The sequence below is a fragment of the Phocoena sinus genome, chromosome X, assembly GCF_008692025.1.
Source record: "Phocoena sinus isolate mPhoSin1 chromosome X, mPhoSin1.pri, whole genome shotgun sequence".
NCBI lineage: Eukaryota > Metazoa > Chordata > Mammalia > Artiodactyla > Phocoenidae > Phocoena > Phocoena sinus.
In genome coordinates this window covers 43,404,707-43,465,654 of record NC_045784.1, presented here as the reverse complement: position 1 = coordinate 43,465,654, position 60,948 = coordinate 43,404,707, and the positions used below count along the sequence as shown (strand labels likewise).

General features: G+C 50.9%; 5 protein-coding genes across 11 annotated transcripts; 4 read left to right on the top strand and 1 right to left on the bottom strand.

Annotated features, from left to right (window-relative positions):
- The first annotated feature begins 323 nt into the window (after positions 1-323).
- On the top strand, positions 324-28,925 carry OTUD5 (OTU deubiquitinase 5). Of its 3 annotated transcripts, none has more exons than XM_032619496.1 (9): positions 324-1,682; positions 11,665-11,755; positions 20,009-20,073; positions 20,161-20,317; positions 20,414-20,562; positions 24,162-24,365; positions 25,843-26,044; positions 26,133-26,246; positions 26,558-28,925. In XM_032619496.1, exons 1-9 carry the CDS (start codon positions 1,092-1,094, stop codon positions 26,680-26,682), a joined length of 1,698 nt encoding a protein of 565 aa, XP_032475387.1. In that variant the 5' UTR covers positions 324-1,091; the 3' UTR covers positions 26,683-28,925. The 3 variants fall into 3 exon arrangements, with proteins under 3 accessions (XP_032475387.1, XP_032475385.1, XP_032475384.1); XM_032619494.1 differs by having other exon boundaries at positions 1,061-1,682; positions 11,662-11,755; positions 26,561-28,925; XM_032619493.1 differs by having other exon boundaries at positions 1,065-1,682; positions 11,662-11,755.
- Positions 28,926-30,599: 1,674 nt separating this feature from the next.
- Positions 30,600-44,937, top strand: PIM2 (Pim-2 proto-oncogene, serine/threonine kinase). Its single transcript, XM_032619171.1, has 7 exons — positions 30,600-30,883; positions 31,019-31,128; positions 31,844-31,894; positions 33,793-34,165; positions 34,654-34,830; positions 34,928-37,529; positions 41,992-44,937. The coding sequence occupies exons 1-6, from the start codon at positions 30,823-30,825 to the stop codon at positions 35,089-35,091; spliced, it is 936 nt and encodes a 311-aa protein (XP_032475062.1). The 5' UTR covers positions 30,600-30,822; the 3' UTR covers positions 35,092-37,529; positions 41,992-44,937.
- Positions 37,397-45,383, top strand: SLC35A2 (solute carrier family 35 member A2). 4 transcript variants are annotated; one of them, XM_032619169.1, is made up of 6 exons: positions 37,397-37,529; positions 39,040-39,222; positions 41,992-42,143; positions 43,066-43,288; positions 43,625-43,802; positions 45,105-45,383. In XM_032619169.1, exons 1-6 carry the CDS (start codon positions 37,439-37,441, stop codon positions 45,130-45,132), a joined length of 855 nt encoding a protein of 284 aa, XP_032475060.1. In that variant the 5' UTR covers positions 37,397-37,438; the 3' UTR covers positions 45,133-45,383. The 4 variants fall into 4 exon arrangements, with proteins under 4 accessions (XP_032475060.1, XP_032475061.1, XP_032475058.1 ...); XM_032619170.1 differs by lacking the exon at positions 43,066-43,288 and having other exon boundaries at positions 43,656-43,802; XM_032619167.1 differs by having other exon boundaries at positions 43,066-43,802.
- A 53-nt stretch (positions 45,384-45,436) lies between these two features.
- Positions 45,437-49,155, bottom strand: PQBP1 (polyglutamine binding protein 1). 2 transcript variants are annotated; one of them, XM_032619172.1, is made up of 7 exons: positions 49,002-49,155; positions 48,495-48,579; positions 46,862-46,973; positions 46,549-46,661; positions 46,083-46,367; positions 45,827-45,890; positions 45,437-45,656 (listed from the first exon to the last, which is right to left on the bottom strand). In XM_032619172.1, the coding sequence occupies exons 2-7, from the start codon at positions 48,559-48,561 to the stop codon at positions 45,500-45,502; spliced, it is 798 nt and encodes a 265-aa protein (XP_032475063.1). In that variant the 5' UTR covers positions 48,562-48,579; positions 49,002-49,155; the 3' UTR covers positions 45,437-45,499. The 2 variants fall into 2 exon arrangements, with proteins under 2 accessions (XP_032475063.1, XP_032475065.1); XM_032619174.1 differs by lacking the exon at positions 49,002-49,155 and adding an exon at positions 48,744-48,883.
- A 79-nt stretch (positions 49,156-49,234) lies between these two features.
- TIMM17B (translocase of inner mitochondrial membrane 17B) lies at positions 49,235-53,075 on the top strand. The gene is made up of 6 exons (XM_032619175.1): positions 49,235-49,364; positions 50,153-50,252; positions 51,299-51,362; positions 52,284-52,412; positions 52,499-52,609; positions 52,700-53,075. The coding sequence occupies exons 1-6, from the start codon at positions 49,339-49,341 to the stop codon at positions 52,786-52,788; spliced, it is 519 nt and encodes a 172-aa protein (XP_032475066.1). The 5' UTR covers positions 49,235-49,338; the 3' UTR covers positions 52,789-53,075.
- The last annotated feature ends 7,873 nt before the right edge of the window (positions 53,076-60,948 follow it).

Genomic DNA, 60,948 nt, shown 5'->3' with positions numbered 1-60,948 from the left:
CTGGTTTATAAACTTTGCTCGATTCAGGTAAACACCATTGGGGGGACTTGTGGGGGTGGGGAAAAGGCTGTGCCGCGCCTGCGCGCTAGCCACAGGGGCGGGGAGGTCAACACGAGGGCAGCGGTGCGCCGGTGCCAGAGTGGGCGTGTCTGCTTCCCAAACACCCACTGTCCCAATGGTGCATGTCTGTCCCAGGGTTGGCCCGTTCGACTTGAGTGGTGGCATGTCTTAACCAATCACTGCAGAACCCGGCCTGTTGCCAGGGTGAAGCTGTGCCCGCCTCTCTACCGGAGGCGGATTTCTGGTGGGTGGAAACGGAAGTGATGCTTCAGGGGCTAGCTAACCTCTGGGAGTGTTGATATTTTCCAGTCAGTCCGGCTGACTGGGGCCAAGTTGGAAGCCCGGAAGGGAGGCGACTTAAAAACTCGTGCACGGGGCAGGCCACGCTGTCCTGTTGCAGTGCCCCCGCCTGCAAGTCAGAGCCTCGGGGAGACAAGAGCACGACGGGACGAAGAGGAAAGGCAAGGAACAAGGGTGCCGACTTTGACTGAAATCTGAGACAGAGGGCAGGGGAGGGCGATCGCTCGCTTCTGATTGGCTCGTGGGCATCATCGAGGACCCACGCAACCGCTTCGATTGGTTGGTGCCCTCAATTGTTGTGGCGGCGGCGAAGATTTTGCCCACGTACTTCCGAGCGAGAGGCGGGGCTGTGCCCCGGCGCGCCTGCGCAACGCCCCGGGCCCCACCCGGTAGTGCAAGAACCTGCGAGGGGGCGGGGCGAAGAGGTGCTTGTTTTGGTTCTGTTTCCTTTGAAGCCGAAGGCCGGAACGAGCATAGCAATAAACTTGCTGGGCTTGGAGAGAAGGCTACGACAAGCTCGCCGCGGTGCCTTCATCTTGGACTTCACATCCGGGTTCTCCGGCCGCGTGACCCGCGCGCCGCCGACGTTCGAAAACCGGTGCCTCGATCTCTTTATCCGGGGCCCGGCGATCCCGTCGTGCTTCGCGCACCACTGTAGCCCCCCCTTCATCCGGGTCCTCTCCCGGCGTGCCCCGCGCCGAGTTTGGTGGGGGGTACTCGGCGGTGCCGCCATGACTATTCTCCCCAAAAAGAAACCACCGCCTCCCGACGCCGACCCCGCCAACGAGCCGCCGCCGCCCGGGCCGCTGCCCCCGGCGCCTCGCCGCGGCGGGGGTGTAGGCGTGGGCGGCGGCGGCACGGGTGTGGGCGGCAGTGATCGTGACCGTGACTCGGGAGTCGGCGCCCGTCCTCGAGCCTCGCCACCGCCTCAGGGCCCGCTCCCGGGGCCTCCGGGTGCCCTCCATCGCTGGGCGCTGGCCGTGCAGCCTGGCGCCGTGGCGGGACCCCGGCCACAGCAGGCCTCTCCTCCTCCTTGCGGGGGCCCCGGCGGTCCCGGCGGCGGTCCCGGTGACGCGTTGGGTGCTACAGCGACGGGCGTGGGCGCGGCGGGCGTGGTGGTGGGCGTGGGCAGTGCCGTGGGCGTGGGCGGCTGCTGTTCTGGGCCGGGTCACAGCAAGCGGCGGCGTCAAGCCCCTGGGGTTGGCGCGGTTGGCGGGGCCAGTCCTGAGCGTGAGGAGGTCGGCGCAGGTTACAACAGTGAGGATGAGTATGAAGCGGCTGCAGCGCGCATCGAGGCCATGGACCCCGCCACCGTCGAGCAGGTATGGGCGGGGGGTGACGGGTGACGGGGTGTGGTGGACGGGATGCCCAGACTACGTAGGGACCCAAGGAAGGCTATTTGAGATCGCTCCAAGGGGCCTTTGTCTTCTCTCAGCCTGGCACTTTTTTCTCTGGTAGTGGGGGTGTGAGAGACCCTATTTCCCCCGCCAAGGACTTGGGGTTAGAGGCCCCAGATAAGATGGAGGACTTAAAAGTGGGGTCTGTGATGTCTTCTAGGGCCGTAGTTGTCATTCTGGGCCCAGGGACCTCTTCGTGTAGGGCCAATAGGTAGGAACTCCCCAGGAGAGACAGGCAAGATGGAATGCCTCCTGAGAGGGGAGTCTCATGACTCTCCAGAGGACCTTGGTCTGTGTTCAGTGACTTGAGATTTCTTCTCCTCTGGGATAAGAGTCTAAGGCTTCTTCTCCAGGAAATACAAGTAAGGTGGAGATCTCAGAGATGTGAGTGTCCCCAAGATACCAAAACCGTTTCAGGGGTCTGAGACACTCTATATAGGACAACCCCCTTCTCTTTCTCAGGGGGATACAGCACAGGACCATGCAGCAGTGGGGTCTGAGACTCCCTCTTCTAGAAGTCAAGGGCCTGACACACACACATACATACCCCCCTAAGATCCCCTTCCCTATGGGAACAAGGGTCAAAACCAACACCCTGGGACGAGAAAGTCTACTAGGGTACATGAGATTCATCCCCTTCTAAGTGACAAGGGTCTGTGCTTTCTCCAAGAGGTCTGAGACCTCTTTGGAGACAAGAGTCTGAATTTCTCTCTAGGAGCTTAAGCTATTTTTAAGGTCTAGACACCCGCCCCCCCAGCACCAGGCCTGAACCTTTCTTCAAGAAAATAGGACTCACTGTTTCGGATACTGGAACCTAGGATTGCCCCTGCTTATGGACTGGGGCTTTCAGAGACTGGGTCTGAAGCCTCTTCAGGAGACTGATACCCCTCCACAGAGGTCTTTAGGGGACTTTTCTCCTCAGGGAGTGGTCTGAGAATTCTCTTTGGGCATCTGAGACACTGTGCCAAGGACTCTTGAGCTTTCCCTCAAGGACAAGAGATGCATACATACCCCAGTAGCCAGTATGTCTCTAGAGGTGAGGTCCAAGCTTCCCCCTCAAGGAACTTAAGGTACTCCTCAGGAGCAGGAGGTCTCCCCTGACCAGATTTGAGCCCTGAGACCCTTCCCTTGGGACATGGGTAGAGTCCCTGGGGAATAGGGTTCCGCATCTCCCCTCATGAGTTTGAACTTTCTCTCAGCATACGTGTACCCCAGTTTTAGAGGCCTTTTGGGGGCATAAGATTTCATGCCTTGAGGACTTGAGCCTAAGCCCTCCTTCCACTTTGAACTAAGTCCTGCGGGCTGCTCATTACTCTTGGGGACATGGGTAAGGTGGGATCCTGGGGGAAAGAGTCTGAGCCTCCTCGCAGGGGCCTGAGCTACCCCTCTGGGACAAGAGATCCTTCACCTTAGGGAGGGGCTTGAGCTCCCCCCTTGGGTATGAGGCTCCTCCTCCCCTCCCTTCTCCCCCAACCAGGCAATCCTTTCTCACCAGGGAGAGGGACGGGAAGTCCTCCCCAATGTGGCCTGAGGCCTCCCCCATTGGACAGAAGGACCTGGATGCTTTTCACAGTCATAAGAACTCCCTACCTGAGCCTGCTCAGGCTAGGAAGTTCTCCTTACTTTCTGTGAGAAAGGTGTCAGGTACTGGGGACGTGAGGACTGAGGCCTACCCTCAAGAGCTAGGAGATGTGTTGAGTCTCTCCCTGACCCAGCTATGCTTCTAATTTCCTGGATCAGGGAAATATTCTGAGCTTCCTGAATTTCTTTCAATAAGCTTTTTTTCTTCCCAGAGACAGGGAAGGGGTTTGGGACATCCCCACTGCAGGAAATTCTCCACCCACATTCCTCTCCCTCTTGGTTCAGGTAAATCTTTGTGTACTTCCCGGGGGCCAGGGCCAGGGCCTGGTTTTGAGCTCCTGTTCTTGTTCCCTTTCCATGCATTACTACTTCTCCAGGCAGGATAAATCATCTGCCAGGGTGAGGACCAGGAGTTATTTCTTCTCACTGGTTGCAGTAAAGTGTGCCTTTCCTTCTCCACAGAAACAAGGAGTCCCAGGAACAGAGAGAAAGTCATGTGCTGCCATGGTGACTAGAAAGACACCTCCTTACATCCCCTTTGCATCTCCTGGGCTAGGAGTCCCTCCCTTGTGATTGTTCCCATAAGAACATGGAAGTAAAGCTCTGTGGTTGCATGATACCTTCCCTTCCCAATGAAGGAGGAGAGGCTTCATGTCCTCCCACTTCTTGGGACAAAGGGAGGAAGAAGATGCTTCTTTTTGCTTCACCTGGTTGAACTTGGGGATGAAAAGAGGGGAGATTCTTCCTGCAGCCCTAGGCTTAGTCCTGAACCGTCACTCGGGGCATTTGTAACCCGGAGGCCAATTAAATCCTTGGGAAAGAGGGGAGTTGTTGAGAGGGAGCCCAGATGGTGAATCTGGTCCTTGTGACTACTCAGACTTATTGTCTGTCCTGGTGCTGTTACTGTATCTACTGCCTTTAGGAGCCCTTTTGACACCCTGGGGGTCCCAGTGCTAGGAAGGTGGTGTTGTCAGGGGTTTCCTTTCCCAGGTATGGCTGCCTTGCCGAGAGTCTCCCCTCTGAAAAGAATGGCTTGAGAGCGTCCTGAGCTTGAGGACGCCACAGAGCATTTTGTGAAGGGGGCACTTGTGCTGAAGTGGTGGGAGAGGGTGGACCTGACACTGAAGCCAGGATGCCTGGGTTCCCACCCTGGCTCTGATGGGGCTTTTCTGGGTGAACCAGAATAGGTCTGCCTGTGCTCTCTGGGCCACAGTTTTCTCTTTGGTCAGGTAAGGAGCTGGTGAGGTATTGTTTAGCTTTGGGATTTTAGGGAGCTCACACCAAAGCCCTTTGGGCCTGGAGGTGACAGGGAACAGTAGGTGTCTTTCGAGGCAGAACTGGGTTCCTCTCCTCTCTCCCCTGCCTCTGTGTTCCCTCTCAACCATCCAAGCTTGGTGGTCAGGACAAGTCGCCTGGTCAGTGTGAGGCTCAGGGTTGGCAGACAGTGATTTTTGTGGCCAGCTATGCTGTGGTGAATAAGCTCGGGGGTTGCCTGTTGGGAGACCTCTTGGATGGTTTGGAGGTAGGGTTATGTGTAGAAAAAGTTTAGGCTTTGGAGCTGGCAGGCCTGAGTTCAAATCCCAGGATCTCCTGCTTAGCTGCCAAAAGTCCACCCATGCCCAAGGTTATTGAGTGTCTGAATACCTGACCTGGCCCACCTTGGACCTTGGCTGATTCTTCTCTTGAAGTTTCCCCAGGATCATCTGGGTTCTTCCTAGGAACCTTTGCAACAACTGATCTTTGTTGGCAAAAACCCTTCATTTGGCTTCTAGGAACCTGCTGATTCCTCTGGTGAGGAGGCAGAGTGGTATATCAGGAAGTGGTCTCTGCCTGGGTGGTCTGGGTTTGAGTCCTGTATCTTTTGGTAGTTCCTTTTTCTGGGCCTCAGTTTCTCCATCCATAAAATGGGTAGTGGTGGGGAGGGAGGTTGTACTCATTGCTCTGAAGCTAGTTGTAATCTCTTTAATTCTCTGCTCTCTACTCCCCCCATCCATTGTGAAAGTTTTGAGTGGGGCCCCTTGGCTTTTGGGAGTATGCTATGAAGTTTCAAGCAGTTACCAGTTTCCCTCTCACCAGCCAGTGCTGTAGGCCTTTGTGTGTGTGTTTTTTGTTTTCTCTTGTTGTTGTTTTTATTTTTTGGCTTCACCACTCAGGATATGGGATCTTAGTTCCCTGACCAGGGATTGAACCTGCACCCCTTGCAGTGTAAGCATGGAGTCTTAACCGCTGGACCGCCAGGGAAGTCCCTGTGTGTGTGTTTGTGTTTTTTTGTTTTTTTTTTTTAATTTATTTTATTTATATTTGGCTGTGTTGGGTCTTTGTTGCTGTGTGCAGGCTTTCTCTACTTGTGGCTCGCGGGCTCTAGAGCACAGGCTCAGCAGTTGTGGCGCGCGGGCTCAGCCACTCCGCGGCATGTGGGATCCTCCCTGACCAGGGCTCGAACCCGTGCCCCCTGCATTGGCGGGCGGACTCTCAACCACTGCGCCACCAGGGAAGTCCCGTGTTTGTGTTTTTTTTGTTTGTTTTTTAAATTTATTTTTGGCTGTGTTGGGTCTTTGTTGCTGCGTGTGGGCTTTCTCTAGTTGCAGTGAGTGGGGGTACTCTTTGTTGCGGTGCACGGGCTTCTCATTGCAGTGGCTTCTCTTGTTGCGGAGCACGGGCTCTAGGCATGCGAGCTTCAGTAGTTGTGGCACACGGGCTCGGTAGTTGTGGCCACACGGGCTTAGTTGCTCCGTGGCGTGTGGGATCTTCCCGGACCAGGGCTCGAACCCATTTCCCCTGCATTGGCAGACGGATTCTTAACCACTGCGCCACCAGGGAAACCCCCTGTGTGTGTGTATTTAACAGCTTTCTTAAGATATAATTCACACATCATGCATTTCACCAGTTCAAAGTGTACAATTCAGTGACTTTTAGTGTATTCACAGAGTTGTACATCCATCACCACAGTCAATCAATTTTAGAACATTTTTTTCACCTCAGAAGGAAACCCTGCATCATTGTCATCTCCCATCTCCTCATCCCCTCTCGGCCTCTGACAACCACTAATTTTTGTTTTGATTGATTTGTCTTTTCTGGATATTTCATATAAATGGAATCATACAACATGCAGTGCTTTGTGACTTCGTTCTTTCACTTAGCGTAATGTTTTCAAGGTTCATCCATGTTGTAGCATGCATCAGGACTTTGTTTCTTTTTGTTGCAGAATAATAGAATCTTCGTTTTTTAATCCCCCTCACCCCCCTACCCCAGTGGCCTGGCAGTAGGTTTGGGGCCTTTTGCTCTTTTCCCATTCCTCTGCCCTGGAGAGCTTGTGTTAGTCCTTAGCGGTGTGTCTGTCTGTTTCTCATTGGATGGGTTGCCTATGTTTAGCCCGTGGAGCAGAGCCAGTTTTCCTGGGTATTTTGGGGGAGAGAGGGGTGGTCTTGGCACCAGGCTTGCTGGGACAGAGCTGTGTAGCCCAGAATACTAAAAACCTCTTGGCCGTGGGTTCTGGGAAGACATCTGTCCATGAGCTGCCACTGCTGCTGCCATCTCCCCCTGCCTCCTCCCCGTTTCAGTGGCAACTCATTCATCAATAGAGTCAGCAGCTTCCCAGGCTGGGAGGGGGGATTCCAGGCCCCTGCAGCCTTAATTCTAACCCTTTCCCTGGGGGGATGCAAACAGGGTGGATCTTGTGGGATGTGAGCATTGCCACGTTGCCTCACAGCTCACACAAGGGAGTGCTACAAGGAGGTTGTATTTGTTTCCTATGGTTGCTGTGACAAATTACCACAAACTGGGTGGTTTAAAACAACAGAAATTTATTCTCTCACAGTTCCGGGGGCCAGAAGTCCGAAATCAGTTTCACTGGGCCCAAATCAAGGTATTGGCAGGGCCACACTCACTCCACAGGCTCTATGGGAGAATCCAGTCCTCTTCCAGCTTCTGATGGCTGCTCCCATTCCTTGGTTTTTGACCACATCACTCTGACCTCTGCCTGCTTCTCCTCTGTGTATGGGTGGTCTCCTCCTCTGTCTGTATCAGGTCTTCCTCTGCTGTTCTAAGGACACTCGTGATTGCATTTAGGTCCTACCCTGATACTCCAGGATAATCTCCCCATCGCAAGATTCTTAACACATTTGCAAAGATCCTCTTCCTGTAACATCTACAGGTTCCAGGGATTAGGGCCTGATGTCTTTGGGTGGTCATTATTCAGCCTACTACAGGGGTGTTCTTGTTTCCCTTCCAGGGCGAGGAAGGGAACTCATTAAGTGCTCTCATACTGGGCAAAGTCCTATAATATTTGAGTCTTCCCAGTATCCCTATTATTGGGAGGCTTGTTATCCCGTTTCACAGATTGGAAAACTGTGGCTCAGAGCAGTTCATCACATGGCTAATAATTAGTGGAGTTGGATTGAAACCTCAGTCAGTTGGGTCCCACAGCCTGCTTCAACTTCTGTTGTGCCTTTGGACCAGTAGGTTGCAGTCTTGCACCTTGGATCTCCTGGTGTCAGAGAGCTTTGCCCAGCCCCTTTGTGGAGGCTCAGAGATGTGGAGGGAGTCACCCACAGGTTCAGCAGTGGGCTTGGAAGATTCAGGGTCTGGACTTTTTGTATTTTTATTTTATTTTATTTATTTTTTAATTTAATTTTTGGACTGCGCTGCACGGCATGTGGGATCTTAGTTCCCCAACCAGGGATCGAACCCTGCAGTGGAAGCACAAAATCTTAATCACTGGACCGCCAGGGAAGTCCCAGGGTCTGGGTTTGACTTTCTTAGGCATGGACATTGATGTAGCTTATGGCTGGGCCAGCTCCCACCTTTCACTTCCGCCAGACCTTCCTTCCTGGGCCATTTTCCTAAACGACTCTCAAGTTGGCACTTTCCTTGGAGGCTCCTATCCAGCTGGGGAAAGGAAAAGACTGTGCTCTGAGCTCTTGGGACTCTAAGCTCTTTTTGGAGCCCAGGACCATGACCTCCCTGTTTTCTCCCCGCAGAGGGAGAGAGAGAAGGGGTTTCAGCCAGAGCCTGCTTTAAAGGCTGCTGGTGCCAAAGGCAGTGGGTGGCTAGTGGTCTGGCCTCCAGTTCCAGGCCCAGATGCCAGTCTGGCTGCCCCAGTACCAAAGCCTTGCTTGTGCAAGGGGAATGCTCAGGCCTTCTTCATTTTTAAGGACAAATCAGGATTTTCCCAAATGGGCTGCCAGGTACATCGCCATGCTGTGACTCATGAGGCTTCTCTTGTTGCCTTTACGCTAGGCTTTGCTGGTGCCCAAACCCCAGTTCCTTTCTGCCTTTGTAAAATGAAGATAATGCTTCCTGCCACCTGAGCTGTGGTAAGGACAGTTAAATGAGGTCACCTTTTGCATCTGGCACCTGGCATGGGCAGGCATTCGGCTAATACGAATTCATCTTTTTTTTTGGCCCTGCCCTGCTTACTTGCCTAGTCCTATCCAGGACTTTAGCTCTGCTGAACTCATTGCTGGGCCTCTGGCATCCCTGGAGTGACAGAAGTGATCTCTTATCCAATTAACAAGCATTTCTGGAGGTCTTGGTGTTTTACTCCTTTACCCAGGTGGCACCTCCTCTCAAGTGCCAGCCTTAATGACTGGCCAGGTCCCTTCCTCTGTTTCACAGCACACCTGTGTTCACCTCTTTCAAAGCCCTTGCTCACACTTCAGTGTGGACATTGCCTATTTCCCCACCCCTCTAGCAGTTTATGAATTTATCGAGGTTGAGACCAAATTTGATTCATTTTTCTGTCCTCATTGCCAGCCCAGGGTCTGACTTAGTAGCTGCCTCGTAAACCTTTGTTGGATGAGTAAGTAGGAGCCACTCTCGTCCTCTTTGATCCCCTGCCCCCTCTCGATCTCTTTTCCCCCCATCCTTGAGGGCAGGAGGTTGCTGTGTGCCCTGCTTTTTTAGAACTACTTCTTCTGTCCAGTCTGGGGTTGTAGTCATAGTTGCAGCTTCCCTGCTGAAGACCCCTGGCTAGGGCAGGCGCCATGGTGCTGGGAGATGGCTGACCCTGCAGGTCAGGGATAGGGGAACTGGCTGGAGTAGGCCAGTCCAGTGTGACAGCCTCAGGGCAGGAGGGACACCTGGACTGCTGGAATGTTGTACCCAAACAAGAGTTTGTGCTGTGGAAGCCCATTAAGAGCTTCCAGGTGCCTTTGTCATTTCTGGAAAGCCAGCCACACCTTCCTGGTGTGCGGGCCCTGATGGTGGGGCTACTGGCTATTCCCTTGTCACCCTCTCTTCATCCCCTCCTGTCTAGCCACTCACCTGGGACTTTCTGAGGGCCTCTCAGTTGTATGTCATCTCTGTCTGTGCTGGTCTTGCCCCTTCTGTTACTGATGACCACCTCACCAGTGCATGGTATGTTGTTTAGAAAGCCTTTTCAGGTCCTGAAGCCCCTCTGAACCTCTTGACAGCTGTCGGGCAGATCACATATCCCCCGTTTGATAGGCTAAGGCTTGGAGAGTTCAGGTAGCTTACCGGAACTCATGCAACAAGTGAGTGACAGAGCTGGGGTTGGAACCCAGAGCTTTTTAGCCTCTAAACCCTGTGTTTCCTACTTTGCCAGGAATTTCTCTCACCTGAGCTGGCTAAAAATGGCCTGCAGAGAGGTGACCTCCTCTGCCTGATTGGCATTAGCCCAGATCCTGTAAATCCCTAGGCTGGGTCGTGTCCCCAAGGAGCAGCCTTGGGATTTCTGGTCCCTAGACCTGATGCGGGCTCAGGCTGGCTTCTTCTGGTGGCCAGCAGATGGCGCGAGGAGGCTGGGAAAGATCTGCTGCTTCTGGTTCGTTTTGTTTTGAGATGGAAAACATGTTTTAAGTGACACGGACGTTATTTTTTAATAGATTTATTTTTTAGAGCAGTTTTAGGTTCACAGCAAAATTGAGCAGGAGGTACAGGGAGTTCCCATATACCCCCTGCCCCCCCCACATTCAGAGCCACCCCCATAATCAGTGTCCCCCACCAAAGTGATACATTTGTTAACAATCATTGGACCTACATGGACACATCATAATCACCCAAAGCCCATAGTTTACATTAGGGTTTGCTCTTAGTGTTGTACATTCTATGGGTTTGGATAAATGTATAATGATGTAACCACTGTTACAGTATGTAGCATAGTTTCACTGCCCTAAACATCCTATATGTTCCGCCTATTCATCTCTCCTTTATTTATTCATTCATTCATTCATTCATTTTTAGCCACGCCAGGCGGCATGCCGGATCTTAGTTCCCTGACCAGGGATTGAACCCGTGCCCCCTGCAGGGGAAGCGTGGAATCTCAACCGCTGGATCACCAGGAAGTCCCTCTCCATTATCTTTTTAAAAAACATCTGAAAATACACACTTGTACAGATTCACTTAACCCCACACCTTTAGGGCCAGCTGTACTTTGGAATTCAGAAAAATTTCAGAATTTAGGAAAGTCACCTGGTATGTGTACTGTGTATTATGTAACACCTCCCGTGGGGTCTATAGCCGCACCTCATAGTCAAACACCTGAATGTTTCTGCATAGAAATGTTTGAATATTCGCCTCTAGCTGGAATAAATGGGTTCTTGTCAACTCAGGTCGGATTGTGATGCTATATGAGTTAGATAAAGACTTGGTTTTAAAAGCTTTTAGAAGTTTGGAATTTTGGGTAAGGTATTGTATACCTCTTTTTATAAAGGAGGTGGTGAAGTAAAATCATCTGTAATACCAACATTTGGGGATAATATTTTGTCGTGTAAAGTCTTCCAACTTTGTGTGCATGTGTGTTTGTATACATATGCATATATATATGTTAAATGTGTTCTATCACAAGTGAGATCATACTTTGCATATGTTTTGCCTTATACAGTATATCTTGGAATTCCCTAGCTGTATGTGGAGCTCAGGAACTAGACTCTTGCCAGTCACTCCCTCCTAAACATCTCCCCTACCCTAAGTGACTAGAGGGTCCCCAGGTGAAACTCCTCGAGGTAGAGCCAGGTTTTCCCCCCCAGGCACTTGCTGGGTCTGGGCCTCTGGCTGCCTAGGGGAAGGCCCAACACTGGATTCTCAGCATGGTCAGCAGTGGTCAGAATACAGATGGGGCTTCTGCTCTTAGGGCAGCTGAGACCCCTCTGGGAGCAAGTCTGCTCACACAGTGACTGATTCCCTAAAAGAAAGGGTCTCCTCCTGCTTCACATGCACATAGAGTTGTCAAGCAGGGCAGAGAACTGGACCCTGCCCATTGTCCTCTCAGCCAATCATCTGGGCCCCTTGCGAGCTCAGGGGCAGGGCCCTGGGGCGAGGGTACAGGCCTTTCCTGTTGCTGACCCCCACCTCTTCCCTCCAGCAGGAGCACTGGTTTGAAAAGGCCTTGCGAGACAAGAAGGGCTTCATCATCAAGCAGATGAAGGAGGACGGCGCCTGTCTCTTCCGGGCTGTAGGTGAGTCTCTGCCTCAGCCTTCAAGGGCCTAGGGCTGCCCCTGAGCTGTGTCCCAGTTGTCAGGAGTAACCCATGTGACAGAGTTGGGGGCAGAGTTAGCTGATCTTTTAGGGACTCCAGGCCCCAGCCTCAAGTTAGTGTCTGGCCTCTAGCCCTCAGTCATGAGGCAGTATGGTGGTATGAGAGTAATAACAGCAATAATAGTGATAAAGAAAATAACATTACTTAGGGACACATTTCTCTGTCAGACACTACAGGAAACCCTTTTAATTCTCCTCCAAGCTAGGTAAGTGTAGGACTATTGCTTCCAGTTGTTAGATGAGAAAAACATCTCAGAAATAGGGAATGACTTACCTAGGGTCAGAAGTACATAGAACAGTCGGGAGTCGGAGTCTGGGTTAGGTTAGTCTGAGGCCTCTTAACTGCAGCACACAGCTGTCGCCCTGGAATCATAGAACTTTTTTTAAACTTACACCAAAGAAGAATAGTGAACCCTCATGTACCCATCATTCATCTTCAAAATAATTGTTAACATATTGCCAGCCTTGTTTCATCACTACCCCACCCACTCTTTTTTACTCTTCTGAAATGAGTATTTTTTTTTTTTTTATGCGTTACGCGGGCCTCTCACTGTTGTGGCCTCTCCCGTTGCGGAGGACAGGCTCCGGACGCGCAGGCTCAGCGGCCATGGCTCACGGGCCCAGCCGCTCCGCGGCATGTGGGATCCTCCCAGACCGGGGCACGAACCCGTGTCCCCTGCATCGGCAGGCGGACTCTCAACCACTGCGCCACCAGGGAAGCCCTGAAATGAGTATTTTTAAAGCAAAACCCCATCATGGATCATCTCATTTGTAAATATTTCTGTATGTTTCTCTGACAGATAAGGGTCCTCTCTTTCTCTTTTAACATAACAAAAATGCCATTATCATACCTAGCAAAATTAATAATTCCTTAATACCATCTACTATCCAGTCTGAGCTAGATCTTTGAAGCTTCTCTGGCTCTGAATCTCTGACTCAACAAGCAATTGTGAGGTCCTGTGCTGGTGTCCAAAGGAAGCTGGGAGTGTGATCTGATCCTCCCTTTGGAGCTCTGATATCTCCGAAGGAAAAGTGCCCTCCAATAGGAGCTTTGAGCTGGGAGTCAGAAGCCCTTTCTTCTAGTTCTTCCCCTGACTCATAACTTCCATTTTCCCATCTGTGAATGGTGTTGATTCTGAAGGGCTCATTGAATCCCTTCTGGGTCTGCTATTCTCTTAGTCTGTGCAGACCCATCATGTCTGTTGGTGGGCTGGACTGACTCAGGCTCCACTTCTGGCTCTACCACTGATTCTTGGTGTGCCCCTGGGCAAGCCCCTCTTTTTTCCCTGAGCCTGTTTTCTGTATCTCAGGTACCTGTGTACCATGAGGCTAAAAGATGTCGTATTATAATGGTTAAATGAGATTACTTTAGTAAATCCCTTTAGTGCCTGACTTGGTAGACTCTCATGGAACAATAGCATTGATAAAGCTTGAATGCTATTATTAGTGGTGCCTCAGAGCCACAAATGTTTGAGTGGGTGAAAGAAAGTTAGGTGGGATGACTGGTTGCCTCCCTATTCTACCAAGCAGAAGAGGTTCAGGCAATGGAATCTGCTGGGCTGGGAAAACTCCAACCTTCCTATCCCTGTGGCTCAAGTCCATGTTCTCCCTGGGATGTTTCCTAGAGAAAGAGCTAGGTTTGGGGGCATCTTGGACCAAAGGAAGGCAAAGAAAGAAGATGTGGGGGCCCATTAGGTGTTAGGCCTGTGCCGAGACCTTAGGTTGAATGTGGGGTAAGCAAGGCTGCTGGTGGAGTGAGGGTCAGAGAATGCAGCTGGGCATCTGGATCTTGGGTGGCCTTTGAGGCAGACCTTGGGCCTGGTGAGGACCTGGCTTGGCAGTAACCCATGTCAAGAACAAAATTTAAGTGTGTGTCCATCTAGCTGTTCTCCCCAAACACCTTCTGACCCTTCCCCCTCATTGGGGCCTTCCAGTAAGGGGCCTAAGTTTACAGGAAGAGCTGACCATGACAGGTTGAAGGCCTTTCCCTATCAGCACTATGGCTACACATTTCCTCTGACTGGGCTGCCCTTGGGTTTTCTTCGTAAAACCTCAGAAGCCCCACGGCCTCTCCCTGAGAAGTACATGATCCCGGGGTCTCTAGGCCTCACCTTGAGATTTCCCTGGGGCAGAGTGCACAGGACATGTGCCTGGGAAGGGGACTTTATCCTCAAGCTTTCTGCTGCCCCTTTGCTTCCAGCCTAGCTTGGGACAGGGACAGGTGGTAGTTACCCTAGGCTCTGCTGAGAAGGGCTACAGGCTGCCACATATTGAATAGTAAAAGGACCACGTAACTGAGGGCTGGAATTGGAGGGGGGACCAACATAGAGACCACTGTGTCGTTCCTTGACCCCGAGTGATTGCTAGGCATTCCTCAGGGTGCTTCAGGTTCACCTGCAAAATTGCGATCATTATCCAATGAGACAGATGAGAAGATTGAGGCTCAGGAAAGGGAAGTGACATGCTCAGGGTCATTAGTGGCAGAACTGCATGGGAACCAAGAGGTATCCAAAGGACACATTCTTTCTATGACCCTAGGGAAGCCCTAGCTTCTTAGCTTAGCTGTCAACTGGCTGGGTGACCTTGGCTTTATTCCTTGACCTCTCTGGGTCTTACTTCTTCCAACTAGGAACCTGTGGTCCTCTACTCTTAGGAATCCTGAGGCAGGTGGGTTTCTACCCTCTGTTTTACCTCTGAGGTCTGGGTGTCCCCAGTGTGAACCAATATCCACTGCTTGTGCCCAGTTCTCTTTTCCACCACCACCTGTTGGGAACTCATGAGCATTGGCACAGGCTTGGGTGGAGTGGAATTGGGAGCCTGGGTCCCAGAGGTATCCTGTGGTCCACCCTGCCCCTGCTATGCTCAGATAACCTCCTCCTGGAAACGTGAGTCTGCATCTCTCTTCCCTCCCTCTCTCTATATGGCTTTGACTCAGCAAAAACCTCTGGTCCTGGCCCTGGCCCTGGTCTTGGCCTTGGCCTCAGCCTCTGTGGGCAGGGTGGCAGCCACATGTGCGTGTGTCTGCGTGGGCCTTGGGGATACAGCTGGGACTGTGCACGTTACAGTGATGGGGCCCAGAAACATTAGCGAGGCCCACTGCTCTGGACCTTTTAGTCTTGGAACATGGACTATCAGCATTGGAGGAATGGATCTTAGATCAATTTTGACTCTTCTATAAAAGGGAAATAGGCCTTAAGAGAAAGTCAGGGCCTTATTATCTAGGTCACACAGCCAGTATCAGAACATTGGTGTTTGAGGTTGAACCAGGCCAGAAGGGGAAGAATCCCATGGGCCACCATGTACACCAGCTTCTGTTGACCTCTCTCTGCCCTGCCTCCTTCAGTGTTCCCATCTTTGCAGTGGGCATTTTATTTATCTGTCTATCTATCTGTCTATCTATTTATTTATTTATGGCTGCATCGGGTCTTAGTTGCAGTGCACGGGATCTTTCGTTGTGGCGCGCAGGCTCTCTATTTGTGGCATGCAGGCTGCCCTGCGGCATGTGGGATCTTAGTTCCCCTACCAGGGATCAAACCCACGTCCCTTGCATTGGAAGGCAGATTCTTAACCACTGGACCACCAGGGGAGTCCTGCAATGGGCATTCTTGAGTAGAGGAGCAGGCATCTCAGAGACCAGGCTATTGAGAGGGCTGAGTTCTGCTGTCTCCCCCGCTGAGGGTGTGCCAGTTGGGGTAGCTGGGGCCACAGGCCAGGTATGCACCACAGCTGCTTGACAGGCAGGTGAGGCCTTATTTTGGGTTCATCTCCTCAGTGGGGCCAGGGTTCCCACTGGGCCAGGAGAGAAGCAGGGAATAGAGCAGGTCCTGTCTCCCCCTACTACTTTGTACACACATTCGTGTGGTTTGTTTTTAGATTTCCCTGCACACACCAAGCTTCCTTTTCTGTCCTCAGTGGAACTCGCTGTGGCTCTTCCAGCAGGCAGGTAGGCAGGCAGGCAGGCAGCAGCCTGGTAGGGAGGTAATCCCCAGGTGCCTCTAAAACAAATTGTAGGGCCTTGTACTTAAACTCTTTATTTATTTATTTTTTAATTTATTACTATTATTTTTGGCTGCACCACGCAGTATGTGGGATCTTAGTTCCCCGACCAGGGATTGAACCCATGCCCCCTGCAGTGGCAGCATGGAGTCTTAATCACTGGACCTCCAATGAAGTTCCCCTTAAACTCTTTAGAGAGTCCAGACTCTCCTGTCTTGCTCTTCCACATAATTCCTCAAAAAATAGTGACTACATTTTGGGGGACCTTCCCCCAGGCAGCAGGGGAGGGAGGTTGAGACAAGTCTGTTAGAGCCATTGGCTATTCCCCCCTCCCATCAGGCCCCGTGGCAAAGGCTAGGAAGGAGGTGTGGAGGGGTCCTCAGTTTGTACAGCCTCGTATCTTGTCCAGCCTTCAGTCTTTCCTGGTTGGTGGCAAGGGCATCTACTTGTTGGATGCAATAGTTCTCTGCAGTTGTGAGGGTTGTTGTGTGAGTATTTGGCCTCAGGGAACATCTTTGGCAGGATCTGCTGGTTGTGTGCATGCACATATGCATTTCTATGCTGGCGTCTCTGTATGCTCAGAGAAAGGACAGAAGTAGGGTGTGGGGAGGGATAGTTCATGCTGACCTCTGTGGCCCTAGTGAGGGGTACAGCCCCTGATACCTGTAATCTCTGCCCACTTTCAGGCCTTTCCTGCGTTCCAGCTGATTCCTGCTTGTGCTGGTGGGGAAACTGAGGCAGTCAGGATCAGGCCTGGCCTAGAGAGTCAGGTGGCTAAAGTGATAGCTGGATTGGGAGTGGTGGTAATGTCACCTGGGGCATCAGTGCTTGAAGTTACCAGTTACACCTTGAAAGCCTGGCCTCTCCTTCAACCTCCCAAATGTGTGACCTTGGGCCAACTATGCCACATTTCTGTACCTCAGTATCTGTCCTGTGTAAAGTAGGGGTTTTTTGGGTAAGAATGGAATGAGTTAGAATGTGAAAAGGCCTTGGTGGAACCAACTGTAGTATTGTACTGAGGATTTCTGAGCCCTATTTGGTTGGGGACAGAGGTGAGGTAGTGGGGACCCCCTTTCAGCTGGACTCTGGGAGGGGAGAGCAGGTGCAGATTGCCAAGTGCAGTGTCAGCAAGAGGAGGAGTTTCGGTTTCTATCAAAACAAGTGCTGTGAATTCCCCTACCTCTGCAGGACCATTGGGCCCTTTCCCTCCACCTTAGACCCCACAGGGAAATCCAGCTCAGCCCCTGGCTCCATGTGCCACCTTCTCGGGAGGAGGAGGGCTTCCTGGAGGACAGAGGTAGGGCTGGCAAAATCAGACAAGCATCTCCTGAGTGAGGATTTCTGTGTTCTTAGCCCTGCACTGGGTGTTTTTCCTGCCTTATGTCATTCAAAAGATCCTTCTACTCTCCCTCATTGGCAAGGTACTGTTGCTCTGTTTCCTTGGTTCAGAGATGCACATTTTCTTCCATGTTGATGATCCCCAAACTAGGGTACATCTTATAACCAGTGAGGTGGGTTCCCCCCTCCCAAAAGCTGTGATTAAATACATGTACCGTAGAGAAGGTGGTATTTTACATTTTATAGATAAGTAGAGAAGGTCATACTTTGCCCACATGTAAGGAACCCATTTTATGAGGCCTGTTTGGTTGCTGAAGATTTGAACTACAGGCACAGAATGTAGGCTTGTGGACCTTTGGATTCAGCAAAGGTAGAGAACCAGTTCTGCCTTCATGAGGAGGGACAACCTAGACTTTGAGTTTGGGGCTTTCCTGTGGCTGATGAAGTGCAACAGAAATGAGGAAGGGCTTAATAAGTGGTTCCGGTGACATTCTAGCTGACTTGTGGGTGGCTAGCTATCTGAAGGAGTCATCGTCCTCCTTATGACAAACGGAGCCCTGTCTCTTGAACACCTAGTATGCTTTAGGTGTTCGACAGACCATCCCCTGTAGTCTTAACAACGCCCCATGAGAGGAAGAGGAGTTATCTCCCCCACTTTATGGATAAGGACATTGCAGCCCAGAGTGGTTAAAGGCCTTTTCCAGTGCCACATAGCTTGGTTAAAGGCCTTTTCCAGTGCCACATAGCTAGGAGGCAGAAGAGCCTTTCTGTCAGGCAAAGGAGTCAGTGACAGGGCAATGGGGGGACCCTCATGGGAAGGTTCTCCCCCAACTCCCTTCCCTGTCCACAGTCTCCCCTCTTTCCCCCAACTTCTTGCATCTCGCATCTAGGTCGGGTAGATCTACCTCCCAGGCCTGGAAATGCCTGTTGACCCTTCCCTAGGAACATCTCAGCCACCTCCCTGAGCCTGACAGACCAACCCCTATTTTTTAACCTCTTCACTCCTGTCTCAGTTCCTGTTTACTGCAGCTGCTGACAGCACTGCCTCTTTGGCACCCCAAGTTTATTCTACAGAAATAGCTCCTCGGGCAGCTCCGGCAGCCACAGCGGGTTCTGTGGTCCTGGCTTCTAAGAAAGGCAGCGACAGGGGGCCCCCAGCCTGTGCACAGGGCATGTGACTTGCTGGAAGTGCTGCTGGGGGGTGGGGCAGGGGAGAGTGTGGCCGCAGAACCCACATCCTTGTTTACATCGGTGAAGGGACTACCCCTTTGCGCCTTCACAGCCCCCACCCCCCATCCCTCTTAGGTCTCTGCACCTCCAGGAGGACGTGAGACAGGCATGGGCCCCGTTTTCGATCTCAGAGCGACCTTTTTCTCCTTATCTCACATAACCCTCCAGGGAAGGAAGGGGAGGGCAGCAAAGGCGTTCTTCTAGCGATTCTTCACAGAGGTAGACTGGCTGTCATGGAAGAACTCTGCAGTGTTCCCTGCAGGACCTGCCCCTGCCCCTGCCCCAGTGCCCCAGGGAGATCCCGTCAGAGCAACGGTCCTCCGGGGAGACAAAGGGAAATTCCCTCTTCGTCTTAGCCAATGGACATAAGGCATGCCTCATCTTCAAGCCCACTTTAATTTCTCAGGGAGAAGGCTCCCTGGCTCCCGCAGCCTTCCCATCCACTCAGCAAACTGTTCCCAATTTCTTGCACTGCATCAGGCTCTGAGCTGGGGGTGGACTTGGATGTGAACTGCCCTCTGCCCTCAGTGGGAACCCAGTGTGATCAGGCAGATGAAGTCTGTACGCACCTTTGATAAATCTGGTGATAGAGGTGCTCCTGGAGGGTGGGGAACTGTTTTAAGAATACATTGATATTTGATAAGTAGGCAGACAAGGAGGATGGAAATAATGTCTTGAAAAGGGAACAGCATGTTTGAACATCCTTAAGTGAGGCAGAGGGAGCCTAGTTCTTATTGTGACCAAAACCCTATAATGCCTGGACCATTTGGGCCACAGGCTGCCTTTCCTGAATTAAGCTTAAGTTAGGTGCATATGTGTCTTATCTCTCTTATAGAATACATGCTTCTTGCAGATAGGGGCAGGATTTTACTCACCTCTATCACCTTCACAGTACTGCACGTTCAGGCCCCACTACAGGAAAGGGGGCTCTGAGTGACTGCTCTGTCCCAAACCCAATGCTAGTCACTTCACACCTATTATCTCATTAATCCCACGAGAGGCCTGCCAGGAAGTCATCCAGCTCCATCCCATGTTACACGTGAGGCATATGAAGGTCAGAACACTTGGGTCATTTGCCTCTGGTCATTTTGCTCACTAGTACCTAGCAGAATTGGGCTTAGAGCCCAGTTGTTTTTCCTTTCCTTTCCTTTCCTTTTTTTTAAACCTTATAAAGGCCATACTGACTCCTGAGAGTCAGGAAACTGAATTATAGAATTGAATCTGTCACAGACTTGACTTCTGTGTGACCTTGGTCAAGCCACAAACTCCCCGAGCCTCAATTTCCTCATGTGAAAAGTGAAGGGGGTGTATGTGGAATTGAAGGTGCTTAAGGCCACTTAGGGATTTAAAATGTTTGTTGACAAAGTCATCTGCTCAAGAGGCCTGTGGTTGTGTCCCTCTTACCTGTACTCTTGTTCTTAAAGACTGTCCCTGCCTGCCTCTTTTTTCATGACCCTATTCCAGCCCACAAGGCCAAGAACTCTCCATGCCTTAGGGTAGGAAAGGGCATTTCCCTAGCCCCCAGCCCTCCACCCCCAAGGATGTTCTGTGACTCAGAACTCTTCTTTGGTGGCAGCTCTGACCCCAGCCTCTCCTTCTGTCCCCACAGCTGACCAGGTGTATGGAGACCAGGACATGCATGAGGTTGTGCGAAAGCACTGCATGGACTATCTGGTGAGACCTTGCAGAGACCTTGGGGTGGGGGCAGAGTGGGAGGATCTCTTCTCCACATAGAGCTTGCTCCTCTGATCTATTCTGCAGATGAAGAATGCCGACTACTTCTCTAACTATGTCACAGAGGACTTTACCACCTACATCAACCGGAAGCGGAAAAACAACTGCCATGGCAACCACATTGAGATGCAGGCCATGGCAGAGATGTACAACCGGCCCGTGGAGGTGTACCAGTACAGCACAGGTACTTCTGTGGTGTTGGTGAGCGACTGATCACGCCTGGTCCGAGCCTGCCCCACCCAGCCCATTGTGGATGCTCCCTCCTTCTCTTTCTCTGCAGAACCCATCAACACATTCCATGGGATCCATCAAAATGAGGATGAACCCATCCGTGTCAGCTACCATCGGAATATCCACTACAATTCAGTGGTGAATCCTAACAAGGCCACCATTGGCGTGGGGCTGGGCCTGCCATCATTCAAACCGGGGGTAAGCAGGTCCCCGTGCCCAGAATGGATGCTGGATGTAGAGACCAGAAATCTCTGTTGGAGTTTCAGTTTTGCCCCTAGCCCACAAAAATATCCTGTCCCCTCTCTGAGTCGCCCGTAAGGTCTCACCTCTGTGAAGTTAGGAAGTTACCCAAGGTGATCTCTCAGGGCTCATTCTGTGGTCTTGGTTTGCCTGTCTGAGCTGGCTCACCCATCTTTTGTGCCTGTTAAGGGTTGGCATTTGGGGATATGGAGTCACACTTGGGAACTGTGAACCAGGGCTTGGTCTGGGTGTCTTGGCACCCACACGGATCCTCCTCCGAACCTCAGCAGGTACAGACAACTTTGGTCACAGAGACTTGGAGTGTAGACCTGGCCCCACAACTTACTGGCTTGGGACCTAAGGCAGATTGTACAAGTAATTTGACTGGTAGCTTGGCCGATACAGAAAGTGCCTAACACTGGGCCTGGTGCCTAATAGGTGCTCAGAAGGTGGCAGTACATTTTCTCAGCACACAGTGACAGATTCTGATTCTCTGTCTCATAAACAGTTGTCTGCTGGGGATTTTGGTATCTTCTATTCAGGTTTCACTTCCTACAAACAGAAAGTGCTCCTGCCTCATTTTAGGAAACACACCCTAACACCAACACACCCTCTAGCATAAAGGTTTTTTGGTTTTGTTTTTTAAATTTTTAATCTCAGAACAGTTTTAGATTTATGTAATTATTGTGATTATAGAATTCCCATATACCCTCCTATGATTAACGTATTAGCATAGTGTATTTGTCATACTTAATGAACCAATATTGATATATTAACTAAAGACCATATTTCTTTGACAGTTTTTCTGAATTTCCTTGTTTTTGATCTGTTTACAGACTCTATAGTTTTGCCTTTTCTAGAATGTCATACAATTGGAATCATAACAGTATGTAGTTTTTCCAATGGCTTCTTTCAAGTAACACCGTACACTTAAGATTCATCCGTGACTTTCTGTGGTTTGATCATATGTATCTTTTCTTTTTCCTTTTGTTAAAAATGTGAGTGCCCTAAGTTTTTTTTTTAGTAGACTTGTTTAGAATAGTTTTAGATTTACAGAAAAATTGAGAAGATAGTAAAGAGTTCCCATATACCCTGCTCCCCCTTGCACACATTTTTGCTATTATTCACATATCAGATGACTGTGATACATTTGTTACAATATATGAACCAATATTGACGCATCATTATTAACTAAAGTCATAATATCTCCTTAGGCTCCCCTGTCTGTGATGGCTTCTCACACTTTCATGTTTTTGGTGACATTGACAGTTTTGAGGAGTACTGGTCAGCTATATTGTAGGATGTTTCTCTTTCGGAATGTGATGTTTTTCTCATGATTAGACTGGGGCTGTGGGCTTCAGGGAGGAGGATCACAGTGGTAAAGTGCCGTTCTCATCACATCATATCAACAGTGTATACTGTGAACGTGATTTATAACTGTTGATGTCGACCTTGATCATCTGGCAGAAGTAGTGTTTATCAAGTTTTCTCCACTGTAAAATTAGTCTTCCCCCACACCACCCCCTTTTCCATGCTGTACTGTTTGGAAGGAAGTCATTTACAGCCCACACTTAAGAAGTGGGGTTAGGGAATTCCCTGGCAGTCCAGTGGTTAGGACTCGTGCTTTAACTGCCGAGAGCCCGGCTTCAATCCCTGGTTGGGGAGCTAAGATCCCACAAGCCGCACAACACAGCCAAAAAAAAAAAAAGAGGGTACACTCCATCTTCTTGAGAGCAGAGTATCTACATAAATTATTTGGAATTCTTCTGCAAGGGAGATTTGTCTCTTATCCTCCATTATTAATTTATTCAATCATTTGTGTCATTGTGGACTGATGGGTATATCTTTAATACTTTTACACTTTGGGTTATAATCCAATAGTATTTTTATGTGATGCTCAGATTTTTCCAATTTTGGCTATTGGGAGCTCCTTTTGTTGGTTCCTGCATCTCTGACATACCCCCATCATTGTGGTGGTGTGTTTTGGGAGCGTGGGGTGTTTCTTGGTTTGTTCGTTTTTCTTTTATTTATTTATTTATTTTACTTTATTTATTTATTTATTTATTTTTGGCTGTGTTGGGTCTTCGTTACTGCACGCGGGCTTTCTCTAGTTGCAGCGAGCGGGGCCTCCTCTTCGTTACAGTGCACAGGCTTCTCACTGCAGTGGCTTCTCTTGTTGCGGAGCACGGGCTCTAGGCACACGGGCTTCAGTAGTTGTGGCACGCAAGCTCAGTAGTTGTGGTTCGCAGGCTCAGCAGCTGTGGTGCACGGGCTTAGTTGCCCCGCGGCATGTGGGATCTTCCCAGACCAGGGCTTGAACCTGTGTCCCCTGCATTGGCAGGCGATTCTTAACCACTGCGCCACCAGGGCAGTCCCTGTTTTATTTTGTTTTGAATACTTACTTTCTGGCACTACAAGGTGCTCCAGGCTCACCTTGTATATTTCCTGCCCCATTTCTAGAACCAGCCATTTCTCCAAGGAGTCCTAGTTCCTTTTATTGGAGAATGTTATTGGAAACCAGCATCTGGGTGCTGAGTTTGCTCCTTGCTATTGGGCTATCCTTGTTTCTAGGCCCTTTCAGCTGACAAAACAAGGAAGTATATGTGTATATACTAACCTGTGTGTATACACGTATCTAGAAATATTTCTATATGTAACCATCCATATCTACAGGAAGCTATAGTTCTTACTGATATCTTTGACTGATGGGTACCTTGTTGTTATTTTTAATTTGCAGTTCCTAATGACAAATGGTGTTGAGCATCTTTTCATGTGCTTATTTGCCATCTGTATATCTTCTTTGAAGTTGTGTGTTTAGATTTTTTCCCCTTATTCTAACAGAGTTTTACATTCTTTTTGGACTGTTATCCATGGGTAAAAAATTACATTTTACATCATTACTTAGTGCATGCACACATTGGTGTGTGGTGTGTATATGTGCATTAAAATAAGTTTCACTGAACAATACTTCACATTTATTCCCTGGGATATGCACTGATACTTTTCATTATTCCGTTTTTAAAAATCTGTTATGTCTCACAGCCTGACAGAGAACACTCTCACACAGTGTTCCACAACTCACAGCACCTCACACCATGCTGACACTGTTCTCTTGTCCAGTTAAATGCCCCAATAGTCCCGCTACCCTGTGCACACAGAGCTCACTTCTCGGGTGATCTTTTCTCCTTATCCCATCTGGGCGTAGGTGAGGAAGACCTCAACAACTGAGTCGTCACTGGGTGAGGCTTCTTTAAATTCTAGCCCTGGCTGGAGGACACCTGACTGCCCCAGACTTAGTCCTTCAGTTGAGGTGTCTTGGGGTTGGGAGCAGAGCTTCTGAGTATAGGAGTTTGGAATGACACGTCCCACGACCCAAACCTGCCTTCCCCCAGCCCCTGATGAATAGGCAGCCTGCCCAGGGGGTTGCTTAGTAAGAGTACCTGCCTTTGTGCCTCCTCTCTTGCGGGCCTGTGGGCCCACCTCCCTGAGCCAGTTCTGGCTCTTGGCCAGAGTTCAGAGTGTCACCCACATCACTGTTCCTCCCCCACTCCTTGCAGTTTGCAGAGCAGTCCCTGATGAAGAATGCCATAAAAACATCGGAGGAGTCGTGGATTGAACAGCAGATGCTGGAAGACAAGAAGCGGGCCACAGACTGGGAGGCCACAAATGAGGCCATTGAGGAGCAGGTGGCTCGCGAGTCCTACCTGCAGTGGCTGAGGGATCAGGAGAAACAGGCTCGCCAAGTCCGTGGCCCCAGCCAGGTGGGTCCTGGGGTCTGTCACTAGCCTGGCTAAGAACCTGTTAATTCCCACGTTCTGCCCACAGACAGGCAGAAAAAAACTAAGCAGTTTTGGCATCTGGGAGAGAAGGAAGCTCCCAGCCCCGTCTGTACCTTATCTTGGCCTTAGTCTTGGCATTGTGCCTTAGAACTCTCAACGTTTGTGCAGAACTAGCTCTTTTAAGGAGTGAGGGAGGGCAGCCACTGATGGTGACATGCAGGGTTCATGGATAGTTTCAGAGGGACAGGCTCTTGCTGAATGTTCTTGTGTGGCAGGCTGTGTGCTGAGAATGTAAAATCAGGTCTGGCCCACTCCACCCTCAGTGATTCTGTCTGTTAAGGGAAACACATGCATCAGTGGGACCCTTGACCCTGGCTGGGAGACCAGTGAAGGTGAGGGCTCTGGTCAGTCTCCACACAGAAAGGTTGAATTTTTAGGGCAGGGAGTGGGGCATGACAGCCAGGCATTTGAGGAATCACAAGGAGTTTAGAGTGATTAATAGACATTGGCAAGAGCTGAGTAATTCGTTGAACAAATATTTATTGCAGGCACTGTTCTCAGTGTATAGGGGTACATTGGTGAGCCGGGCAGTCCCAGATCCCTGTACTTGTGGTACTTACATTTATGCAGAGTGGAACAAAATAAACATAATGAATAAATTAATTGAGGGGTGGTGTGCGTGAAAGATGTAGAGCAGGATAAAGGGGATGAGTAGGACTGAGTGGGGCTGGGAGTTCACAGTATTAAATAGCATGGTCAGGGTTGGCCTCAGAGCAGGTGAGATTTGAGCAAAAGCTTGCAGAGGTGAGGGGATTAAGTGCCTATGCCAGGGAAGGCAGAGGGCCAGCTAGAGCAAAAGCCCTGAAGTAAGTGCACACCAGGTGTGATTCAGAAGCAGCCTGGAGGCCATTGTGGCAGAAGAGAATGTAGTAGTAGATGGAGTCGGAAGGCGGTGGGGCCAGATTGGAAGGGGCTTGTGGGCTGTGGTGAGAACTTTGGCTTTTTTTCTGAATGAGGCAGAAGCCATGAGAGGGTTGTGAGCAGAGAAAGAGTGGGATCTGACTTAGGATTTAACAGGATCCTCCTGACTGCTGAGTGTAGAATGGACTCTGGGGGGCAAGGGTGAAAGCAGGGGACCAAAAAGGAGAAGGCTACCATAGCAGTTCTGGTGACTGATGACAGTGCTGGCAAGGGAGGGGGTGAGAAGGGGATAGATTCTGGATCTATTTTGAAGGTGGAGGTAACAGGTTTCCTGTCAGATTGGCTGTAAGGGTGTGAGAGGGGCTTTAAAAGAGTTTACCTTCACCCTGTGGTCCATTGTGTGAACAGGAATGGTGGTGGCCTATGTAGAAGCTATATCATAGCCAGGATCCTGGGAGAGAGCAAGTCCTTTGGGAATGGGGCAGAGGAGGGTTGCGACTGGTATTGGTCTTTACCTCCTCATCCTTGCTCACTGCAGCCCCGGAAAGCCAGCGCCACGTGCAGCTCTGCCACAGCAGCAGCCTCCAGTGGTCTGGAGGAGTGGACCAGCCGGTCCCCAAGGCAGCGGAGTTCAGCCTCGTCACCCGAGCACCCTGAGCTGCATGCCGAGCTGGGCATCAAGCCTCCTTCCCCAGGCACTGTCTTAGCTCTTGCCAAACCTCCTTCACCCTGTGCACCAGGTCAGTGACTTGCTGATAGGGAGCATGCAGGGGTCAGGAGGTCCTGCCTAGGTCCTGAGCCCTGCCTCTGACTGTCCATCTGCCCCAGGTACGAGCAGCCAGTTTTCGACAGGGGCCGACCGGGCTACTTCTCCCCTCGTGTCCCTCTACCCTACTCTGGAGTGCCGGGCCCTCATTCAGCAGATGTCCCCCTCTGCCTTTGGTAAGCCTCCTCTGTCTATGGTCCAGGGGCCAGCTGGGAGTTGGGGAGAGATGGCAGAACCAGCTTGTCCTGCAAAGGGGGCTTCTTGGGCCTCTGGCCATCTCCCCAGGAAAAGAGAATTTTTCAGGTCCAAGAGTCTGTCCCAGAGGCGGATCTGAGTGGGGTTTTGTAGGCCCAGAGGAGTCTTCTCCTTAGAGAAAAGAGTGATGGGGGCCTGAATGGGATCTCTCCAGAGCCAGGGATCAGCAAAGGGCAAGGAGAAGGCAGGCTTTAAAGTGCTCTGTCATCCTTTTTCCCTTCCTCTTGCCCAGCAGGCCTGAACGACTGGGATGATGATGAGATCCTAGCGTCGGTGCTGGCAGTGTCCCAACAGGAATACCTAGACAGTATGAAGAAAAACAAAGTGCACAGAGACCCACCCCCAGACAAGAGTTGATGGAGACCCAGAGACTGGAGACCATCTCCCAACCCCCACACTCCTGCCCTCTGGTGCCACCCCACCTTCTTTGGCTTTCTTCCCTCTTGCCTTCTTCCTTCTTCCCTCTCTCCCCTCCTTTCACTCCTCCCCACTTCCCTCCGGCTAGCCCACCCTGCGCGCCCTCTCATCGCTGCCACCACCATCATCACCTGTCTCTTCGCCAGCTGATGTGCCCTGTTGCCCCCTGCACAGCACCATCCCTGCATTCCACAGGGGACCCGGGCAAGGGTGCTGAAGGTAGGCGAGAGGCACACAGAGACAAACCAACTGGCAGCCAGGCAGCCCCTGAGGAGAGACATTCAGACAGAGGAAAGTCTCCTTGTCCCCGATTCCTTCCAAGATCAGAAACTTGTCACCCCACCACAAATGATGCCGGGGAGGTGGGAGGAAGAAGTGGGAAAATCCCCTTCCCAGTACCCCAAGAATGTCTGAGCCTTCCATGTTGAACTTTTTCTTTATTAAAACGTTACTTTTATCTTACAAAATCAACCAATCAAAAAGTGATGTAGACAACAGCACTGGCTCTATGAAAGTGGCATCTCTCTGGTTTGGGGGCAGGCAGGCCACGGGGCACGAAGATGTGATTGATGTCCCTGGCCTCCAGCTCTGTGGAGGCGGGCAGGGTCTAGTGTGAGCCAGGGTGGGGTGGGAGGGCAGGGGGGGTGGGCAGGTGTCAAGTGGGCTTTGGACAATGAGACTCTGACCTTGCTGCATTCCTTATGCTTCCACCACCACCACCAGTCTTTTTGGAATCTCGGGGTGGGGGGCACCTTTGAGGATCATGGCCACCGCCCAGGATTTGAGTGTGGGGGGTGGGAGCAGCCTTGGCAGATGGGGCACCCATGCCCTGCAGGTGTCAGCAAGATCCGCCATCTGTAATGTCCTTGGCACAATAAAACCAAATGTCAGTTTCCCCTGAGCGCCTCTGTTCTGTGTGGGGCAGGGGGTGGGTGAGCCTCTGATTAGAGGCGGTGATGGCACAGACCTTGGCTTGACCTCTAAGGGCCGTATGCTCTCCATTGGGGTTTCTCTGGGGGCCCAGAGTTTGTTCATATTTGATTCACTGGTTACTAAACCAGCTTTTGGACCTGTTACCACCAAGAAAAGCTCTGTCTTTGCCCATCGTCCTTGCCTCACTATTGGCACAGGATGTAGCCTGCCCACTCTATTTCCTGGGGTGTGATGGGAGCAGAGAACTGTGAGCTTAAAGGCAGGGACTGAACTTCCAACTTCTCTGCCTGCCTCTCGCCCCAATATGTTTGCTCTTTCCTTGTGATTGTTTGATTAGGAAATGCTTTGGTCAGCCACAACGGTTGCTTCATAGCAACATGAGTTTAGTGGAAGTGACCAGAGGGGACCTCCCCACACTTGGTTTTAGAAACCGAGGAATAGCTAAACCTTTTTTTGTTCATGTTCCCCAGCTCTCTTGACACTTCTGTCCTTGCCCTTCCTAGACTAGGTGAAGCCAAGGCAGAGAAGGATGGCTGGCCCTCAGGTTTTGTCAGTTGTCTTTGATGTCCCTCAATAATGGGGTCCTTGTGGAAGGATGTGTGTCCAGTTCTGCAGGTGAGGGTATGGCTGTCTGCAGGGTGTCTCTGTGGAATCCACTGGTTAAGCACATGTGTGGAGAGTTGGTTTGAAACCTCGGCTTTTTCTAACTATGTGGCCTTGGTCAAATCACAGGCTCTCTGAGTTTCAAGTGTCCCATGTGTGGGACAGGGGTGATTAATGTCTACTACCTCATGCTCTCTCTGGTTGTGAGCATTGAGAGAGTGTATATGGTCAGCATAATGTACGACGGCGCAGTGCCTGCCACGTTCTGAGAGCTCAAATGTTAGCAGGTATTATTTATTATCCTAATGTTGAAATTTCTGCACCATTTGGCCCCTGCCTACTTCATCTTGCCGCTCTGTCCAGTTTTCCTTGGCCTCTGCCTGGAATTTGCCTTTCCTCTGTCCCAAGCCTCCAACCTTGTCTTTCAAGATGGGTAGAGGGTCTCCTGAGAAGTCCTGTGTGACCCTGTCCACATTCTCACCTCTATCTACAAATATGTCTTTACTCCTTTCCCAGTAACTGTACTGTCAACTTCCTGGGCAAGGGCTATGATGCCTGACTTATCTGTGTATCTCTTAATATCTGCACCCCCTCTAGGGCCTTGCAGGCTTAAGTAGACCCCTAATAAATGTTGGATGAATAAGGGAGAGTACATGTGTGTATTTGCTTTTTGGGTGTTTGTGTGTGTGTGTGAGACTGTGGTGAGTCCAAGTCTCTGTGCATCTCACAGTGTCTCTAGTGTGTGTGACAAGGGCTTAGTTCCAGGTGTGTCAGATGGTGACTGAGTGTGGGACTCTATCTCTGACAGTTTGTGTCTGTTTCTGAGACAAGTGCATGTCTGTGGGGGTCTGTCTGTGACAGTGCATCTGTGGTTTCTTTCTGATAGGGTGGATGTCCGTTTGTATTCCTGTGACAGATTCTGGGTAGCTATTTCTGGACAGTTTCAGTGACAACACTGCATGTCTGCTGGTGTGTGTGTGTGTGTCTGTGACTGCGACTGGGTCAACCCATGTCTGTTTTTGTGACACTGCCTATCTGTGGCTCTATCACATAAGTATATGTCTGCCTTTGGAGCAGTGCATGTGTGTCTTGAGCATCTGTGTGTCTTCCTGTGACAGACTCTGGGTCTCATTTCTGGGGCAGTACAAGTCTTTCTGTGACACTGTATGTCTGATGGTGCCAGTATCTTTGTGACAAGTTCTGGCGGTATGTCTGACAGGACATTTCTGTGTCTTTGTCACATGGCAGTGTAGGTCTGTGTGAATCTATCTGGAGTGCCTTTCTGTAACAGTGCATCTCTGGTGTCATTCTGGGACATAATTTTCTGGCAGCATGCCTGCCTGACAGATTTCAGCCTCTGTGTGACAGTACATACGTACATGTGTGTCTAGGACAAGTTCGTGTGAATGTGTCTGGCCGTATGTGTTTGTGTATTTCTCACATGCTGCTTCTGTGTGTGTGTCTTTGGAGTGCATGTCTGTCCATTTGTAGCATGAGGCCTATTTTCCCCAAATTTGTGACTGAGGGTATTTTACTACCTCCCCGAGCCCTCGTAGCCCCTGTCTCTCTCATCCAGAAGCGCACCCCAAGCCACCACTACTCTGGCTTGCTCCCAAACCCAAGAACACCCCACCCCCGCCATTCCAGATTCTAGACCTGCTGACTGGGTTCATGGCTGGGTCTAGCCAGGTCTGTCTACGTTAAGGGTTTCACAAACACCCCACAGGCCGTGGCCTCCGGGCATGGGAACGGTGCCTTGGACCAGCGCTTCCCCTGAGGTGGTTGTCAGGGAGGTTAGCCCTCCCTGACAGCTGAACAGGTTCTTCCAGGATCCCCGGCTTCAGTTTCCGGGCGGAGGCCGCCGGGCGCCTAGAGGGCTCTGGTCCTGGTTTGAGGAGCACCCTTCCGGAGACAGGGTCCTGGATAACCACAGGCCGGGATTCTTAGAACCCTTAGAAGGCCTGGCGTTATCTCCGCGCTAATCTCGAGGCAGCGGCGGCCAACCAACTTCCTAGGAAAGGAGGCGGTGCAGTTTTTTTTTTAAGTTTATATATACACATACAGACACGTATATAAAAACAACTCCGCGCAACAACCAAAACAAACGCGCTTGCTGCAAAAGGGATTCCCAAAACCAGTTTCCTCTTCGCACGCGCCCCCTCATTTGCATGCAGACCCCGCCCCCGCGGAAGATCCGGGCATGTATTTGCATAAGGGGGTACTTGAAACGTTAGGGTGGCATGCAAATAAAGGCTGGCTCCGATTGGCTGGGGTACAGCAGGTGCTGCGTCCGGATTGATCAAAGCCAAGTGGGCGGGGCCGTCGCCCGGGGCGACTCTCTCGGGAAGCTAGTGCCCTGTCTCAGTAGCGTCGGGGCTGGCGCGCACGGCGAATCTTAAGGTTGCGCTGTTTGCTGGCTCTTCTGGGCCACCAGTTTCCTTACCTTCCATCCTGGCGCCCCCCAGTCCTGGTTCCCCGGCCTCGCTGCCCCGGGCGTCCACGCCTTGCGGGCTCAGCGGGCTCAATCTGCGCAGCTCCTCCTCCATGTTGACTAAGCCTCTGCAGGGGCTCCCGGTGGCCCCCATGACCCCCACGCCGCCGCCAGGTGAGAGAGGCTCCCCTACCGCGCGACCAGGCCGGGCGGGCTGAAGTGGTTGAGGGCGGCGCGGGGGGAGGGGGAGAGGGTCGCGGCCGGCCTCAGCACGCCGCCACCCTGACTTCCTCGCCTCCGCCTGCGTAGGAGGCAAGGATCGGGAAGCGTTCGAGGCCGAGTACCGACTCGGCCCCCTCCTGGGTAAGGGGGGCTTTGGCACCGTCTTCGCAGGACATCGCGTCACAGACCGACTCCAGGTATCCACCACGAGGGTCTTGGGAGGGCCAGGTGTGTGTGGCAGCGGCGGGAGCCCCGGGGCTGGGATGCTAATTGAGCAGGGAATGAGCCTACAGTGTGCGAGCGGTAGGGTCATGAGGGCCGGGATCCGGGTTGCTGAGGGTGTCTTGAGTGCGCGCGCGCGCGCGCGTGTGTGTGTGTGTGTGTGTGTGTGTGTGGCGGTCCAGGTGGGTATGTGTGGGAAGGGGGTGTTTCAGGGCAAGGATTCTGGAAGTCCAGGGAGTGAGACTGGAGAGTGGCGGGTCGTGAGGACTCTAGACCTTGCGGTCCACGAGAGGTGTATATATGTGAGAAGGTGGGGACCTAGAGTTGAGATTTTTGGGATTTTGGAGGCAGGTGTCCAGGGTGGAGCCGTGAGGACCAGGACCCCCCCTACAGGGTTGGGGTGTCCTGGGGCTGGATGGGAAGATCGAGGGCTTGGGGTGTTAGGAAATTCAGAACTCGTCACGTGGAGTGAGGGGTCCTGAAGCCTTGAAAAGGAAGAGCCCAGGGCCAAAGATGGTGGGAGAGGTGTACTTGGTTTTGGAGACTTGGAGGGCAGGGGAGAAGCACCAGCTCATTTGGGGTTGTGGTGTGGAGTGGTTGGTTGGGACCAGAAAGACTAGGGTGAGGGTCCAGACCGGGAGAGGTCTGAGGGTTATGTGCTGGCTCCCTCACCTCAGCCCGCTTCTTCAGGTGGCCATCAAAGTGATCCCCCGGAATCGCGTGCTGGGCTGGTCCCCCTGGGTGAGTATCTTTGCAGTCCTTTTTGACCTGGCGACGCCATCTCTGACGATGGATTTCGCCTTTCTATGGTTTGTATAACTCCTTGGGCCCTGTAACGGTGAGAAGAACACTCCTACCAGCCCATGTTTACTCCCCTGTGGTGATATCCACACCTCCATACAGTTCTGACTCAACCCAGTTCCCCTAGAGCCCTGGATTCTCCCCTCCCACCCTCCTTTCTCAGCCTCCAAACATTGCCTCAGGGGCTGCCCGCAGGGCATGCTGGTGAGGAAAGAGGGGCAGAGGTCATTGGTTGCCATGGTGACGGTGGCTGCTGCTCTTCTGCCTTTAGAGCGCTAATGGACAACAGGGCGGGTCTGGGCAAGTTGTAGGGGCGGGAGCGCCCCCTGGCGGGCTCTGGGGAAACTGCGCCTGAGCAGGCTTGTGGGACCCAGAGGGAGAAGGTGCCCCTGCGCAGTAGCGGAATTTTCATCACCGTGAGAAAACCTGTCTGCGGCTGTGCAAGTCAGTGCACTGGCCGGCAGAGGGCCCCAGCTCAGGCAGGAAGACTGCTTCTGGCAGTCCGTGTGCCCGCGCAGGGCTTCGAGAGTGGGGCGGGTTTTGTGACCAGTAACATGTATGCCTTTTATTGAGCACCGACTGTATGCCTCAGACTTTGCTTCATCATAAAAGCTTACTGTGTTCCAATTTCCACTTAAGTACTTTCATTCAACACGGTTCTAGATGCTTGGTGACAGTGACAAAATATCACATAATGACACTATTGGGTTCTTACTTTGTGCCAGTTCCTTTGCAGTTAATCACTTTTAGCTATTTAACAACTGTATATTAGCACCTAGAACGTGCCAGGAACAATTCTAGGCACTTGGCAAAATATTACATTTATTGAGAGCTCTTTTTGTGCTAGTCCTTTTCTACTAATTGCTTTCACCTATTTAACAACTATGTATTGAGCTCTGCCCTGTTACCAAGCATTGTTCTAGTGTTTGAGCTATGGCAATGAACAAAGCAGACAAACCATCACACAATAATAGTATTTATTGAGTGCTAACTGTGTCAGATTCTATGCTATAAAGTGCTTTTATCTATTTAAAACATTTTTAACATTTATCAAGCAACACTGTGTGTAAGGTACTATTCTAGTCTCTTTACAGATGTCAGTGGACAGAACAGATAAATTACTACATAATAGTGTTTATCACTTGCTTCTGCTGAAGGCCTTTTGTTAAGAACCACCTTCATTTATTCCTCAAACATTTCCTGAGGGAATTCCCTGGTGGTCCAGTGGCTGAGATTCGGCACTTTCACTGCTGTGGCCCAGGTTCAGTCCCTGGTTGGGGAACTAGGATCCTGCAAGTGGCACAGCCAAAAACAAACAAAAAAAAATGAACTGAGCTCCTATTACATGCCAGATGTGCAAAGGCTTTGGCTTTTTTAAAATTAAATTTTATTGGAATATAGTTGATTCACAATATTGTGTTCGTTTCTGCTGTACAGCAAAGTGAATCAGTTATACATATACATATATCCACTTTTACTTTTTTTAGATCCTTTCCCAATATAGGTCATTACAGAGTATTGAGTAGAGTTCCCTGTGCTATACAGTAGGTCCGTATTAGTTATCTATTTTACATATAGTAGTGCTAACATGTCAATCCCAATCTCCCAATTTATCCCTCCCCACCCCATAGCCTTAAGCTTGAATCACCTTCCCAATGGCTATGTGAGTTTAAGCCCTTAAGATGAGAGAACTGAGGCCCAGGGAAGGAAGCAGGTTGCTCAAGGCCACACAGTCAGGAGGCTGAGGAGCTATGATTTAAGTTCAGGCGAGAAGTCAGCCTCAAAGCTGCTAGCCTGATGTCTGTATTCTCTTTTCTCTCCCTGCTTCCCCCCCCCAGTCAGACTCAGTCACATGCCCACTGGAAGTGGCACTGCTATGGAAGGTGGGTGCAGGTGGTGGACACCCTGGTGTGATCCGCCTGCTTGACTGGTTCGAGACACCAGAGGGCTTCATGCTGGTCCTTGAGCGGCCTCTGCCTGCCCAGGATCTCTTTGACTACATCACAGAGCAGGGCCCGTTGGGTGAAGGCCGAAGCCGCTGTCTCTTTGCCCAGGTAGTGGCAGCTGTTCGGCACTGCCATGCCCGTGGAGTTGTCCATCGTGACATCAAGGATGAGAACATCCTGATGGACCTCCGCCGGGGCTGTGCCAAACTCATTGATTTTGGTTCTGGCGCCCTGCTTCATGATGAACCGTACACTGACTTTGATGGTAAGGCTTCCCTAAATCTCTGTGGGGGGAGTTTTCACCTTTTATCTTTTTGGCCTCTTGACATTTGACCTCCAGTGCTGGGGTATCCTGTAACCCTTGATCTATAGTACACCTTTATAAGGTTCTTGAGTTTTAATTTTAGGGGCTTTCAAGCCTTGCTCTCTAATAAGTCCATCTTCTGACAGTGCCCTGATCTTGTTCTGGGCTCTTATTCTGATGATGGGATCCTGCTATTATCCTGAGTTTTCTTTTTCTGGTAAGGAGGTCCTACTGTACCTTTTTTTTTTTTTTTTTTAACATCTTTATTGGGGTATAATCCTACTGTACCTTTTAAGTGCTTTTATTCCATTGAGCTTCTATTCTGGTGAGGGGACCCTGCTCATACAGTGAGTTCTCTTAATTCTAGTGAAGCAACCATACTTCCTGGGGAGGGTGGGATGGGAGAAGGGCATTATCAGAGAATGGTCTAACCTGTGGCTTATGTGCAGGGACAAGGGTGTACAGCCCCCCGGAGTGGATCTCTCGTCATCAGTACCACGCACTCCCAGCCACTGTCTGGTCACTGGGTATCCTCCTCTATGACATGGTATGTGGGGACATTCCCTTTGAGAGAGACCAGGAGATTCTGGAGGCTGAGCTCCACTTCCCTGCCCACGTCTCCCCAGGTGAGGCCCCACCCGCCCTAGCCCACCAAACTTCATCCCTCCCAGGGTTTGGTGCCCCCAACTCACTGCTAATCTCCTGTGTGCTTCTGATCTGCAGACTGTTGTGCCCTAATCCGCCGGTGCCTGGCCCCCAAACCCTCTGCCCGACCCACACTGGAGGAGATCCTGCTGGACCCCTGGATGCAGACACCAGCTGAGGATGCATCCCTCAACACTCCCAAAGGGAGTTCCACCCCTTTGGCCTGGTCCCTACTGCCCTAGTCCTGGCCAGGGCCCCCATTAGTTGGAATAGCCATCCCATGGCCACGCCACAGGGATAGATGGACATCTGTTGATCTGGTTTTACAGGTCATTAAAAATCCAGTGTTACTAGGGTCAGAGATTGGGGATCAGGTGTCAGAAGACATAAGCCAAGTTTACCTAGTCCCTATCCCAATCCTGCTAAGGAGCCTTCCTCCCAGAACGTATGCTCTGTTATTCTGGAGGGGGTCCTTCTTTCCTTCTTGTTTTGCTAAGGGTGTTTATTTGGTTGAAATTACATTCTGAGCCTGCAGGGCTCTTATTCTGATGAGCAGTAACCCCTACACTGGCACCTCCTGCTACCACCACACAAACTTAGTTTAAATGCTCTGACTTGGGCAAGGGTGCTTTCCTTCCAATACCCCAGCGGCTCTTATTTTAGCAAAGGGACACTTTCCCCTAGCCTAGGGTCCCATATTCAGTCAAGCTGCTTGCCTACCTCAGCCCAGGTTGTTTATTCTGGGGGAGGTAAGCCCTATTGTTGTCCCAGGGCTTTTGTGTGTGTGTGTGTGAGGGGACCCTACTCTGTTATCCCAAGTGCTCTTATTCTGGTGAGGAGAAACCCCACTTTCATGATTTGGGAGGGGATGGGAGATGGACACTACTAGAGTCCACTAGGATGGGGTGGATGGTTTTTGGGGGGATGGGGTGAGGGAAATGTCTTGTTGTTTGTTCTCCTAGGGCCCCACCCTCCACCTTTTTTTGATTCTTGCTGCCTCCTTCTGAGCCAGGGTTGTCCAGTTGCTGAAATGTAAATACTTATGTATTGGGGAAGGAGAGCTCCAACTGTATCTTCCTCTTCCTTCTCCCCCGCCTGGATTATTTAAAAAGCCATGTGTGGAAACCCACTATTTAATAAATGTAATAGAATCAGAAGCGACTGGCCATTTGTAGATGTGGTGAGGCATTTGTGGAGCATCTGCTGAATGCTGAGCCAAGAGGGAGATGGATTGGACCTCTCTGCCCACGGGAAGCCTCAGTCTTGTGGTGCCATCCTGAAGATCTTTTATGGGTTCATTTAAGGTGAAAGAAAAACTTGATTTTCCCCTCAGCTCTTATGTAGCACCCCGTATGTGCAGAAGGGCTTCTTTGGAGATACCATAGACATTGAAGATGTCTGGGACACACTCCCAAATCAAAGATGGTCAGCTCAGAGGCAGAAAAAACTCCTTTCCCCCAACCCCAGGGGAGGAGATACCTTCCCCATGGGAGAAGAAAAGCCCTTTCTGGGGCTTGGTGAGGGCAGGGTGGGGGTTGAGCGCTGACAGGAATCTTCCTAGCCCTTCCTTGTTTTCTAATAACGTCCAAGGTGGAGTCACCTGTTTTGCCTCTACCTTTTTCACCTTTTCCTTGTCTTCTTACCTGTTCATCCCGCTCACTTCAACTTCCTCAACTCTTGACTTACCTGCCCTGCCCTATTTTATCATAGTTGCACTTGTCCCGACCTCAGCTGTACCTTCTCTTGCCCTGCTTTCAACAGCTAACCTAGGGAATTTCCTGGCGGTCCAGTGGTTAGGACTAGGTGCTAGTCCTAACTGCGGTGGCCCGGGTTCAATCCCTGGTCGAGGAACTAAGATCATGCAAGCCAGGCAGCGTGGCAAAAAACAACAAACAACAACTAATCTGTAAACCTCTCACCTGCTGGCTTACCTACCCCCTTCTCACTTTTCCATTCTTAATGGTGACTCACTTGCCCTCCCTTCTCAGTCTGAACTCTCCTGTGCCATTTCACTAGTATATCCTTAACTGCCCTGCCTCTATCTGCTCGCTTACCTGCCTGACCCTCACCTGCCCTGTTCCCTCAAAGTCTCACTTCCCTCCCAGATGCCCGCTGTCTCTCCAGGGGGCGGGGGTTGGCCTCGCCGGCAGAAGGGAAAAGAACTTCAGTCCAACCCGGAAGGACCCAGGAGTTTTGATGCAGAAAGGGCGGTGCCATCAGAAGGTGGCAATAAAGAGCCGAGACAGGAGACGGACACCGGAACCAAAGAGACGAGGAGACAGAATGGGCGGGCGATATGGAAAGCGGGGTCAAAGAAGATGAGGGCGGGTTTAGTAACGGGAGTGGGCTAAAGAGGCTCTGTAAAGACAGTGGGAGACTGAGCCGGCTGCGTGCCCTGTCTCCGGATCTCAACGGAATTTGGAAATCCTGAGGCCGCTCTTAAACTAGCGTTCAGGAGAGAACGAGGAGAGCCACCGCTCTGGGAAGCTTCTCGCTCGTCCGATCCCCACCCCGGGGTCCCGGAAGCGGAAGTAACGGACACGGAAGTGGCTTACTGTTGCCGAGGGGACGGGCCAGGCAGATGCCAACATGGCAGCGGTGGGGTCTGGTGGTTCCCCCGCGGCGGCCGGGCCAGGGGCGGTCTCTGCAGGGACGTTGGAGCCTGGGACCACGACTGCGGGTGAGACAGGCTGTGGCTGAGCAGTCGGCGGCGGGCCGGGGGGTGGGATCGCTGGGGGGTCAGAAAGGTTCCTCACTGAGGCGAGAGGGAGCATCCCGTACGGACCAACCTATGTGTGGGGAGTGGGGGGTGGGAGGAGGACGTGTGTTTGGGGGGCGCGGAAGAGACCATTCTGAGGGTGATGGGGAGGTTCCTTCTGCAAATGGGGAGTAGAGACCATTCTGAGTTGGAGGCGGGTGTTTCCTTTTGGGGAGGCTAAGACCACTAAGACCATTCTGAGTGTGTGTGGGGGTCCGTCCTTATACAAGGGAGAAACCATTCTGAGAGCGAGAGAGTTCTTCCTTACAGAAGGGAGGAGCTGTTCTGAGGGAGGTGGTTTCTTCCTTGTAAAGGGACAGGGGTATTGTGAGTTAGGGTGGGGCAGGTTCTTCCTTATATGACTTAGAATGTTTTGAGGATAGGGATGTCCATTATATGGGGAGAAGACCGTTCTGGGGGTCCCTTCCCGATGGAGATAGTTCATTGTATGTTGCAGTGGGAGGGGCCTTCCTTATATGGCGGAGAAAGGACGTTCTGAGGGTGCCAGGCCATTCCTTATAACGGGGAGAGTTCATTGTGAGTGTGAGCAGGACAAGGGATAATTCCTTGGGTGGGGGTATGCGGTGGTGGGAGGATGATTGGTGTATAGGGAAATATTTCCTTATATCGTTAAGGGACCCAGACCATTCTTAGTGGAGTAACCATTTACTACATGGGGTTCAATCCTTTGGACAGTGAGGGAATCATTTCTTATATTTGTTAGACCATTCTGGGGCAGGGAGGAATCAGTCATCATAGGCGGGAGGGGTTGGAGAGACCATTCTGAGTGTAAGGGAATGGAATAATTTAGATGAGAGAACGTTCCTTAAGGGATGGATGTGCCTTATATACAGTGGTCTCATTCCTTGTATTAGGGTATCATTTTTCACATGAGACAATCATTCACTAAATAGAGCCATCATTTCATATAAATCTTTGGTTGTTCATCCATAAAATGGGAACACTGATAGTTCATTCAGAGATCAGAGCCATGTAGGGGTCTGTTGAGGTGATCCATGTAAATCCCTTATCCCAATGGTAGGCACGCAGTAAGCACTCAATAAATGTTGAGGATGCAGTTGGTATTCTGCCCAGGGCAGGGTTGCTTCTCACTCAGGGGAGGGAGAGAGAGGGCTGAGGTGGGTGTCCAGGACCTGCCCCACCCATTTCCTGACACCTCAGCAAGGATTCCAGGTATGGGCTGGACAGGGAGAGGCCCACTTCTCCCTTTCTGGCTCTTCCTGCCTGTGGCTGAGGCAGTGGAAGCTGGCAGGGATGAGACTCACGTTGGGTCAGGATAGGCAGGCAGAAGGAGGAAGTAGCGGTGGCTAGGAGGATCCTGGTCGAGAAAGGAGAGGGGAGGGTGGTAGTGTGGTTATGCCACAGCAGCTTTTGACCCCTTCTTCCCCCTTACTCCTTCCATTCCCCACAGCTCACCGGCGCCTCAAATACATATCCCTAGCTGTGCTGGTGGTCCAGAATGCCTCCCTCATCCTCAGCATCCGCTATGCCCGCACATTGCCTGGGGACCGCTTCTTTGCCACCACTGCTGTGGTCATGGCTGAAGTGCTCAAAGGTCTCACTTGCCTGCTGCTGCTCTTCGCACAGAAGAGGGGTATGAGCCAGGGAGAGGGGCTGCAGGGAGGGGGGCTGCATTGGAGTCGGTGGGTGGCAGTGTGTGTGTGTGTGTGTGTGTGTGTGTGTGTGTGTGTGTGTGTGTGTACGTACCCGCTCCCACGTGGAGGGTTTGGTTGGGGGATTATCTCTGTGTCTATGAAAATGCCTGGGGACTGTGTAAGTGTGGCTTGGCTGCCTTGTACCTCCAGCTATGAGTAGCTGCATCCACATGTTTATACTCCTAACTCCCCAGGAGCTGGCCAGTAAACATTAAAGGAATGAGACAGTCTGTGCCCATAAGGTAGCAGGTGACCCTTATATGATGATTTATTGATTTCTCTGTAACTTTTCATTATGGAGAATTTCAAACACAAAATCAGAGAAGATAATAAAATGGTAAAATATCCATGTCCCATCACCGAGATTCAACAATGATCAATCAACTCATGGCCACTCTGCCATTAAACAGCATCAGTGATTATCCACTCACTACCAATCTATGTGTCTGTTTACCTACTCCTGCACCTTGATATATTTTTTTTTTTTTTTTACGGTACGCAGGCCTCTCACTGTTGTGGCCTCTCCCGTTGCGGAGCACGGGCTCCCGACGTGCAGGCTCAGCGGCCATGGCTCACAGGCCCAGCCGCTCCGCGGCATGTGGGATCTTCCCGGACCGGGGCACGAACCCGTGTCCCCTGCATCGGCAGGCAGACTCTCAACCACTACGCCACCGGGGAAGCCCCACCTTGTTATATTGAAGTATGTCCCACATGAAGTATTATTTTGAAGTAAATTCCCTCTTATTATCTTGAGTAAATATTTCGGTACATTTAAAATAATGACTTCAATCAGTCATGACTGTTAGAAATCATACATCAAAAAATTAACAATAATTTTTTAAGTTAATCAAATAATCAAATATCCAGTCAGTGTTCAAATTCGTAATGATTTCTCAAATGTCGTAAAAGTTTTAAAAATTTTGTTTGAATCAGGTTTATATAAAGTCAGTGCTTTGTAATTGGTTGGTGTCTTCTAGGTCTGCTAGCCTCTAGTTTCCCCTCCAACTGTTTTTTTTTCTCTCTGCAGTTAATTTCTCGAAGACATAAGGTTGTTTGTCTTGTAGTCTTCGGGTAGCCTGGATTTTGCTGAGTGTCTCCCACTGGTCTCATTTAACATGTTCTTCTGTCCTCTATATTTCCTATTAGTTGAATTTATTTACTAATTTAAACACCTCCCCAAAGGCCTTCTTTAAAATGTTGCCCAGTCATTTCTCTATAAAGGCCTCGCATGCGGCTCTGCCCTAGGTATTTACACTGAAGAAAGCATTCTCACCCACTCATTAGCTCCAGGGCCCTGGGAGGCAGCAGTTTAGGAACTCATCTGCTCTGTTCTAGATTGATTCTGAGACGGTTCGAGTGAACACTGTGTGGCAGGCCATGTTCTGGCCGTGGAGGTGGACATGTTAGTGATGCAGACGTGCATCTTGCCCTCAGGGGGCTGATATTTTAGATGGGGAGAAACAAATAGCTACAGGTTAATCACAGCTTTCATCTCTTATCTACAATTTCAGCAACCCCCCCCCCGTTTTATTTTTTTAGTTTTCTCATTTGGTGTGAATGTGTCCACGGGTCACTGCAGAAATATGAATGTGCTTGATTACGGTGTGCAGCCCCATATACGTTGTGTGTGTTATGTGAAATATATAGCATATATGCCGTGTTACCTTTCTAACACCTGGACATTCTTGAACACCCAAACCCCTGGGCCCAGGGAATTTGGGTAAAGGGTTAGAGGTTGATAGTTACTCCTGGGATTAATGCCATGAAGGGAAAGGGCAGGGTTTTGTGAATGAGCATCAGCAGGAGTTCCTGCAGTAACCTTGTGCAGTGGTTGTGGGGTTTTCCCTGAGGAGGGACACTCAGATGAGTCTTAAAAGATGAACTGCAAATAAGTGGGGTGAGATTTGCAAAGGTCTTATTGTATAGGAAACTATTCTCATTTATTGATTGGAGCAGGTCCCAACCAGACTTTCTGCTTTAGAGTCAAGCCTGCATTCTTCCATGTGACAGGGGCAAATGCTTGGTGTGTGTGGGGCTGACAGAAGGAGGCGGCCAAGTGGAAGATGGCCCCTGCCCTCAGGCAGCTCTCAGGCTAGGAAGGAACTAGGAAAAGTCTAAAAGTTGAGTCTAAGGGACTTCCCTGGCAGTCCAGTAGTTAAAGCTTCACCTTCCAATGCAGGGGGTGTGGGTTCGTTCGATCCCTGGTCAGGGAGCTAAGACCACACATGGCTCGCGGCCAAAAAACCAAAATGTAAAACAGAAGCAATATTGTACAAATTCAGTGAAGACTTTAAAAATGGTCCACATCAAAAAAATCTTTAAAAAAAATAAAAGCTGAGTCTAAAACTTTCCCTCTGCTTGGTAAACAGCTTTCCACCCACACTCCTAGAGCTTCTACTTCACAAGCTCCTAGTTAGTGCTGATTATTTCATTGCACAAACTGTACTGAGTGCTTGCCCTGGGACTTTGTGCCAGGGAGGTGGGCCCTAGGATGAGTGAAATATGGTCTGTGATTCTCAGACTGAGTATCCGAAAGGCTTGCTGGAGACATGTTTGTACTGTAGAGAAACCGAGAGTGCAGACCTCATTCTAGCCCTCAGGGAGTCGGAGTGTGGTGGGGATACACAGGCCCAGGCCCAGTCCTGTCCTTTAGAGGATCCCCATCTTTGGAAGTCAGCGCTAAACAGGGCTCTCCTCCCTCCACCTAGGTAACGTGAAGCACCTGGTTCTTTTCCTCCATGAGGCTGTCCTGGTGCAGTATGTGGACACACTCAAGCTCGCAGTGCCCTCTCTCATCTACACCTTGCAGAATAACCTCCAGTATGTTGCCATCTCCAACCTGCCAGCTGCCACTTTCCAGGTGAGCCCCAAGCCCAGGAACTGGCTGGGGTGGGGGATATAGGATGTTGGGGAGGGAGGGCTGCAGAGAGCCGGGGCTGTGTTTCCTCCAGAATGTCCTTGGATCTTCCTCAACCTCGGTTTCCTTATCTGTGAGAACTGGGAATAGAAATGGTAATAGTAGCTACTCACTGAGATGATTAAAAGAAGTAATATCTGGGAAGAGCCCTTGGTTGGTGATGGATAAGCTTTAGGCTATTTACAAGCAACCTTTAAGATGGTTAAAGAGCCTGGATTCTGGGGCCAGGCTGCCTGGGTTCAAATCCCAGCTCTGCTACTTTCCAGCTGTGTGATATTGGGCAAGTCACGTAACCTCTCCATCTCATCTTTAAATTGGACATTACAATAACACACTTCATATGTGAGGATTAAACGAATTCATGTGAAGTGCTTAGACCCACACCTGGCACATAGTAAGCTCTATGTAAATGTTTACTGACGTCATTTCATGGCTGATTCATTTGTATCAACACATCCTTATCAAGACCTCCCTCATCAGGATGTTTACCATTCATTCATTACCTGCTGTGTGAGGTGCTTCACATACATCAGTTGTATTTACAGATGGTATGTCAGGGCTCAGACAGGGCAAGTGCTTTGTCCCTCGTCACACTGCTAGGACATGGGGTTGGGATGTGGACTTGGGTGTGGCCCAGGACGTCCTTGCACAGCCATCCTCCTGTGTACTTTCTGGGAGGCGCCTCAGAGCTATTTAGCCACATCTCAGTCAGTGGCCAGTGGCTGGATATTTTTGCTGTTTTTATGGTTATCTACCCCACCCTGTCCCTCCATTGTGCCTGGGGGCCCACAGTGGGTGCCGTCCCCCACATGTACATGTTGGGGGTCGGGAGCAGCCCTCAGTGTCTTCCACATGCCACTCGCAGGTCACGTACCAGCTGAAGATCCTGACCACGGCACTGTTCTCCGTGCTTATGCTGAACCGCAGCCTTTCCCGGCTGCAGTGGGCCTCCCTGCTGCTCCTCTTCACCGGAGTCGCCATTGTCCAGGCACAGCAAGCCGGCGGTGGGAGCCCGCGGCCTCTGGATCAGAACCCTGGGGCGGGCCTAGCAGCTGTCGTGGCGTCCTGTCTGTCCTCGGGATTTGCAGGTGTCTACTTTGAGAAGATCCTCAAAGGCAGCTCAGGCTCCGTGTGGCTGCGCAACCTGCAGCTGGGCCTCTTCGGCACAGCCCTGGGCCTGGTGGGGCTCTGGTGGGCCGAGGGCACCGCTGTAGCCCACCGCGGCTTCTTTTTTGGGTACACGCCTGCTGTCTGGGGCGTGGTGCTCAACCAGGCCTTCGGCGGGCTACTGGTGGCTGTTGTCGTCAAGTATGCCGACAATATCCTCAAGGGCTTTGCCACCTCCTTGTCCATTGTGCTGTCCACTGTTGCCTCCATCCGCCTCTTTGGCTTCCACGTGGACCCTTTGTTTGCCCTTGGTGCAGGGCTGGTCATCGGTGCCGTCTACCTCTACAGCCTGCCCCGAGGTGCAGCCAAAGCCATAGCTTCCGCGTCTGCCTCCACCTCTGGGCCCTGCACTCACCAGCAGCCTCCGGGGCAGCCACCGCCACCGCAGCTGTCTTCCCATCGTGGAGACGTCAGCACGGAGCCCCTTCTGCCAAAGTCAGTGCTGGTGAAGTGAGGGCTGGCAGTGGCGGGGGGGGGGAGACAGGGAGGGACACTGGGTGGAGGGTGTTGGGCATCTGCAGGATCCAAGTTGCCACCGGGGCCTGGCTCCCATGGGGTTGGAAGGGTCTTTTCTTCCAGGTTCTCGAGAATTCTGGAAGCTTGTGGGACTAGGGCAGGGCATCACGTGAACCCTTCCTTGTAGCCAGGGGTTTTTAGAGCTGCCTCCTCTGTCTCAGTCTAACCTCTTTGGGGACCGGGTTGGGGGTGTTGTTATTCAAGGCTTTTTTTGTCTGCCCCCCCTCAGCCAGAGGCATCCTGTGTCTCATGCCTGGGAGAGCCCCTCCCAGCAATCCCTCCACCTTTGTAGGGACAAATTGGACAAAAATCCTACAACTCCTTAGTAATGACTGATGCCTATGTGTGGGGTTCCGATTCTGATAGCTTGAGGCCTTCTCTCCTCCCTGACAACCACACTGGATCGTATTAGTAGCTCTTTTTGTGGCCTTGGGGCAGCTTCCCTAACACAGGGACTTGAAAATGGGCCTCTTGTGAGCACCCAGAGAGAGAGGAATGGGGGGCGACAGCTGAGATTTTTGCATCAGCCCATTCAAGGGGAGGGTGCAGCAGGGGCCATTTGTTTGTGATTTGGGGGTTTGTGGTGTAATCAGATGAATGATCCAGGGTGTGGGAAAAATGGAGAAGGGAGGTCCTTGAAGTGGCCTAATCTCATGGAATCTAAGACACTGTCAGTTGCTGGATGCAGGGTTATTTTCTAAGATACCCTGAGAGGAAAAATAAAGCTGCCAGCCACACTCATGATACCCCACTGGCTGTACGAGGCACCCTTCATGGGGAGGGGTGTCTTTAAATTGCTGAAATGTGGAACCTGCCCCCTGCACTCCCCAAAGCTTATTGACCCCTTAACTGTCTCCCAGGGTGTATATGGTGTGTGTGTGTGCGTGTGTGCGTGCGCGCACAATGCCTGGGCTATCTTTGCTATATGTACATAGGGCCGTTGGATCTTTATTTTTGATTAATTTGTTCTGATTTTTTGGTTTGTTTTTTTAAGGAACTGTAATGAACAAATGTCAGGATACCCAATGCCAAATAAAGATATTGTATTTATTTAGTCCACGTGTAGCTTTCTGACCCAGGGTACCCGCTCTCTCCACATGGGCTCTGTTACTAACCCTGGGGACTACCAGCCTCCCTAGTCATCCTTGCTTGCTCAGGACGTCCACCTGCCAGCCCACCCCAGCTTTCTGTGTTTTTCTTTCCTCCCCGTTCCCACCACAGGTTGCTCACCAAGGTGAAGGGTTCCTAGCCGCTGGGATTGAAGACGCTGGCCTGGCCTCACTCTCCCTTCTTGCCCTGGTCCAGCCAGGACCAAACGCTCTGATCAGTACTGGGGGGGGGGGTAGACACCGAACCCCCTGTCCCCACACCCCCTCTCCCACGCAGGGCTGACATGACTAAACTCTGGCCCAGACAGGACCCAACCACCCCCATGCCCCTGCTACCCCTACACTATTTCTTAGGTGAGTTTTTGTAAATAAAATGTGTTTTGCATCTTGCTGGCTTGGGTTGGGAAGTCTCAAAAGTGTGAGAGAAGGAAGCACTCAGGTCTCGTGGGCATGATCCACCAAAAAGCTTTTATTAAGAACCCCAGGGTGGGCCGGGCTGGGGAAGGTTCAGTCCTGCTGCTTGGTTCGGGAGGCCTCGGCATTGGCCCGGAGCACAGCCCCCGGGGATGGGTAAGGGCGCTGCTGGAAGAGGGGCCCGGCTGCTGTCGTGTCTGCACCCGTCTTGGCCTCATTCCGCTTGGGGAGTCCTGTTGACCACGTGCCCCTGGGGGTGACAGGGGGCGGGGGCGGGAATGTATAATATGTGTACTGTGGCAGGCACCTCCCACCCACCCACAACTGACAAAGGGGGAAAGGAGACAGGAAGAAAGGACCAGTCAGCGGTGCAGTGAGTCAAGAGGAAAAAGAAAGGGCTCTTGAGGGGTGGTCAATTACCGGGGTGCATCTGAGTACGAACTGGGGTCCATGGGGTCTAATTCTTCATCCTTCCGGCTTGCCACTGCGGAAGTAGGTGGCAGAGTGGGGTCTTTGACGGGGGCACAAGGAGTCCCCGATCACCGAGCTCTCCCATCCCCGGAAAAAATGGAGCCTGAGGCTGCCAGGCCCCAGGCTCAGGCACTCGTGTGAAGCCAAGCGAGGGCTTCCTTACACTGTGCCCCCCTGGTGCCCCCGTTGCCTCACCCCAGCTTACCCTTCTTGCTCTTGGGGTAGGGAGCCAGCTCCTCCCGGCGATGGTGGCGCCGTTCTTTGCCCTCTTCCCGGTCCACCTTGTCATACCCGCGGTCCCGGTCCCGATCCCTGTCCCGCTCTCTCTCTCTGTCCACCTTGTCATAACCACGCTCCCGGTCTCTGTCAGACTTCTCATGGCTCCGTTCTGACTTCTCATGGCCGCGTTCCGACTTCTCGTGACCTCGGTCCGATTTCTCGTGGCCCCGGTCCGATTTCTCATGGCTCCGATCCAACTTCTCCTCAGCATCTGGGGACACGAAAGCCTTGTGACTTTCCTCCTCCCACCTCAGGACCCAGCAGCCTCTGCCTTCAACAGCCTCCTTTGCCTGGGGCTGGGTCTGCCTGGTCTTACCCGCCCTGGTCTTTTACCTGACCCCTCTTGGAGAACTGCAAGAACACTCGAGGCACCCTTGTATCTGCCAACTCACCTGCATTACTGCTCCTGAGCTTCTTGGCAGATTTGGAAACAACGGAGTTGGGATCATGTGGGGACAGCCAGGACACGAGGTCTGTGTCCACATTCCAGTAGTAAGGGAGCCCGCTGCAGGGCAGTGGAGGGAGGGAGGGAGGGAGAGAAGGAATGTCAGCACGGATATCCTCTCCTTGTAGCCTCAACTCTTGTCTCCCCAATCTCTGCCTGTACCTGCCCCATGCCAGGACCCTACAGGGAGGGACCTCCAGATCTCTTCCCTTGTGGCCCCCATTTGCCCCCAGCCCACCCCCCTGCATCCCCAGACTCACCAGGAAGGGTCAAACACCTTGTACCAGCTTGGTGGCAGGCCTTCCAACCGGGTAGCCTCATAGTCCACAGGATCATCATCATAGTCCTCGGCAATGATCTCTTCCTCCGGTTCTGGCAGGACAAGGAGGAAAGGAGGACAGCAGTAAGGACCAGAGGGATCCCCATCCTGCAGTCAGGGCCTGGGGAGACACACTCACATTCACATGGACCACGTGTGTGTGCCAGGTCTCAAGTACCCTAAAAAATATTGCTCACATTCCAAATCCAAGTATCTGAATATCAGGATTTACCAAAAAATTTACCCAAATCTGTTCTGTTTCTGGGTTCAGATATGACATAATGTTACCTGAACTTATCTGGTTTCAGACTTTAGACAGGGATTCATTAAAAAACATGTATCCATATTTATTCAGTTCCTGAGTTCAGATAGTATGTGATACCATACTATCCAAATCTATTTGGATAAAATTAGTTTCAACAAAAAGGGGATTATCTAAAAATATGTCCAAATCTGTTCAGCTCCCAAGCTTGGCGAATATGAGGTTTCTGACTCCGGTATATTGACTAGCAAGTTTGGATAGCAAGGGATTTATCCAAACGCTTCTCTGAATCTATTCAGTTCCTGAGGCCTACAACTGTTGTCAGTTACTATCAACAGAATGAAAAAGGTGTATGAGTACCTGGACCTCCGTAGGTCTATCATAGATTTCACCTATAGCTAACAATGAAATGTATATGTCAGCAACAGCAGAGTGCCTGTCACACAACAGGCCCAAAATAGATGTCAGTTATAATCATCGGTATTGTTAGTAAGATATATACAATCGGCACAGGGCCTGGTACCAACAGCCTTAAAGTAAATGTCATATCAATGATCATTATCAGTATTATTAACCAAAGATCTATGCTTGGCACACAACAGGCTTGTAATAGATGTCACTTATCAATAAAGTGAAAATAAGATGAGTTTGCCAGTACCTGGAACACCCTAGCCCAAACTAGATGCCAGCTTTTGCTATTACAATAAGGTAGAAATACTAGCAACAGCAGCACAGTAGGCCGAAATGATAGATCCTATCATTATTTTATATACTGTTCACCATAATGTGTATGACAGACACTTCAAGTAGACCCAAAATTTATGTCAGCTATTGATACGGTGAACAATAAGGTATATATCACCAGCACAGTGCCTGGCTCCACAGTAGGTCTAAAATAATGTTATCTATTAGTATGGTAAAGAGCAAAGTATTAGCATCCTGCCACTGTGCTTGGCCCACAGGAGGCTGCGGTAGATGTCAGCTTCTGTCAACTGTTACTATCCTTATTATTAGATAATTTGTAACCACTTCCAGGGATTGATGGATGGATTAAACTTGGGATATAGGAGACCCCAAAATACACGTCAGCTGTCAGTATTATTAAGGATGAAATGTCTATTCCCCGTCCCCACCCGCCTCCTCATACGGTAGGAATGGGTGTCAGGAATACGCATTGTTAACAATGAAATGCCTGCCACCCCACTGCTTGCTGCGAAGTAGGTCCATGCTAGGTATCAAGTGGCAGTATCAACAACAAAGTGCCTGTCAAGCCTGCCACATTGGTAGGCCTATCTGCTCTTAGCTCTCTCACCGGGCTCCAGATGTTTGAGAATGCCTCTCTTGGCCAAGCGGGTCTGCAGCGCAACGGGCAGCGGCATAGCGGATAGCAGACAAACCTAGGGAAGAACAGATAGACCAAAAAACAGCTCAGATGAGGACTGAATCTCATCTTGTAACCAAGCGCCTCCCCCAGCAAGTACTCATCTGGACCCCCACCTACACTAGGAGCTGGGCGACAGACCCTACGCTAAAAGGTGGAAGGGATAAATGGCAATCTCACCAAAACTCTCACCAACCCTCCTCTCCCGGGCCGGGTACTCCAGGCCCGGGTTCCTCTCCCAGGCCCGGGTTCCTCTCCCAGGCCCAGGCCCAGGCTCCGCCCACTGCCAAAGAGGCCAAACGCGACTGCCCCTCGCCCCAGAAATGGGCTCACCCAACTTCCCCCGAAGACTACCGGGTGGAAGGAACCAAAGCGCTGGGATGGGGGAGCAGAGTGCAACACCTCCAGCTCCAAAAAATGCGCCCACCCCGACATTACCAATACAGTCACGCGGGTAGTGGAAAGCTGACAGACTAGCCGTCTCTCTCTCGTCGCTTCTATGAGTGCCAGGACTACACGACTCTCTTCTCCCAAACCCCAGAACGAGGTCCTCTCCCTCCGAGCCTGGAGGAAACTGGGCTAAGCTCAGGCTGCGGCGAAAGGACGACACAAACTTGGCTGGCCAATGAGAGTGCCCCTTGGTCTGACTTCTTCTGGCGAAACGACCCAATCATTGCCCTGGAATAGGTGGAAAGCTCGAGCGCCTGTGTGCATTTACGGTGGGGGCGTGGTCCGGCCGCGGTTTAGTCAGACTGCGCGGCCGGACGCCGGCGCCATGGAGGAGTACGCTCGGGAGCCTTGGTACGGCGAGGGGCGCAGGCCTCGGGACTGTTGCTGGGGCGCCATGGCCAGCGGTGGGAGGCGGGCGGGGGAGGCATCGGCCACACAGCGCCACGTCCCAGACTTGGGAGACTCTTAGACGTTTGTTGTCTCCTTCTGCTCCCCTCCCCTTGCTTCCTCCTACTCGGGCTCCGTTAAGAGGGGTCACAACTGTGTGCCTAAAGGAGAAGGTGCGGTGCAAGGACGAACCACACTCCACGTTTCCCTTGCCTTCGTACCTCCCAGTCTGTCTTTGTTAACGAAAAGACACGCTGGTCGAATCCATTCCAGCCGAGGGGGTGGTGCGGTATTGAGCGGTGCTGGATCATCCCGCCGGTCTGCGATTGGTTTTTCCCAGTTGTACGTGTTTAAAAAAAAAAAAAAAAAGAGGGCGTGGCTTGGTTGGACGTGCTCATTGTGGGAAAAGGGGGTGCGGGCCCGTTCTGCTTTAGTAACGGTGCTAGCTTAACACTTCTGTAGCGCTTATTTAAACTTGCCAACTCTTTGCTTGTTATCAATTCATTTAATCATTGATAGTAGTAAAGCGGTTGATTTCTTGGTTGGCTGCGAAGGGGAGGGGCGGACAGGGCAAAGACTAATATTTTCCCTCCTTCGCACTATTTCTTGCTTAAATGAGGGAGAGAATAATCTATTATCTGAAATTCTGCTTCCCATTTGGGTGACTTAGTTTCTCCCAGTTGGAAAGAGTCAGTGTGACATGGCAAGAGGGAGGGCTCACATTAACCCCATCCTCCCCTTCCCGCTTGCAGCCCATGGCGAATTGTGGATGATTGCGGTGGCGCCTTCACTATGGGTGTTATCGGCGGTGGAGTCTTCCAGGCCATTAAGGGCTTCCGCAATGCCCCTGTCGTGAGTCCTGGCCTTCCCTGGGTGGCGCGGGGGTCCTGCCCTGCCCACATGGGATACTGTTCTGAAAACTGCTTGGAGCTGCCAGTCACATGCACTTATTCATTCTGGTGCCTGCTCACCTACTATATGCCAGGCCTGGCTCCAGGATCTGGAAGTTTGGAGGAACTGCAAACATGACCTCTGCCCCTCACCCCCCGACCCAACTGGAGCTCCTCTGTGGAAATGCTGTGATGTCAAAAGGGTCATCACCAAAACCTAAATGTGTGTGTGCAAAGCCAGTCAGATTTTACCTAGAGGCAGATTCTGGGTTGGGAGCCTGGATAGAGGGAAGTGACAGGAGTTTAATTGGCAGGAGGAGGACAGCCTTAAAGCTGAGAAAATGCTTTTAATTTAACGTAATCGATTCCCTCTCTCTCTCACTATCTCTGACAACCCCCCTCCCCTTCCTGGGAGACCTCATGAAATGTCATGACTTTAAATGCCATGCATTTGTCAAGGTCTCTGCAATTTCTCTGTCTAGCCCTGTCCCTCCCCTCATCTCCTGGAGCTCTCTTTCCTAGATCTTTGTCCAGGTTTCTCCCTCTCATCCTCAAGGTCTCAGCATAAATGCCCCCCTCCTTAAAGAGGTCTTTCCTGACCCTTCAGCCACTGTCATAGCTCTTTTTCCTATTTCCTCTAGCGTTCTTATTGCTGTCTGAAGCTATCTTATCTGTACCCTTATTTAGGATCTGTCTCCCCCACTATAATGTGAGCTCTGAGAGTGTAGGGGCCAGGTCTACCTTGTTTACTGCTGTATCCCTGCACACAGCCTGGTGCCTGGCACATAGGTGCTAAGTAATGAATAAATGAATGATTTCTCATCCCAGCTCTTAGAGCACCTATATTGGGGTGCTCCCCAGCCCCCTAGTTCTTGGCCCCTTCCCCACATCTCTACCCCTGATACCCCTCCAGGTTTCCTGCCCCCATCCCTCTCTTAAAAGCTAGAAACCTTGTCTGCCAGTGGCCTCAGCCGGGCTCTGATTCCCTTCCTCCTCACTTTCCTCCAGGGAATTCGGCACCGAATGAGAGGCAGTGTCAACGCTGTGAGGATCCGAGCCCCTCAGATTGGAGGTGAGAGGTTTGGGGAGACAGAAGTGATAACAGAGTTGAGCTGGTTGCTCCTTTGAGTCTAGACTGCAAGTTGGGGGTCCAGATTCTAGTCCCACCTCTGCCTGGGACTTCCTGGGGGAGTGACGTTTCCCAACAATTTCATATGGGTGAGTTCTGGAGTTTAAATCCAGGCCCTGGCTCTTCCCTGCTGTGTGACCTTGGGCTAGTGGCTTAACCTCTCTGAACCTCATCTGCAACATGGGGATGACAAAACAGTAAGTTCTGTAATTTTTGTAGCTTAGGTAGTACTTACTAAGTGCTGGTTGCTCTGTTAAGCGCTTTGATAGTATTAACTAATATAAATTTTCAGAAGTCAAGTAACATGCAGTGTGTAGATCAGGTCCTGGCACACAGTAAGACTTGAGTAAACATTTTAACTATTGTATTGTTAACTGGCTTTGCTAACCCCTTTCCTTCTCCCTGAAACCAAGGTCAGAATTCCAGTTCTGTGTGGTAGTTACAAAGATCAAAGTTGCTCTGTTAAAAGCCATATAGAAGGGAGTTCCCTGGTGGCCTGGTGGTTGGGATTCCGGGCTTTCATTGCCGTCACCCGGGTTCAATCCCTGGTCAGAGAACTGAGAGGAATGAGTGCATGGCGGGGCCAAGCAAAAAGCCATATAGAAGCAGATAAATCTGCCCTTAAAATACTTGTCAGCCCCCTGTGAAGGTGAAAGGAGTGCCGATGGCAATTACAGACAGATTGAAGGAGCTACCACAGAGACAGATGGGGGCTCTCCCCTAGGAGTTTGCCATCTGCCTTTGCCTCTGGGTTTTTCCCCCCGTTCTTTGCCAGAGCATTCAAGCCTTGGGAGTCCCTGGACCCTGAGCCGTATATTCTGGGGATTCCCCACAAACACTAATTAGGCTGTGGTCCCTCAACAGGTAGCTTCGCAGTGTGGGGGGGCCTGTTCTCCACCATCGACTGCGGTCTGGTGCGGCTGCGGGGCAAGGAAGATCCCTGGAACTCCATCACCAGTGGAGCATTGACCGGGGCTGTGCTGGCTGCCCGCAGTGAGTGCCCCATCCCCAGGCCCCGGCCCCTTCCACCCTGTTCTGCCTGCTCTCACCTGTCTCCCTGTGCCTCCTCATTCCTCCAGGTGGCCCATTGGCCATGGTGGGCTCAGCAATGATGGGAGGCATTCTGTTGGCCCTCATCGAGGGTGTTGGCATCCTCCTCACTCGCTACACTGCCCAGCAGTTCCGCAATGGTGAGTTCCTGGTGAAGCTGGCCAGGGAGAGGTGGGAAATGCTCTGCCTTGCCTCCTCCACTCATCTTTATCCAATTCTTCCCGCTCCAGCACCCCCATTCCTGGAGGACCCCAGCCAGCTGCCCCCTAAGGAGGGTACCCCAGCCCCAGGCTACCCCAGCTATCAGCAATACCACTGAGGAAGTGACCGCCTGTCATCGCCACCGTGGGAGCTCCTCCTTGGTTCCCTCCGCGATGATCTACCTCGAAGGGAGGGCTGGCTCCCGGTTGGCCCTGGGACCCTCCAGAGAGGGCCTCTACTCTGTTCCCTTATCCCAGGTTGGGGGGTGGGGCACCCCAGCTGCCCTGATGGGTGGGTCCCTTCTCTCTCAGGCACCCCAGCCCCCACTCATATGTAACAAGCTCTTACCCCAGTCCCTTTGCATGGCGCCCTAATCAGTATTTAAAGCCAGTTTTGAAATGCCTATGTATGTACTCCTTGAGCCACCCATTGGAACTGCTCACTAGGACAAGGGGTAGAGCCCTCTTCAGGGACTTGGGAGCCCTAGGATTTGGAGTCCCACAGAGAGTGGGCTCTAGTAAAGGTTTGTGGGATGAATGTGTAGGAGGGGGAATGAATCCAGATGTGAATAGTACATGAATAAGGGGGCCAAGTGTTGAATCACAAGCAGACAGAAGAGGAACAGGCTTGGGAAAGAAATGAGTGAACACAGGATTGCTGGGGTAGAGGGGTGGTTCAGCATGCGGCACCTCTGACCCCTCTCCCCCATGTCCCCATTGCAAAGACTGGGAAATCTGACCTCACAGTGAACTCTGTCCTTCTGAATACCAGTCACCCCGTTTGTGAAGATAATTCCCCCTCCATGTGGCCTCACCAGGGACCTGGGATGGAAGTAGGGGTCGGGGAGACCCAGCTTCCTTGAAGACGGTACCCTTAATCTTCTCCTCTGCACTACAGAGAGATTTCTGCTCTGCGATGCTCAGGGTTGTCAGTATTTAAGGGTACCGGATGAGGTTTCGTTTTGGGGGTGGAGTGGGGGTTATGGGAGAGAGATTTTCTCGGATGGACATCGGCTCCAAACACTGTCTCTTGCATGCAAACACCTACATGTGTGGGGCAGACGCCTCCACTGGGGTGCAGACGGCCTCATGGGAGACACACCAACTGTCCCTTTTATGCAAGCCATTGCAAAGAGGTGGAAATGCCCTCTCATACAAACTCGCTCCCTGGGGGTGCAAATGCGGAGTTCTCAGGCCTCCCAAGGCCCCAACGAGGTCCTAGTGGTCCTCGGAGGTAGTAGAACTGCAACGCTGCTTGATGGACTCAGTGCCAGGCGCACGTAGCAGGTCCCGTGCACACAGTTCTCTCAGTGCCCCAGCAGGGCCCTGGCCTCGAACTTGCCGACTCCATGGCCACGCCAGCAGCAGCAACACACTTGCCTGGGTAGGACCGGGATGCCAGTCCGACCCTGGGTATCCCAGGCTGCAACCCTTGTATTTCCAGGCCACTTCCTTTGGTCCCGCCCATTCGGTACACCTAGGTCGCGCCCTTCCTCACCTCCAGGCTCCATCCCCGCTGCGTTTCCAAACCCCACCCTGCTCCTATCAAACATAGGCCCGCTAGCTCTCCTGAGCCTTTTCCTTCCTTGAGCCCTCAGGTTCTGCCCACCTCGGGCTGCTGTGCTGTGTCTCCAGGCCCCGCCCCCAGGTCCACCCCCTCCCTATCTTTCAGCCCTGCCCTCTAAGCCTCCAGCAGGCCCAGGTTTCCCGCCCTCAGAAGCCTCTAGACCCTACCTCTTCCCGTCTTCAGACCCCGCCCTCTCCTGCTCCTTAAGGTTCCGCCGCTTCGGGAACCTCAAGTGTTCGGGCGCCCCGCCCTCCTTCCACTTTTGGGACCCCGCTCAAGGTCTTAGGGTCTGGAAGGCTGTTGGAGCTGTGGGGCCGTGGAACGGTTCATGGTGAAGTTCAGGGCCTTGTGCTCTGGCTCCTGGAGCTGCTGGCTGGGCCGGGCGGGACCAGTACTGGGTTTAGTAGCGGAGGACTGGGCTTCGGCTGAGAGTTGTAGAGTGGCATCGAGTGGTGGTGGGTCTTCGTGGGAGCCTAGCTGCCGCGGCGTCACCCGGCTCCTAGGTGGGGCTGGGGCGTCCGGTGTCGTGCAGGTCTCCGGAGGTGGGGGGAGTTGGGGCCAGGGCGAGTCCTCAGGCCCCGCCCCCTGACCTGACCGCGGGCCTGCTGCTCTTCCTAGAAGAAGGGAATGTGGGGTCAGACCCCGGATGGTTTCCACCGGGGGTGGGGGGGGGATTGCAGAGACCCAGAAAAGGCAGGAGACGGAGAAGGCAAGAGTGAAACAAACAGATGGCGAGAGAAATAGGAATTGAGGGACATACACAGGGACATAGAGACACTAATGGACACATAGAAAGAGATAGAGGCAGAGAGACATACAAGAAATAAAGGAAGAGACAGAGACGAGGAGAAAGGGCAGAGACAGGAAGAGGAGCAAGAAGGAGCTGTTTGAGGGTCAGAAATGCAGGTGGGAAGACCCTCAGCGTCAAAGTGGAGGCCAAGGTGGGAGAGAAGGCGAGGTGGCGGTGTAGAGTTCTGAGCTGGTTGGAGGGGCTGAACCGACAAGGGTTGTCAGGCCAGGCCTCCTCAGGCTGCCTGCCCACTTACCCTCCAGCTCACTGGCCTCAGAGAGGCAGAGAGATGCCCAAACTGCATTCTCTCTCTTTCTCTCTCATAAGGATTTCAGTGGCTCTCCCTCAGGTTCTTCCTTCCGGTCTCCCTCCTCGCCTGAGCCCCACCTCTGCCTCTATGTCTTGATCTGTCTCTCAGCTCTTCTTCCTCATCTCTCTGCTTTGATTTCTGTGGCTGGTGGCTCTCACCCTCCCTGAGTCCTGGAGTTTGCCATCCACCTGTCTGCACGCGGTGGGGAAGGGAAGATATTTGGTGGATGAGGAGGGTTAGAGAGGTGGACAGAATCAGAGAAGAGCAAGAGGTTCCAGCCCAAACAGTGGAGTGGGGGAAATCCCTTTGTCCACTTCCTCAGGCAGAGACACTGAGAGGCTGGGGAGAGAGACAAGGGGAAATCAAAGACAGACAGAGAGAAAAGATAGGGAGAGAGACAGATAGCCAGTTTACAGAGACATCAAAGGAGAAATGGAGATGCAGAGAAAGAGATACCAAGAGAAAAAGCAGTACACATTAAAAAAAAAGACAGGGAAAAGAGGGAATGAAAGTGAGGAGATAGAGACATATTGGGAGAGACAGAGATAGCAAAGAAAAAAAGAGAGAAGCTGAGGGGCAGAGAAAGAAAAAGAGAAGTGGGAGAGAGAGAGAAAGTAAGACAGAAGAGTTACTCTGAGTTGCTGGTCTGAGTGTTCTCATTTCCCCTGTTCTCTTAGTGGCAGTTGGATAACAGGACCTGGCTGGGCAGGACAGCCCTGATAGCTCCACCCCTACCATCCCAGGTCCTCCAGGGGTGTGGGAGGGCTACCTTCCCCAGGGATACACCTTTAGAGATCTACGCTCTGATGTTGGGACCTGGCAACCATCTCAAGGAGCCCATTTAGGGCCAACCTCTGGAACTGACTGATCGGGGCCATCTCCAGGGGATCTGCAGTGTCATCAGATTACGTGCAAGCCTGTAGAAGAGGAAGGATATGCCAGTGATCACTTCGGAGGTGACAGAGGAACCTTCCTTTCCTTACGCTCATTATACATATGAGAAAACTGAAAGCACAAAAAGGTAAAGCAACTTGCCCATGGTTATACTGCCTGAAAGTGGCAAAGCTGGGATTTATAGTCTTATCTACGGTGTATAGAGTTTCAGAGGTCACTTGCAACATGATTTCCGGGACAACACATTATCCATCCTAATTATGGGTGTTACTTGAAGGTTTTCGTGGATGGTGTGAACTATTTTTTTTATAAATTTATTTATTTTTATTTATTTATTTTTGGCTGTGTTGGGTCTTTGTTGCTGTGTGCAGGCTTTCTCTATTTGCGGCGAGCGGGATCTACTTTTTGTTGCAGTGTGTGGGCTTCTCATTGTGGTGGCTTCTCTTGTTGTGGAGCATGGGCTCTAGGTGCACGGGCTTCAGTAGTTGTGGCACGCAGGCTTCAGTAGTTGTGGCTCGCAGGCTCTGGAGTGCAGGCTCAGTAGTTGTGGCGCACGGGCTTAGTTGCTCCTCGACATGTGAGATCTTCCCGGACCAGGGCTCGAACCTGTGTCCCCTGCATTGGAAGGCGGATTCTTAACCATTGCACCACCAAGGAAGTCCTCTAGAGTGGATTTCTTGAGTGGAGTTAAACAGTAGCAGCAAAACAGGCTAGAGTGTGTTTGAAGAGAACAAACTGCCCCAACTGTTAGCTCCCATTCCTGATGGGCTGGGTCTTGCTGATAGGGTTGCAGTGACTTCAGCAGAAGCATTCTCTGAGGCCAACAGCCAATTTTTACAAGATCGAGGTTTGGGATTATTTTTTTAAGGGAAATGTGAGAGGACCTATAGAAAGAAAGCTACCTTCTGAGGTATTTAAAAGAAGAGCTATTGCATTTTTGTCAGTTTGAGGTAGGCGTGTGAGTCTGCATGAGAGAGTGAGAGAGAGAGAGATCCAGCAATCAAATTCATAGTAGCTATAGTCTCAGAAAACACACAAGATAGTTTCATTTTTCCCCTAAGTGACAAAAAAAGATGCTGAAGAATCCGAAAATTAATCTTGTTCTGTCACCTTGAGCAGAAGCCATCCAAGTCTGCAGTCATCAGCTTCTGGAGAATTCCTAAGAATCCTCAGTTTGAAGCCTATTGATAAGGTCTTTTCCGCTGAGGCTCAAGGGCAGCTTTCCCTTTGATCATGCAGACTTTTTTGGAAATGCAGCTTGAACCTGTTATGGGGACATCTGGAGGCATCACACGAGCCTGTAGTAGTATGAAGTCATATTGGCCTGTAAGAGGATAGAATCTAGGATTTGAGGTGCAATTACAAAACACTTAGGGTAGTCTGTTATTAACTCAGAAGTAGCTAACTATAGGTGGTCCCCAGAGGGGTTAGAGCTTATTGCCATCAAGGCTAATGGCAATACTTTAGTCCCTGGAAGTTTGAGGGTTAGGGTTAGAAGTTTGTTGATTTTACTTTCCAAATTCCATTAGGTCTCTCCACTTTTTCTGAAGATTATAGGTGATAATGGCTGTAGAGTTTCTGAGGAAGTTAAAACTTTAGAGTTTTTAAATAACAGAGTTCTTTAAATAAGTGCAATGCCTGTCCCTGCTACTGGAGAGGTAAGTTGAGTCGGGAATACAAAGGCAAGCAGTTTCCCTACCTTTACAGTGATAACTCTCTGACCAGTAGGAAAAACTCAGTTCACCTGGAAAATAAACCGCAGCCAGAACTTGCTCATAGCCCTTTGGAGGTGTTCAAAAGGGCCTCGAGCTATTGGTTTCTATCCACACCCTACCTTTTCAGTCTTTGTCATGATTTTTATGAGGTGTGACATGCAAGGGAACCATCTCAGCAAGACCCTTAAAGTTACCCCATCAATGTTGGTTCAGTGTCAAGGCCAATTTTTCTCTGCTATTGTGGCTATTATCATGAAGCATTTTTGTTAACCTCCACTCTTCTTATAGTGATCTCAGGTGTCAATTGGAGAAAAAACACACAACATAAGAGCTGTCAGTTGAGTTTTATTCAGTGTTTTCGAGAACTGGGAACTGCTTCAAAGAGGTAGGGGAGGAACTAGTAAATGTATAATTTTTTTGGCTGGGAAATACATGTACTCAAGCATGCATCTTGGTAAAAGATTACTGCTAATCACACACACACACACACACACACACACACACACACACCCCATATCTCAGTTAAGGATTTTAGTGCTTATCTATATATGGGAAGATGCAAGAATCTGGGGTCATTGAAATTCTTCTTTAGATATGCATCTTAACCACCTAGGGGCCCATATATCCAAAACATAGAATGTTTCCCCCTGAATTCCTTTCAGGGTATACTCGTAGGTGAGTGATTGCAACGGCTAATGACTTAATCCTCGTAGAATTGGAATGGTAGGCAGCATTCTTTGTTTACACAAGTAATATAGAAATTCCTTCATTTGTTGTCCATTTTGATAAGGGTTTTGTAGTGGCTTCAGATGAATATGAAATTATCACTGTAAAAGGCTAGTTACATTTCCCTATGCAAGGAGAAGGGAAGAATTTTGGCTGCAGGAAAATGTGATTTGACATAAACATACTCAAAAGAGTTATTACAGCTGATTTAAACAATAATTCGGGCCCTTGACAGTTTTATCAAGGCATACTATTAAAAAATCAGCACTTCTTAATCCCCAAATACAGAAATGAAGAGGAGGGTGTCTCCTATGTTAAACAAAATGATCTCTCTCCTTGAGACAGATAAAACAAGCAAGCTCGGGACTCCTGGTGGTCCAGCGGTTAAGACTCCAGGCTCCCAATGCAGGGGGCCGGGGTTCCATCCCTGGTCAGGGAACTAGATCCCACATGCCGCAACTAAAGATCCTGCAGGCCTCAACAAAGATCCTGAGTACCACAACTAAGACCTGGTGCAACCAAATAAATAAATAAATATTTAAAAAAAAATAAAACAAGCAAGCTCTTCGTGTGGTTTTTCTGCCCTTTTTGTTCTAAGGAATCTCTCAAATGGACAATCTTGTTCATGGCAAAAGTTTCTCAAAGTGGTTATTTCAATTCCAAAATTTCCCTGGTGAAAATTGCCACTTAGAGAGATAATGTGTTGACATTACAGTGAGAAAACATGAAGGAAGCAAGTGCTTGGCCACGGTTTTAGACTGAGAAGTTCTCCTGAGAACTGCAGTGTTTCAGAAGGGTGGTGCTTGTGTGACTTGGTGTGTCCAGATTTTGGCCAAAGGCCAGTCATCACTGCTATTGGGCCAGGAATAAAAACCCTCCTGATTCTGGGCAGATGAAACTAAACAAAGCAATTCTCAGGGACACAAAGACCAGACTGAGGTACACATAACGTTAAATTTACCTCAACCATTTATTTATTTATTTATTTATTTATTTATTTATTTTTGCGGTTCGCGGGCCCCTCACTGTTGTGGCCTCTCCCATTGCGGAGCACAGGCTCCGGACGCGCAGGCTCAGTGGCCATGGCTCACGGGCCCAGCCGCTCCGCGGCATGTGGGATCTTCCTGGACCAGGACACGAACCCATGTCCCCTGCATCGGTAGGCGGACTCTCAACCACTGCGCCACCAGGGAAGCCCTCTTGTGGATTCTTTAAGATTATCCATGCACAAGATCATGTCATTTGCGAACAGAAGTGATTTCACTTCTGCCTTTCCAATATGAATCCCTTTTATCTCCCTTTCTTGCCTAATTGCCCTGGCTAGCACCTTCAGCACAATGTTAAATACAAGTGGTAAAGCGAACATCTTTGTCTTAATCCTGATCCTTGGGGGAAAGGCTTTCAGTCTTTCACCATTAAGTACGACGTTAGGTTCTTTGGAGTATTCTCTGCTGGGTCTTGGGGTATGTGGATGGATTGGCTGTCTGATGGGATTGGTAACCCCTTTTCCATCCAGGATGGGTGGCTCCAACCACCTTCAGGAAAGGTGTTCTAGTTATCTTTCCTTTTCTTCTTTCTTTTTTTTTTTTTTTTTTTTTTTTTTTTTTTTTTGCTGTACGCGGGCCTCTCACTGCTGTGGCCTCTCCCGTTGCGGAGCGCAGGCTCCGGACGCGCAGGCTCAGCGGCCATGGCTCACGGGCCCAGCCGCTCCGCGGCATGTGGGACCTTCCCAGACCGGGGCACGAACCCGTGTTCCCTGCATCGGCAGGCGGATTCTCCACCCCTGCGCCACCAGGGAAGCCCTCTTCTTTCTTTTTTTAAGAAACTATTTAATTTAAAAAATATTTTTGGTTGATTTTTGCACAATGAAGTTTCAGCTTCTCAACCTTTTCCCCTGCCCAGGGCTGCGGACCCAGACTGGCCTGGATCTGCAGTCCTTCTCATTCCCACGTCCCTCCTCCCACTTCCTCCAGGGTCTGTCCACTTGTCACTGTGTTGTGCTGGGGATTGGCACCGAGGTGGCATGAGATTCCACTTGTGTAGAACTTTGTTGAGTAAAGATCAGTTTCTTGTGACAAAAAAAAAGAAGTGTGGTATTAGCTGTGGGGTTTTTGTCCTTTATCATGTCGAGGAAGTTTTCTTCTACTCCTAGGTTGATGATATGTTGATTCACGATAAAAACATATGAAGGGGTGTTGAATTTTGTCAGATGCTTTTCCTGCTTCTGTTGAGTTGATCATGTGGTTCTTGTACTTTATTCTATTGTTATGGCCTACT

What these genes read in the sequence shown, in the direction of transcription:
- OTUD5 (XM_032619493.1), top strand. Translation starts at nt 1,092, where the DNA reads ATGACTATTCTCCCCAAAAAGAAACCACCGCCTCCCGACGCCGACCCC. An exon ending in GGTGTACCAGTACAGCACAG is followed by an intron (nt 20,318 to 20,413) that starts GTACTTCTGTGG and finishes CTTTCTCTGCAG; the next exon opens with AACCCATCAACACATTCCAT. An exon ending in GATGTCCCCCTCTGCCTTTG is followed by an intron (nt 26,247 to 26,557) that starts GTAAGCCTCCTC and finishes CCTCTTGCCCAG; the next exon opens with CAGGCCTGAACGACTGGGAT.
- PIM2 (XM_032619171.1), top strand. Translation starts at nt 30,823, where the DNA reads ATGTTGACTAAGCCTCTGCAGGGGCTCCCGGTGGCCCCCATGACCCCC. An exon ending in TGCTGGGCTGGTCCCCCTGG is followed by an intron (nt 31,895 to 33,792) that starts GTGAGTATCTTT and finishes TCCCCCCCCCAG; the next exon opens with TCAGACTCAGTCACATGCCC. An exon ending in CCCTGCCCACGTCTCCCCAG is followed by an intron (nt 34,831 to 34,927) that starts GTGAGGCCCCAC and finishes TCTGATCTGCAG; the next exon opens with ACTGTTGTGCCCTAATCCGC.
- SLC35A2 (XM_032619167.1), top strand. Translation starts at nt 37,439, where the DNA reads ATGGCAGCGGTGGGGTCTGGTGGTTCCCCCGCGGCGGCCGGGCCAGGG. An exon ending in GCCTGGGACCACGACTGCGG is followed by an intron (nt 37,530 to 39,039) that starts GTGAGACAGGCT and finishes CATTCCCCACAG; the next exon opens with CTCACCGGCGCCTCAAATAC. An exon ending in TGCCAGCTGCCACTTTCCAG is followed by an intron (nt 42,144 to 43,065) that starts GTGAGCCCCAAG and finishes TGCCACTCGCAG; the next exon opens with GTCACGTACCAGCTGAAGAT.
- PQBP1 (XM_032619172.1), bottom strand. Translation starts at nt 48,561, where the DNA reads ATGCCGCTGCCCGTTGCGCTGCAGACCCGCTTGGCCAAGAGAGGCATT. An exon ending in AAGGTGTTTGACCCTTCCTG is followed by an intron (nt 46,662 to 46,861) that starts GTGAGTCTGGGG and finishes ACTGCCCTGCAG; the next exon opens with CGGGCTCCCTTACTACTGGA. An exon ending in GCTCAGGAGCAGTAATGCAG is followed by an intron (nt 46,368 to 46,548) that starts GTGAGTTGGCAG and finishes TCGTGTCCCCAG; the next exon opens with ATGCTGAGGAGAAGTTGGAT.
- TIMM17B (XM_032619175.1), top strand. Translation starts at nt 49,339, where the DNA reads ATGGAGGAGTACGCTCGGGAGCCTTG. An exon ending in GCTTCCGCAATGCCCCTGTC is followed by an intron (nt 50,253 to 51,298) that starts GTGAGTCCTGGC and finishes ACTTTCCTCCAG; the next exon opens with GGAATTCGGCACCGAATGAG. An exon ending in CCGAGCCCCTCAGATTGGAG is followed by an intron (nt 51,363 to 52,283) that starts GTGAGAGGTTTG and finishes GTCCCTCAACAG; the next exon opens with GTAGCTTCGCAGTGTGGGGG.